The sequence below is a fragment of the Bidens hawaiensis genome, unplaced genomic scaffold, assembly GCF_021521415.1.
Source record: "Bidens hawaiensis isolate Kalapana, Puna unplaced genomic scaffold, B.hawaiensis_p1.1 tig00028269_1, whole genome shotgun sequence".
NCBI lineage: Eukaryota > Viridiplantae > Streptophyta > Magnoliopsida > Asterales > Asteraceae > Bidens > Bidens hawaiensis.
The window spans coordinates 1,679-73,767 of record NW_027494608.1 but is presented as its reverse complement, the minus strand read 5'-3'; the positions used below and the strand labels follow the sequence as shown (position 1 = coordinate 73,767).

The window sequence follows — 72,089 nt, the reverse complement described above, 5'->3', positions numbered from 1 at the left end:
GGTTGAAGAGCAAACAGAAGATCATCAGTTAAGAGGGAGTCTGTTGGTGCATGTTTTGTAACAGATGATCTTTTGTGTTTGTTAGAATTGAGAGCAACGGTCAAAGGGGAGTCTGTTGGTGCATTTTGTGACCATCGCTATGCAATTCTGTTCAGCGGAAACGAAGTACGAAGTTAGAACAACTTCGCCATAGGCGAAGTTGTAATAACTCCGCCATAGGCGAAGTTGTAACAACTTCTCCTTAGGCGAAGTTGTAACAACTTCGCCTACAGGCCCAAGCCCGCGATGTTTTTATATATATATGTGTGTGTCTTGGTTAGGTTTGAGGATCCAGAAAGTTAGAGTGTTTTGTGATCAGTTTAATTGTCTAGAGAGAAACCGAGAGGGAGAGTCGTGTGGGACGGCCCGAGGTAGAGCTCACCTCGGGTCGGCCGTGTCATTTGTTTTCGTGTTTGGTATGTAACGTGGTTTTGATTATGATATAAAAGATCTGCAGATGTGTTTATCCCATTCGTGTGTTTGTTCGTGTGTTTGTATGTGTGTAATCGTGTTCTTCGTCTTCTACACCATTAAACGAGTCTAGGAGGATTCCGCACTCCTAGACCTCGTGCGGATCTCGAATCGATCAGCGACGCCCCGCGGGGGACTTACAATAATCAAGACATGTGATGTAGTCTAGTAAGGTACATGGTTATATTACAATTATCTTTTGATGAGAAATGTTCACCATCTTAAATCACTAATTCAAAGTTGGTGGTTGTCAATCTCATTGGCAATCGTTCATGATCGATTCATGTTCTTGAAAGATAGAAATACTTTGATACATTATCGAAACATGGATCCTTATATTGTACTTAGAAATGATGAGATATAAGTTATGGTGTATTTTTCTAAACCTTGGTAATCCGAAAATGGCTTTGCTTAGGATATCAAATTAGTTAAAGAAACCATATGTTAACGGAATGTGTAATTATAACCTACTTAAATCAACCAAGGGGAGGTTGTGTGATGAACTACAACCACCCGAAGTTGTTAGAATTGGTATTCGAGAAATTGAAGTCAATCCTAATCTTTCTACTTTACGAAACTACTTGCCAACTTAAACTGACATCATTGAGATGGTATGACATTAGGAAATGGTGGACTTTAAAATGCGCATACCATCTCCTTAGTGCCAAAGATGCTCACTTAAGGTTTAAGGAGCTATCTATCATATATTACTACGGCAAGTTTATCACATGTCTACATATTAATTATCAATGCTAAAATGGAGTGGATTCTTGATCTTAGATGGTAACCTTCGCATAATTGAACAACTCGTTTGGAATTTCTTGTCTTGGTCACCTATATATTATATATATAAGTATTTACAATTTATAAAAAGTTCAAAAATTAACCCCAAAATGACTAAAACCTCTGATTGAAGTAAAACAACGATTTATTATTAGAAACATTTGTGTCCAGGGATCGATACTTGGTTCTTACCAATACTATTCTACATATACGATAGGTACACTTTCCTATTTGGTGTGTGTTTAGTCTTTGTAGAAATCACTTTTATAAATTTAAAACATGATCTTGTGCAAAATCAAATCATTCCATCCATCATATTTTATACTACTACACGCACACACGGATCACTTACTCTAAAATCTCTTTTTCAAAACCTTTGTGAAACCAACAATAATACCTTTGTGACTACTCATTAGGCACCCAACTAAATTGGGATCAAATTACCCTAAGTACCATGTACAATTAATTATATACATAATATCATTTCTCTGAACAGTCCCGTAGACCTTCAGAGGCATGTTGATGATATGCGTGGCCTCGGGGAACTCCGAGTCACCATGTATGTTTGGATCCAGACACATGTATACTCTTAATCAGAGTGACCGTTTCTAATTATTGTACACAAAGTTTTTAAGGATTCGTAAATCCTATGCAAACATTCAGACTCGTTATAAAAGGTTTAGGGCGTATTCACCTTTTCTGTTGATAATCAGTTTCTGTTACTGGTTCCTGTTTTCTGATTCCTTCTTCTTGTTTTGTTATCTCGGACCTATAGTACGAGAATAACCTTTATATAAACAACTAGATCATCGATCTAGCTTCAGACCTTTAGTCCGTTTTGTATAGCTTTAACCTTGATAAAAACATCTGTTCATTCAAAACGTTTGGACCTTTAGTCCCTTTGTTTGTTTATCATTTACATATAATGTTTCTTCTTCAAGAAGAAACATTAACTTTATAATCTTTCTATATAAACATTATATTTCTTAACAATAAAGAAATACTATTTTAATTATAACCTTCGCTTAAGAAAAGTTATTTTATTCTTAATCATAATCAAGGTTCGGGCTATACCCCCGACTATGGTCTAAGCCATTTATAATAATAAAATAATAACTTAGGCAGAACCCCTACCTCGCATGGGTATTTGGAGTTAGATCTTCCTAAGTTTATACGGGCAGCACTTCTGCTCTATGCACGTCTATTGCGGCGTTCTTGATCCACCTTCCTTGGCACGCAAATCGAGACGATGTTCAGATGCCGTCGGGTCGTGCACGTACTTCGAGACAAAATGTCGGGTTATATGAGTGGCACGCACTTCTACGAAAACGCATGTATTTGGCACGGATTACGAGGTAATATTTGTCGAGTCGGTGGCACGCAAAACGAGGTAGAGAGAGTGTAAATTCTAGAGAGAGAGTGGCTGTGGGTTGTGAGAAATGAGCCGTAACCCTTCCTATTTATAGCCAATTTCGTGTCCCATCGCGGTACCCGGTGGGTACTTTTTTCAACACTGCCGCGTATCGCGACGGGTACCATTCTGAGATCTCGCCACGTGTCGCCACGTGGCCTGACATGTTCTGCCACGTGTCGCCACGTGGCCTGACACGTTCTGCCACGTGTCTTGGCATGCTGCCACGTGTCACCGGAGTGCGACACGTGTCTGATGCGTCATCACGCCCATCGTGGTACGCGATGGCCGTCTCCTTGGACTCATCGCGTAGCGCGATGGGTTCTTAGATATTATTTTTCACTTTTGGTCCTTCATCTTTTGTAGCTAATTATAGTCTAATTCTCGTTGTCCAAAAATATTAAGGCGGTTCTTAAAGCGGCGATACGAGCGTGCGAAGTGCAAAGTGCGCCATCAAAGCAACACATTGCGCCCAACCCTCTTCGCCATCGCCATCGCCACCGTCCTCGTCCTCGTCCACGTGGCCTGACACGTTCTGCCACGTGGTCTGACACGTTCTGCCACGTGTCGCCGGAGTGCGACACGTGTCTGATGCATCATCACGCCCATCGCGGTACGCGATGGCCGTCTCCTTGGACTCAGCGCGTAACGCGATGGGTTCCTGGATATTATTTTTCACTTTTGGTCCTTCATCTTTTGTAGCTTGTAAATTCTGGTCTAATTCCCATTGTCCAAAAATGCTAAGGCGGCTCTTAAAGCGGCGTTACGAGCGTGCGAAGTGCGCCATCAAAGCGCCACATTGGGCCCAACGCCCTTCGCCGTCGCCTTCGCCATCGCCATCGTCCTCGCCCGAGCCCGAGCGCGTGCGCGTGCGCGTCGGGTGCTGTGCACCCTCCGCTAGGACCACTTGGTGCATGATATCCATAAAAGAATATTACTATGGAAAATTCCTTTCTTATAAAGAGCTTCCATTTCTTTACCACTTTCCATGTGGTATGGATTCCATCTTCCTTATTTATACCTTAGGGGAATGCTTCGACTTTCTTACATCTTCCAATGTAGGATGGAGTTTTCTTTCATGTAAGTAAACTTAGAAAATATTTTTATTTCCTTAATTTTCTCATAATTACTTATTTAATATTTTCTCATTACTTATCTTGAGATTATTTTTTGATCCCTCAACTTTCCTAAGTTGTCAAATTTGGATCGAAATTTTGGGGATGTTATATTAGTATTGAACAGCGTGTCGACGAGTGGTGAAAGTTTTGGTGTTAATCGATTGGCGAGCATAAACGAAAAGAAGGGTTGAACAAGAAGATAAAGAAGGTGAAACGTTGCTGAAGTGCCGCTCAAAGAATTTAGGGTTTATAAGCCCAGAAAAAGGTAGGCATAATGCCCGAATAAAATAATAATAAAATTTTATAAAAGGCTTAAACCATAAGTCGAGGTTATACTCGATACCTCGATAAAAGAAACGAAAATATAACAAAGACATAATAAATGATAGATTATGAGCATTTAGAAATATGTATATATGTGTGTAAGTATATATATATATTCTTTGTTATAAATTTTATTTAAGGAATAAATAACTATTCTTAAATAATAAAAAGAAAGAAATACGTTTCTTAGAGATGAAGAAACGTATGGTTTTATAAATAAACTAAAGGTTTATAAATTACTTTTAAAACTAAAAGTTTTAAAGTAAAAAGAGATTTCGAACTAAAGGTTTATCGAGGTAAAGTTTATAAAATAAGACTAAAGGTCTTAAGCCGGATTTTATATCCGACTAACAATTGGTTATACTTGTACTATAGGTGCGAGATAACAACAGGAAAGACCCTCGGACGGTGTTTGAAGTCGATCCAAATCAAAAGGTGCATACGCCCCAACTTTTACAAACTTGTTTTTAAACGAGTCAAACGTGTTATATGAAAAACTTTACATGAGACTAAGTATCTCTAAAACATTTATAAACAAGAGTATAAATACTGGCCTCGGGCTATCGTGTACGTTTGTCTGGATCCTTACATATGTGGTGGGCACATCACACCTGGTCACAATTACGCTCTCCTGCGGGGAGTATGACCTTGTGTATATGTATAGGCACTCAACTAGTCGAACGCTGCGGTGTTTGCTGGGGGGGACCGAGTATAGAGACTTGAGTTTATGAATTGTGTTGATTTAACTTGATTAGCGTCAGCATATTCACCAGCATTCATTGCTGACGTATTTTCTTACATTTTGCAGGTGATCAAGGTTAGCACTTGGAATGATGAAGTGCAAGAATCTGATGGCTCGGATATTTTTGTTAAATATAATATAATGTTAAATGGTGGTTTGTTTTGTAAAACTTAAACAAGTAATCTTTTAAACTATATACGGGAACTTTTAAATCCCGTCTTTTGTATGTAAATATTACATTTTAAATCCACAAGTTTTAAAGACTTCCGCTATTAAAACGTAACTCTGATTTAATTACCATTGTGGTACCAACATATGTGTCATACGCCTAGGCCGTAGTTTGGGGTGTGACATAGTATAAATAGGTATTTTAAGTGTCTTTGTTAGATGTGGTAACTTAATCCCTATAATACAAAAACAGTTTTGTTTCTTTGATTCCAACAATTGGTATTAGAGCTGCAAGAACGAAGTGTTTTTCGAGAAAGGAAAAAAAAAGAAAGTTGACTACCCCCAACCCAGAACTTGTGACATGTTCAAGGGTTGTTGAAGAAGTGATCTGTGGTAAATGTTTTCTGAAGAAGACTGTTATCAGCAAACCTTGTTCTGGTCGATTGAAGCTACAGAAATCGATCTGTGATAGATCAAACTGCGAAAGTTGCTGGAAAAATGGGGGGGCTGTGAACAACTTCTAGAAGGCGTACGTGAGATAGTTTAGTTGTGTGAAACGACTAAGTCGCACTGTTTGTGGGGAAGAATTACTGAAGGAGAAGGCATGAGGCATGAGTGATTCACGTTTTAGTTTCTATTTAGAGAGTGATCAAAATCTGAGCGAGTGTAGTCGACTGTAAGTAGACAACAACCAATGTGCGGAGCAAATTTGTGACCTGTGGGTGATAAGGTAGTTTGGTGAGGAGATGTCAGAATGTGATATGAATATGGCAAAAGGTGCAGGTTCTGTTGTACCAATTTGTGAGCCGAGCAACGTGAGTTTGCGATGCCCAAAACTGACCACAACAAACTATATTGTATGGTCAATTATGATGGAGAAAATCTTAGCAGCGCACGGTTTGCGACAGGTCATACATCCCGTGACGGGATATGCGATAGAAGAAAGAAGGAATGTAAGGCCCCGAACCCGGTAGCCCTACTTTAGCGTCGGATTTACTCATAAACACAGTTCTGCAAATCAGAGTTTATTAAAACTTTCGCGGAATTTAAAAACTATCATAAAACATTTCATAACAAAACACGTCTTGTCTTAAAACATCATTTTGTCTTTCAAAATAAACGAAACATTAAACTTAAACGTCTTGAGTCTTTCGATGCCAGCCTCTTATTCAGTGCCACGTGTCTCCTCAAGCGAGCTGCCTCATCCTACTCACCTGCGTGCATACTAAAAGTCAGCTACGCTGAGTGAGTTCTAGTTAATCAAGCAACTTATCATACAACCACTACATGCATCATATACGTGTCTGAAGACACTTAACCCACTGTCTAACCCGCTACTTCTCAACCACTTAATTATCCCTACAGCTTAGCCAATTAATTACCCCTACAGCTTAACCATTGATTGTGACAATCGTCAATTCCAGGTTAACTCCGTTAACTCAACTCCGTCAATTCAAACTTTAAGATCGTTGAATCTATAACGCACACTTCATTACATTTAAACTAGGGTTTAAATGACGCTTAACACTCACTACATGGGTAGTCTTTCGGGATTTGCACCGAAACGCAAACGAGTTGACGCAAACGATTGATAAATAAACGATAAACGTAAAAACAATAATTATGTGATTATTATGTGTTAGGATTATGTGCTATGTGATAAAACTATGGTCATGTTAACTTATTGGGCAAGTATGATGGAATGTTCTAGAAAAACAACCCTTGGAAAGAAGAGGGACTAGAGTGTAACTTGTATTATTATAAATACATCACTAATAAACAAACCCTAACTTATTATTAACCTACAACCCTAAATCGGCTCTCTCTCCCTCTCTTGATCCACGGCTGCCGTCCACCTTCATCACACACACACACATCAATCAAGAGATTAATCCAAGAACTAGGTGCTAGGAAGGTATACTTGATCATCTCTTACCTCCTTGTTGTGTAATTTTGATGTTTAATGGGTTGTATGTAAACCCTAACTCAGCCGATTATATGTATGTATGTGATCAATATGATAGTTGTTAGTTGGATAATAGATTGATAACTAGATTGATGTTGTTGCATGATTGATTGTTGTTCTTGATTTGAATTAAAACACAAACCCTAATCTTGTATGTATGGTGTGATTTATATGCATGGATAGTAGTTATGGTGTCTAGAGGGTTATATGGATGCATGATAGTTCATAGATTGTTATGATGTTGAGTTTTGATGTGAACAGATTCTGGACAGAATATATATACGATGTTTAACTGACTGTAACGAAGTGTAAACGTGAAAATTGATTGAGATTGTGAGTACTGCAGTAAACTAGGTTGAGTCTAGTTTCTATAAAGTATAAATTCGTAATTTTTGGATAAGTGGAAGTATACTTTTATGATTTTACAAAAACGTGATGCAAAGCTGAGCTGTTAGACCTGCTGTTAGGTTATATTGTAAATTCTATATCTCATGAACTACGAGGCCAATTGGGTTGGTTCCACTTCTGGAAGTTGACTCACTGAGTTAGGAACCAAACCCAAGTGGTCTTGCATTTATTGGATTTTTCGTTTACCGGGAATTGCAAATAACATTCTGTTGTGCATGAATCTGACTGATATGAGTTTACTGTAGTGTTTTGATCATTATGAGAAATCTATATGGAATAAAAATAATATAAAATATGTTCTGGAAACCTAAGACATGTATGTTTCAGTGGTGATTTTTGGTGAATTAATTGAGATGATATGATCGGTGAAATAGTACAATCTTTCAAGTAGAAATTCTGTCACAATGAAACTAGCTGCTGAGTTGTATAGGAATGCATGAAATATGATAGTTTTTATATAATTGTGGTATTTTGACCAAAATACCCTTGCGGGGAATAATTGCTAGTTGATTGCCATGAATTGACCAAATTGCCCTTATGGGGAATAATAGTTAGTTAGTCTTTGTTTGTTGACCAAAATGCCCTTACGGGAATAATTGCTTGTAAGTATGTTATTAATACATGACACGAAAGTAATTGCTCACTCGTGTATCGTATCACAATTGTACTTGTTTAAATCACACACGGTTCACAAACGAAACACGAAACATGATACGTGCATAGGTATTATGTGCCGAGTCTAGAGACTCGTTAAACGTTCCGATACTTAGAAAATCTCTTTGTTATTTTAGAACGCTAGAGAGTTTTCTACGACGCGCATCACTCGGTGATCTAATTTGGAATATTCTTCGCAAACAGTGAGTTCACTTACCCCGCTCTTTGAACTGTTTTCAAACGTTTTTCACTTGGGGGAGATAACATACTCCGATAAACGCATTTTTGAGATAAACACATATTTAAGATTTTGTTATAAATTATATATATCACTTGTAGAGGCTAAGCGGCACGTAACCCTTGAAGTCCCACGCATCGAACCGGTTAATATTTGGAATAGCGAGTCACTGTTGAGTAGTACTACTGGGTTTGACAAACCCCACCCGACGCTAAGCTCAACTGGAGGTTGAGTGGGTGTAATTTTTGGCTAACACTTACCATGGTCTGGGTTGACCTGGTGACGGGCACTTGATAAACAGTCAGCTTCGGTCTCGAACCACTTAGTAATACTTGTTGTATAGATTAGCTACCTATCGATATATAATTTGACATAACATTATCTGGTAACACTTAAACGCTGTAACGTGGTTACACACTTAAACGCTGTAACGTGGTTACACACTTAAACGCCGTAACGTGGTTACGCAAAACACACTTAAACGCCGTAACGTGGTTACGCAAAACATTTAAACGCCGTAACGTGGTTACGCAAAACATTTAAACGCCGTAACGTGGTTACGCAAAACATTTAAACGCCGTAACGTGGTTACGCAAAACTTTTAAACGCCGTAACGTGGTTACGCAAAACACTTAACGAAAACGCTGAACTCAAACGCTAAACGATTTATCTTATATAACTTGTGAACTCACCAACCTCGTGTTGACCCCTTTTAGTATGTTATTCTCAGGTAGCCGAGGCGGGCGCGCGGTTTAGGAGCATGCATTAATTGTTAAACATCTTACTCTGCAAACTTAATTTTAACATTTACATTTGGTTTTAAGTCGTCCTGCGTGACGCAACTTTTGAATTAAGGTTTTACGCTTCCGCACTTATTTTTCATTTAAACGTTTTCTTTGGTTTGGTTATAACTAATGATTCCGATCCTGCCAGTTCACACCCTCTGACGGTAAAACTCCGTTAGTGGATTTTGAGGGTGTGACAGATTGGTATCAGAGCCATTGGTTATAGCGAACTAGAAAGCTGCATGCATACTAGACTATAACCGCGACGACCCATTAGTTATAATGATACGCACTGCATAGGTTTGTGTAGTCTTGAAATCTTATTCCCTTACCTCCTTTACTCATACGCGCGCATATACACGGCTTACCTGTAGAAATGTCGACGCCACCCTCATCATCATCCGATTCGATGACGCATGCTCACGGGAAGGAACCGCAGTTACCTACTGCCTCGCCACCCCGCGTAGTCCCGGAACTCGAAGCTCCTGCACCAAAGAGGTACCGCCTATCCGGAGGCTTGTATGACAACGACGTTAGCTGGGAGTGGTACCCCAACATGATCAGACGTATGGTCTACCGTGAACAAGTTCCCCCATTGCCTCACCCGAACCACCCTGCTTACCCTAACACTCTACCACCTATACCCGAACCTGTAGAGCGAGTTCTCGCAGCTGTCGTTTCTTGTTTGGAGCGTGATGTGGGTTACATGCGCTACACTAGAGAAAATGTTGCCAGACTGTTTAAAGATGGAACCGAGACTCAGGAGGAGATTGCCCGCATGGCAGCGGCAACGAAAGAAATGCAAGAGACTAGTGAGCAACAAACCAAGGTTATGATGAAGATGCAAGCCGAGATGATAGACTTGCAAGAGCAACTCCAAGAAGCAAGGACCCGAACCGAAATAGCATTAGAACGTTGCGATATCCTACATATGCAACTTGCCCAGAACGCAGCAGAACCCGAGGCAGAGCCTGAAGAGGAACCTGAAGAAGATCCCGAAGAGGAGCCTGAGGAGGATCCCGAGGAAGATCCCGAAGAGGAGCCGGAGGAGGAACCGGCTGAGGAGGAGGCACATTCAGAGGTATCCTCAGATGACGACATCTAGTGAGGATGACACTTAGATGGAGGGGTTGTCTCCATCCGAACTATTATTTTTCTATAATTTTAAGGATTGATTGGAAATACTTTGTAGCGAATACAATGGTTTTAATCATGAATTTTTAATTAGACTAATAAGTGGCAGTGATGTGTCCGCGGATGGTGGATCCGCCGAGCAAGAGAATAGAGATGTACATTGATGGGTTAGCACCACAGATTCAGGGTATGGTGACGTCTTCCAGACCAGCCACGATCCAACAAGCGATCCGTTTGGCTCACAAACTGACGGATCAGGCTGTGACCCAGGGTGCGTTACCACCGAGGGGTTCGACTGTTAAAGCCCGTGACAACCCGAGTAATGACCACGCCAGCAACAGTAACAACAACAGCAACCCGAACAGCGGGAAGAGAAAGTTCGACAACACCAGATCTTCATCCTCGAACCTCCCACCGCAACAACACTACCGTAAACCCGAGTTCACTCGGAGTTTCAACACTCAGAATCACAACAACTCCAACAACAACGGTAGCGGGCAGGTTTCGAGCGGATATGCTGGGAAGTATCCAAAGTGCAACAGGTGCAACTATCATCATGTTGGCCAGTGTGACCGTGTCAAGTGTCAAAGATGCGGAAAGATAGGTCACCAAGCGAAAGAATGTAGAGGAGACCTTGCGGCAAAGGGTGCACCTAAGCAACCGATGACGACTAAGGGATGTTTTGAATGTGGACAGGAAGGTCATTTCCGGAAGGATTGCCCCAAGCTGAAACATAATGACAACAATGGGGGCAATGGAAGTGGCAGTAACGGTGGAGGAAATGGCAAAGGAAGAGCGTTTGTGATTGGATCGGGTCAAGCCCGCAATGATCCGCATGTGGTGTCCGGTAAGTTCCCTGTAAACGATTATTTTGCTTCCATTTTGTTTGACACTGGAGCTGATAGGAGTTTTGTGTCGAAAGCCTTTAGCCAACTTTTAGACCTTACTCCAACCCCGTTAGACGCTAAGTTTCCTGTTGAATTAGCTAATGGTAAAACTGTAGTAACAACTCATATACTTGCGGGATGTAAGTTGAAACTGTCAGGTCATGTTTTTGACATCGACCTTATTCCTTTTACGCTTAGTAGTTTCGATGTCGTTGTCGGCATGGACTGGTTATCCGAGAACCGAGCGGAGATTATATGCCATGATAAAATAGTCCATATTACCACCCCTTCCGGCGAGATCATTTCGGTCCGAGGCGAGAGAAGCGGCATGACCAACAGCATCATCACCCTTATGAAAGCACAGAAGTATCTACGAAAGGGTCATCCGGCAATTTTGGCGCAGATTGTTGAGAAACCCGCAGAGGAGAAACGAATTGAAGACATACCGGTTGTGCGAGACTTTCCGGAAGTTTTCCCGGAGGATTTGCCCGGACTCCCTCCTATTCGTCAAGTCGAATTCCAAATCGAGTTGACACCCGGTGCAGCACCCATAGCACGAGCCCCGTATCGACTCGCACCGGCGGAACTTCAGGAGTTGTCCACTCAGTTGCAAGATTTGTTGGATAAGGGTTTTATCCGACCTAGCTCATCGCCATGGGGAGCCCCTGTCTTGTTTGTCCGAAAGAAAGACGGGACTTTTCGGATGTGCATCGACTACCGGGAGTTGAACAAGGTGACGGTCAAGAACCGTTATCCTTTACCCCGAATTGATGATTTATTTGACCAGCTTCAGGGATCGAGTTACTACTCGAAGATCGATCTACGATCCGGTTACCACCAGTTGAGAGTGCGCGAAGAAGATATTTCAAAGACGGCTTTCAGAACACGGTATGGTCACTACGAGTTCTCGGTTATGCCTTTTGGCCTAACCAACGCACCAGCCGTATTTATGGATCTCATGAATCGAGTATGCAAGGCGTACCTCGACAAGTTTGTGATTGTTTTCATTGATGATATTCTCGTCTACTCCAAGAACGAGACTGACCACGAAGAGCATTTAAGGATAATCCTGGAACTACTGAAGAAGGAACAACTGTATGCTAAACTCTCGAAATGTGAATTTTGGCTTCGCGAGGTTCACTTTTTAGGACATGTGATCAACGAGAATGGTATCCATGTCGATCCCGGTAAGGTAGAGGCCATCAAAAACTGGGAAGCACCTAAGACTCCGACTGAAGTGCGACAATTCCTAGGACTGGCCGGCTACTATCGGCGTTTCATCGAGGGATTTTCAAAGATTGCTCAACCCCTCACCGCTTTGACTCACAAGGGCACTAAGTACAACTGGGGTGACGCGCAAGAATCCGCTTTCCAACTATTGAAAACCAAGCTTTGTAGCGCCCCTATTTTAGCCCTCCCCGAGGGAACGAAAAACTTTGAGGTACACTGTGACGCATCTATACAAGGTCTCGGTTGTGTGCTGATTCAACTCGAGAAGGTTATAGCCTACGCCTCTAGACAACTACGGGTTCACGAGAAGAACTACACGACCCATGATTTGGAACTCGGAGCTGTGGTGTTTGCTCTTAAGATATGGAGGCATTACTTGTACGGTACCAAGTTTACCATTTACACCGACCACAAGAGTCTCCAACATATCTACGATCAGAAAGAGCTGAACATGCGACAGCGTCGTTGGGTCGAGCTGCTTAAAGATTATGATTGTGCCATCAAGTACCACCCTGGCAAGGCCAATGTGGTGGCCGACGCCCTCAGCAGAAAAGAAACAGAAAAACCCAGACGAGTAAGAGCATTGCAACTTACGATTCATGCCAGCTTACCCGATCAGATTCGCGATGCGCAACTGGAAGCTTTGAAAGATGATAATCTTCCATCGGAACTCATGCGGGGCATGAACAAGCAACTTGAAACCAGATCGGACGGGGTCCGATATTTTGAGAACCGGATTTGGGTTCCACGATACCGAGAGTTGAGAACTCTAGTGATGGACGAAGCTCACAAGTCCCGATATTCTATCCACCCTGGCTCAGATAAAATGTATCATGATTTAAAGGCACTTTACTGGTGGCCGAACATGAAAGCCGACATTGCCACCTACGTGAGCAAATGCTTGACTTGTGCCAGAGTCAAGATTGAATACCAGAAACCATCTGGTCTACTGCAACAACCGGAACTCCCAATGTGGAAATGGGAGCACATCTCAATGGATTTTATTACGGGTTTGCCTAAGACACCGACGGGATGCGATACCATCTGGGTGATCGTTGACCGGTTGACTAAATCGGCACATTTCCTAGCGATTAAGGAAACGGACAAAATGGAAAGACTGACTCGAGTATACATGAAAGAAGTGGTGTCTAGACACGGAGTGCCTGTCTCGATCATTTCCGATCGAGATTCTCGTTTTACCTCACACTTTTGGAAGTCGCTGCAAAGCGCACTGGACACACGTCTCGATATGAGTACAGCATACCATCCTCAGACGGATGGGCAAAGTGAACGGACTATTCAGACCCTGGAGGATATGTTGCGTGCATGCGTTTTAGATTTCGGAAAAAGTTGGGAACCCCACTTACCCTTGGTAGAGTTTTCGTATAATAACAGCTACCACGCAAGTATTAAGGCAGCGCCGTTTGAAGCGCTGTACGGACGGAAGTGTCGATCACCACTCTGCTGGGCAGAGGTGGGTGACAGCCAAATCACTGGTCCAGAACTGGTACTCGAAACCTCGGAAAAGATTGTTCAAATCCGAAATCGCATGGCAGCAGCACGGGATCGCCAAAAGAGTTACGCCGACAAGCGCCGAAAACCTCTCGAATTTAAAGTGAACGATCGGGTGTTACTCAAAGTCTCACCTTGGAAAGGTGTGGTTCGCTTTGGTAAGCGAAACAAACTCAACCCACGGTATGTTGGTCCGTACCGGATAACTGAGCGCATTGGTCCGGTGGCGTACCGACTGGACCTACCAACAGAACTCAGTGGCGTACACGATGTATTCCACGTATCAAATTTGAAGAAATGCCTATCTGATGAAACCCAAGTAGTCCCTTTGGAGGAACTGCAAGTTGATGAACAGTTACGGTTCATTGAGGAACCAGTCGAAGTTTTGGATTGGGAAACCAAAACACTCAAACACAGCAAAATTCCAATCGTTAAGGTTCGTTGGAACTCGAGACGTGGACCGGAGTTCACGTGGGAACGCGAGGATCAAATGATGAAAAAGTATCCTCACCTTTTTGAAGGGCTAACCAAACACCGAAAACCGCGAAACCCGGCAAACCGTCAAACATCACCGAAGGTATGAATTAAATTTCGGGACGAAATTTCTTTTTACTAGGGGATGATATGACAAACTGAAAATTTTTCTTCTTACTCTTTCAGACTCTCATCACGACTTGACTCAAATTTTCGGGACGAAAATTCTTTAACATGGGAATGATGTGACAATCGTCAATTTCAGGTTAACTCCGTTAACTCAACTCCGTCAATTCAAACTTTAAGATCGTTGAATCTATAACGTACACTTCATTACATTTAAACTAGGGTTTAAATGACGCGTAACACTTACTACATGTGTAGTCTTTCGGGATTTGCACCGAAACGCAAACGAGTTGACGCAAACGATTGATAAATAAACGATAAACGTAAAAACAATAATTATGTGATTATTATGTGTTAGGATTATGTGCTATGTGATAAAACTATGGTCATGTTAACTTATTGGGCAAGTATGATGGAATGTTCTAGAAAAACAACCCTTGGAAAGAAGAGGGACTAGAGTGTAACTTGTATTATTATAAATACATCACTAATAAACAAACCCTAACTTATTATTAACCTACAACCCTAAATCGGCTCTCTCTCCCTCTCTTGATCCACGGCTGCCGTCCACCTTCATCACACACACACACATCAATCAAGAGATTAATCCAAGAACTAGGTGCTAGGAAGGTATACTTGATCATCTCTTACCTCCTTGTGTAATTTTGATGTTTAATGGGTTGTATGTAAACCCTAACTCAGCCGATTATATGTATGTATGTGATCAATATGATAGTTGTTAGTTGGATAATAGATTGATAACTAGATTGATGTTGTTGCATGATTGATTGTTGTTCTTGATTTGAATTAAAACACAAACCCTAATCTTGTATGTATGGTGTGATTTATATGCATGGATAGTAGTTATGGTGTCTAGAGGGTTATATGGATGCATGATAGTTCATAGGTTGTGATTATGTTGAGTTTTGATGTGAACAGATTCTGGACAGAATGTATATACGATGTTTAACTGACTGTAACGAAGTGTAAACGTGAAAATTGATTGAGATTGTGGGTACTGCAGTAAACTAGGTTGAGTCTAGTTTCTATGAAGTATAAATTCGTAATTTTTGGATAAGTGGAAGTATACTTTTATGATTTTACAAAAACGTGATGCAAAGCTGAGCTGTTAGACCTGCTGTTAGGTTATATTGTAAATTCTATATCTCATGAACTACGAGGCCAATTGGGTTGGTTCCACTTCTGGAAGTTGACTCACTGAGTTAGGAACCAAACCCAAGTGGTCTTGCATTTATTGGATTTTTCGTTTACCGGGAATTGCAAATAACATTCTGTTGTGCATGAATCTGACTGATATGAGTTTACTGTAGTGTTTTGATCATTATGAGAAATCTATATGGAATAAAAATAATATAAAATATGTTCTGGAAACCTAAGACATGTATGTTTCAGTGGTGATTTTTGGTGAATTAATTGAGATGATATGATCGGTGAAATAGTACAATCTTTCAAGTAGAAATTCTGTCACAATGAAACTAGCTGCTGAGTTGTATAGGAATGCATGAAATATGATAGTTTTTATATAATTGTGGTATTTTGACCAAAATACCCTTGCGGGGAATAATTGCTAGTTGATTGCCATGAATTGACCAAATTGCCCTTATGGGGAATAATAGTTAGTTAGTCTTTGTTTGTTGACCAAAATGCCCTTACGGGAATAATTGCTTGTAAATATGTTATTAATACATGACACGAAAGTAATTGCTCACTCGTGTATCGTATCACAATTGTACTTGTTTAAATCACACACGGTTCACAAACGAAACACGAAACATGATACGTGCATAGGTATTATGTGCCGAGTCTAGAGACTCGTTAAACGTTCCGATACTTAGAAAATCTCTTTGTTATTTTAGAACGCTAGAGAGTTTTCTACGACGCGCATCACTCGGTGATCTAATTTGGAATATTCTTCGCAAACAGTGAGTTTCACTTACCCCGCTCTTTGAACTGTTTTCAAACGTTTTTCACTTGGGGGAGATAACATACTCCGATAAACGCATTTTTCTGAGATAAACGCATATTTAAGATTTTGTTATAAATTATATATCACTTGTAAAGGCTAAGCGGCAAACGTAACATTTGAAGTCCCACGCATCGAACCGGTTAATATTTGGAATAGCGAGTCACTGTTGAGTAGTACTACTGGGTTTGACAAACCCCACCCGACGCTAAGCTCAACTGGAGGTTGAGTGGGTGTAATTTTGGCTAACACTTACCATGGTCTGGGTTGACCTGGTGACGGGCACTTGATAAACAGTCAGCTTCGGTCTCGAACCACTTAGTAATACTTGTTGTATAGATTAGCTACCTATCGATATATAATTTGACATAACATTATCTGGTAACACTTAAACGCTGTAACGTGGTTACACACTTAAACGCTGTAACGTGGTTACACACTTAAACGCTGTAACGTGGTTACACACTTAAACGCTGTAACGTGGTTACACACTTAAACGCCGTAACGTGGTTACGCAAAACTTTTAAACGCTGTAACGTGGTTACGCAAAACACTTAACGAAAACGCTGAACTCAAACGCTAAACGATTTATCTTATATAACTTGTGAACTCACCAACCTCGTGTTGACCCCTTTTAGTATGTTATTCTCAGGTAGCCGAGGCGGGCGCGCGGTTTAGGAGCATGCATTAATTGTTAAACATCTTACTCTGCAAACTTAATTTTAACATTTACATTTGGTTTTAAGTCGTCCTGCGTGACGCAACTTTTGAATTAAGGTTTTACGCTTCCGCACTTATTTTTCATTTAAACGTTTTCTTTGGTTTGGTTATAACTAATGATTCCGATCCTGCCAGTTCACACCCTCTGACGGTAAAACTCCGTTAGTGGATTTTGAGGGTGTGACAATTATTTATATTGCTTTTATTTTTTTTATTATTTATCAAAGATGTAACTCGTTTAAGAATGAGCTTTGATTGTTTATTGGGTTGTGTAACCTGTTCTAGCTAGATCTAAGAAACACCAAATGGCCCAAACTTAAAACAAAAATTATATCTTAAAACGTACCTAGAATCGGTTTTAGATCTTGGACGTCTTTGTTGTTTCTTGAGTCGGGTTGGACTTGTTCTTGCAAAAATTCTTGGTTTCAAGTGTGTGTGTTTTGAGTGTGTGTTTCAAAAATAGAAAGTGGCTAGGGTTTAAGGATTTAAGGTATACTTATACCTTAGTCCCATGGACCTTAGGTCCATTAGCACACTAAGTCCATAATCAATTCTTAGTCGTCTATCTTAAGCCTACCATCCTTTATATTATTTTATTATTGGATTAATTTCATATATACCCTTACATATATTACAAATATCATTTATACCCAAGCAAAACTTAAAATATCATATACCCTTAAAAAGTAACTAAAATATCGTATATGCCTTTATAAATGACCATTTTACTATTATTTGTTAAAAATATTAGCTTTCATACATGCTATTTTTTAACTAATAGACCATTCTACCCCTTTCTATTACATAATGTGTTTATACCCTATGTTATTATTTTAATTTTAATCGACGTTCCTCACCTTTAACGACAACCAAATCATCTCTCGCCACTTCTTTAAAATTGCAAATAGTTTGAAAATTTATTGCATCGAATGGTATACATTGTAAAACCTTTTATCGCATCTAATCAAACTAGAGTAATATGGCCATTTTTTAAATTTTTAATGAATTGGGTATATATGATATATTAATAAGTTTGTAAGGGCATATGCGATATTTTTAGCTTTGCATGGGTATATATGATATTTTCAATTTTTGTAAGGGTATATATGAAATTGCCCATTTAATATTTAATTGACGACAATTAAATACGCGTAATTAAATAACAAAATTTATTTATTCATTTTAAAACGTCGAATGTTACATAAATATGCCAAACCACATTATTGAAACAATAATTGATTTACTCCTATATAAAAAACATACAGTAGGCCATGTGTCGTGTAGGGTGTCCAAACTGCTTGTCGCTCGCTTGTCGGTCGTTCAAAAATTGCTCGAAAAAATTTCGTTCAATTTTGGCTCAGTTTGGAAATGAGTCGTTTGACTTGATTCGGTTTGAAAACAAGCCAATCACAAGCAAAGCCTTGCTCTGTTCAGTTTGGTTCTATTTACTTGAATTAATTTTTATTTATTATTTTTAGATATCTATTTTATGCACATATACAAAAATATATTTGTAAGGCCCCGGTCCCGGTGCCCTACTTTAACGTTGGATTACTCATAAGCATAGTTCTAAATATCATAATGAATTAAAATTTTTTGCGGAATATAAAAACATCAAACATTCATTACAAAATATTCAAATCTTGTCTTTAAACTTAACATAAAACATCGTTTGAGAATATCATAACACTTCTTCTTCAGATTCCAGCCTTTTCAAATCATGCCATGTGTCTCCCTCAAGCTAATTGCTTAACCCATTTGCCTGCGTGCATACTAGAAATCAGCTACGCTGAGTGAATTCAAGTTAATCAGGCAACACACATTACATACACATACTTACATACATGTATCCGAAGATACATATTATATACATAACCTGTTTACCTTCCTTTCATATATACAAATGTACATTCATACTTTTATACTTTCACTATTTCATACTTTCATCCTTCATACTCTCATATTTTAACTTACTTATTACTTACGTATGTTTACGTTTTAAAGAGCTTTTCGCCCTATAACCTCTCAGATATTACACGGGCCTAGTCCTATCCTCTCAGATATTATAAGTATCTTTTCCATATCCTCTCAGATATTATAAGGGTATGGTCCTTATCCTCTCAGATATTATAAGGGTCTAGTCTCTATCCTCTCAGATATTATTAGGGCCTGGTCCTTTCTTTTCATACAATCATACATATATTACTTCATACTATCATTCATATATTTACATACATACTTTTAACCTTTTCTATATCATTCATTTATCATTTATTAAACAATCATATAGCATACATTTACTACTTAAGGTAAGTGTATTAACTAAACACATATGAGTATACACACAGCCCCGAAAAACATAACAGAGAAGAGGGGCTAGAAACTTACCTGAGTCCTGCTTCCTTCGGAATTGATTATAACACATTTCTTCAGTTGGGAATAGCTAACTTTGAGGTTTACTTTTGAAATCACTCGAATACACCAAAACTATATCAAAGAACTCGGAATTGAGTGATTCAAGCGGCCACGGAACCGTCTTGCCACGATCTACGAACCCATCAGCTCGTCATCACCGTAAAACGCCGCTACAGTGGCCAGAAATCCCAAACAATCGTCGGAAAACTCCATTTTCACTGTTACGTTTTCCTTGATAAAAACTGATCGAAGTTCTGACTGGTGGTAATCTTCATTTCTATGCTATAAACACCAAGTTAAAATTTGGGACCGATCCGACGGTTAGATCTCCGGGAATCGTCAGGTCCTTGTGGGTTTCTTTTTCAAAAACGAGAATTTTGGGTTTGAATAAGGTTGGAGGCCAGAAGGGTTATACCGAGATGGTGTAAGGCCCCGTTACCGGTGCCCTACACTGGTCGTTGGATTTACTCATAAAAACCATTCATAATATCAGAGTTAATTAAAACATATGACAAACCGAAAATTTTTCTTACTTTTTCAGACACTCATCACGACTTGACTCAAATTTTCGGGACGAAAATTCTTTAACATGGGAATGATGTGACAATCGTCAATTTCAGGTTAACTCCGTTAACTCAACTCCGTCAATTCAAACTTAAGATCACTAAATCTATAACGCACACTTCATTACATTTAAACTAGGGTTTAAATGACGCATAACACTTACTACATGTGTAGTCTTTCGGGATTTGCACCGAAACGCAAACGAGTTGACGCAAACGATTGAGGATTAAACGAAAAACGTCAACATAATAATTATGTGATAATTATGTGTTATCATATGTGTTACTTGATTATATGGACTTGAGTTACACACATATGTGTGTAATGCTAGACAAGAAACAAGAACTAAGATAGTTAAGTTAGAAAAACAACAATTGAAAGTGAAGGGACTTGAGTGTAACTTGTATGTCTATAAATATAACCTTAATCACTTAACCCTAACTTATTATCATAACCCCAAGCTCCGATCGGCCCTCCCTCACTTGCTCCCTTGGCTGCCGTCCACCATACACACACATTCAACCAAGAAATCAAGCTTGTGATTGAAGAACTAGGTGCTAGGATGGTATAATTGATCATTCTATACATTCTTGTTGCTTGATTTTGATGTTTGTTGGGTTAACCACAAACCCTAAGCTGCCGATTTTGTGTATGTATATAGCTAATATGATTGTGGTTGATTGAATGATGATTTGATAACTAGATTGAATCTTGTTGCATGTTGATTGTTGTGTCTTTGATTTGAGTTCAAACACAAACCCTAATCAAGTATGTAATATGTAATTGATGTGCATGGATGGTGTTTATGGAGTCTAGAGGGTCATATGAACGCATGATAGTTCATAGATTGTTAATATGTTGAGTTTGGATGCAAACAGTTTCTGGACAGAATGCGTATTTGATGTTTAAGTGACTGTAACGAAGTGTAAATATGAAAATTGGTTGAAATTATTGGTACTACAGTAAACTAGGTTGAGTCTAGTTTCTATAGAGTATAAATTTGTAATATTTGGACAAGTAAAGGTTAACTTTTATGATTTTACAAAAACGTTGTGCAAAGCTGAGCTGTTAGACCTGCTGTTAGGTTATGTTGTAAATGTTATATCTCATGAACTACGAGACCAATTGGGTTGGTTCCACTTCTGGAAGTTGACTCATTGAGTTAGGAACCTAACCCAAGTGGTCCTGCATTTATTGGATTTTTCGTTTAACAGGAATTGCAAATAACATTCTGATTGCGCATGAATTTGACTGTTATGAGTTTGCTGTAATGATTTGATGATTGTGAGAAAACTATGAGGAATAAAAATGTAATAAAATATGTTCAGGAAACCTAAGACATATGTGCTTCTGTGATGATTTTTGGTAAATTAATTGAGATGCTATGATCGGTGAAATAGTACAATCTTTCTAGTAGGATTTCTGTCTCGGTGAAACTAGCTGCTGAGTTGTGTAAAAATGCATGAAACATGATACTTGTTATATAATTGTTATGTTTTGACCAAAATACCCTTGCGGGGAATGATTGCTAATTGATTGCCATGATTTGACCAAATTTCCCTCATGGGGAATAATGGCTAATTAATTGTTATTTGTTGACCAAAATGCCCTTACGGGGAATAATTGCTAGTAACGTACGTTATGAATACATGACACGTATATGATTGCTTACACATGTAATGTGTCACAAAAACACTTGTTTAATTCACCCACGATTCACAAACGAAACACGAAACATGTTATGTGCATAGGTATTATGTGCCGGGTCTAGAGACTCGATAATATTCCGACACTTAGAAAAATCTCTTTTTGTTTTAGAACGTTAGAGAGAGTTTTTCGGTGACGCGCATCTTGGTGATTTAATTTGGGAAATTCTTCGCAAACAGTGAGTTTCACTTTCCCCTCTTTAAACTGTTTTCAAACGCTTTTCACTTGGGGGAGATAACATACTCCACAACGCATTTAAGATTTTGTTATAAATTATATATCACTTGTAAAGGCTAAGTGGCAAACGAAATATTTGAAGTCCTACACATCGAACCGGTTAATATTTAGAATAGCGAGTCACTGTTGAGTAGTACTACTGGGTTTGACAAACCCCACCCAACGCTAAACTCGACTGGAGGTCGAGCGGGTGTAATTTTGGCTAACACGTACCATGGTCTGGAGGACCTGGTGACAAGGCACTTAATAAACGAGTCAGCTTCGGTGTCGAACACTTAGAAATACTTGTTGTATAGACTAGCTACCTATCGATATATAATTTGACATAACACTATCTGTAACGCTGTAACGCAAAACGCTGAAGCGCAAAACGCTGTAACGCAAAACGCTGTAACGCTGTAACGCAAAACGCTGAAACGCAAAACGCTGTAACGCTGTAACGCAAAACGCTGAACGCAAACGCTAAACGATTTATTTTTATATAACTTGTGAACTCACCAACCTTGTGTTGACACTTTTAGTATGTTATTCTCAGGTAGCCGAGGCGGGCGCGCAGTTTAGGAACATGCATTGCTTGAAAAACTTTTAACTATGCAAACTTACTTTTAACTGTTATCATTGGTTTTAAATCGTCCTGCGTGACGTAACATTGTTTCTATGGTTTTACGCTTCCGCACTTATTTTCATTTAAACGTTTTTATGGTTTGATTATAACTGATGATTCCGATCCTGTTAGTTCACACCCTCTGACGGTAAAACTCCGTTAGTGGATTTTGAGGGTGTGACAAAACATTTGCGGAATATCAAAAACATTCAACCATATATTACATAACCATCATTTCTTGTCTTAACAAGCATTCGAATCATTTAATCATAAAAACATGTCTTTTAAATAACATAACATTTCATTGAGATGCCAGTGTCTTCAATTCCATGCCATGTGCTTCCCCTCAAGCGAGCTATCTCGTTCTACTCACCTATGTGCATACTAAAAGTCAGCTACGCTGAGTGAGCTCTAGTTAATCACACTACATACAATCTGTTCACATACTTTCACACATGCCCGTAGGTGTGTACATTATTTATACTTTATTTTACATGGATAACTATCCATACTACGTAAAGAGCGTTCCGCCCTATAACCTCACAGATTTTATAAGGGTCTGGTGCCCAACATCACAGATATTATTAGGGTCTGGTCCCTATCCTCACATATATTATTAGGGTCTGGTCCCTATCCTCACAGATATTATTAGGGTCTGGTCCCTTTGTTTCGTGCCACCGTACCATACTTGCCTTTACATACTATCCTTGACGATACGTGCAATATCTGAAGATCGTTCACGTATTGCCAACATATCTTATGTACATCATTCATACATCATATATATATATATATATATATATATATATATATATATATATATATATATATATATATCATACATACGTCATTCATACATCATAAATACATCATACATACATCATTCATACATCATATATACCAATCATATCTTTAACTACTACCTGACGGTACATGCAATATCCGAAGATCGTTCACGCACCGTCAAGAAATCATCATATATAAATCATACGAGGCATACACTTACCACTTAAGGTAAGGGTATTAACTATCACATCGAGTATGCACACAGCCCCGAAAACATAACAACGAAGTGGGGCTAGAAACTCACCTGAACACGGTTACGTTCACCGTTAATAGTTATTCCCTTCTTTAGCTGTGCGCGACTAACTGTATAACAATTGCATGTATCAATTAACTATCACTACCCATATTGCGTTTCTAGTCTAATTATAACCCTCAACGAACGGGGGTCCGGGGGCAGCGCCCCTGGAAGCAGGGTTCTAGGGGCGGAAGCCCCTAGCGGGGTCTAAGGGGCAGAGCCCCTAGCCGGGGTTAAGCTTGGAAAAATTTTATTTTCATTAACTGTCTTAGCACATTTTCCATTAGGATTTCATGATAATATTTTATTGTTAACCTCTTAATCCTTTAAGGTATCTTCCATAGATTAATAAAGTCCAAGGGCTATTTTGTAATTAAATCATTCTTTTTCTAAGTCCAAGGACTGTTCTGTCATTTTGTTAAACTTCTAGCTCGTTACTCAGCTCTTTAACGAATTGACTTATCAAAATGAACTGGTCCTTGTAACGAATTGGACCCTCTAACGAACTGGTCCTTATAACGAATCAGTCCATATGATGAATCAGTCCATGCAGCGAATTGGACCTTCTAATTCGTTATTATTTTTTTTAACGAATGATCATAGCGAATTGGGAGTTAGTTCGTTATCTTTTCCTTAACGATCTTGAACACGAACTAAGTCTGGTTCATTAGGCTTCCTTTAACGAATCGTTAGACGAATTACCCCTTGTTCGTTAATTCCCCGTTAACGAATTAGGGTTAGGTCAGAGAATGTCAGAAACATTCTCTAACATAACCTTTCCGGCGCCATCGCCGGAAAATCGCGGCTTCACCGGAAAAACGATATCTGACTCGTTTTCCACCGTTTTTCGTCCCGTTCAATCCAGATCTAAGCTAGGGTGACCCCTAAGCTCATCTAGGTTCGGTTTATACCCGATTCCACCCGGATCTTGTGTCTTTAACGGTTTAACGATTCCGGCTCATCGTTTCGTGACTAAATCTAACGGGTTTGAGCTCATACAACATCATACTATCATTACCTTGAATCGGGATCGTTTTTCTATCTTGGTTCGGCTAGAGAAATGAGGGAAATTAGAGAGAGCTTAAGTGTGTGTTTTGGTGGTGTATGTAATATGTGTGAAATGAATGATTAAATGTGTAATTAAGGCTTATGTAATTATGGGTCATGGGCTTAAGCCCACGGTCTTTCACTCTTTCCTTCATAACCCAAGTCCATAACTCATATCCATTTAACCCAACACTAGCCCGACTCTTAATAACTCATATTTTCATTTTATTAACAGAAACTAGAAAACGGGATGTTACAGATGGTGGCTACATTTATAGTAAGGAGTAGGGTTTCATTTTTAATTTTTCATATAATAACACTTAGAGCCCTTATACTTTAAATAATTATATTTATCTTTTTATAATTCAATTAAACCAAACTCTTTTAACAACCGAACAAAACTTGGGATGCTAAAATACTATTTTTCTTAAAGTTTTTTATTTTTTTCTTTTTTGTGTTGACTTCAAAGCTCAATATTAAACTTATATGTTTTCTTGTTAATTTTGAGTTTTAGACATTTTAATGTTGGAAGCCTTAGACATTTAGTGATATTTTGAAGTTCTAGGAATCTAAAATTTAAAAACTTTCTACGAAACCAAACAAAATTAAGCCAAACCAAGCTGCTCAGAGTCAAACCAAACCAATCAAGTTCTAACATAAAAATATCACTTGTTTCTTTAAATATTATCCACTCAATTCAACTCACTACAAAACCAAACCAAGTATGAGCAATGCTACAGTTTGATTAGCTTTGTTAACAGCCTAGTGGTGTGCCTAGTTTTCAAGCTTCAATTTAATTTTTCTTTGTTGAACCTATATGTAAAATATTTTTTATTTTCTTGATTGATACAACTTGTTTAAAAGTACCAATTAAATATTACACTTCTTATAAATATTAGGGAAAATTCTCATTATAACCTTTTTAGGAGAGAGAAAGGATAAAACAGCCCTAAATCCTCAAATATTTCAAAAATATTCCATTAAATTTGGACTAGGCAACTAGGACTGTTCAAAAGGTAAGACCCGACCCTTTTACCTAATACCCTACCCGAACCCTTTACCCTTTTAGGAAGAAACGTGGACCCTAGACCCTACCCTCTAAACAATAAAAGGGTCGGGTATAAATAAGGGTTCAACCCTTTACCCTTTAAGACATTAATCACATATCCTTTTTTGCATTTATTAGTTTCATATCTCATATATGAATTTAATATATGAATTCTAGAACAATTATACTTTCATTTAATAACATAGTAAAGTCTAACTTCGAAAGTTTATCAATCATTCGAATTGATGCAAACAATATTCACATTCACAAATTACATGTAGAGAACAATTCAGTGATTCATATATATATATATATGTCTCCATTCAGTAGTATGACCCTTTAATTTTATTTTTCTTAGTAGTTGGGAAATTTCTAATGAATCATATATGAAATACAAACTCAAATTTCAGATTAATCGTAAATCTGATGTATATCTATCTAGTAAACGGGTCAAGGGTTTGAAAAAGGGTCGGACCCTTGAAACCCTTTTACCCTTTAAGGTTAAATTTAAATACCATTTACCCTACCCATATTATTTATTCGGGTCTAATTAAGGGTTTTAAGATCCGGGTAACCGGGTTTCAAGGGTCCGACCCTTATCTTGCTCACCCCTGAAGGCAACGCATAGGGAAAAGATCCAACGCGATTTTGTAGTCAATAGATTTTTGACATTTGTAAATATTTCTGAAAATCCAACCATATTTTTGAAAATTCGTTCATATTTCTACTAAATCTTCTTCAAATAAAACAGTTTTGCTGGACGGTTTAATAATGTTTCCTACCAGATCCCTACAAATTCTACAAACATGGAAAATTGTTTCTTTAAACTCAGTCTTTCAAGTCACATTTGTGGTTAATTTGTACCAAGGAGACCATTTTTGAAAATATCGAGGGACCCGTCCATATTTCTCACTAAATCTTATTCTCAAAAGTTGTCTTGTCAGGCGTTTTTTTAAGGTTTCCTACCTCATCCCTACAAATTCTAAACACGTGGAAAAATGTGTCTTTCAACTCAGAATTTCAAGATGCATTTGTGGTGAATTTGTAAAGCAGACGATATTTTGGTTTATATCTTCCGGGTCCGTCCATAACTTATAATATATGTAGAATCTCATCTTCCTCAATCATCCACCTTCTTTACCACAATCATCTCATTAACACTTGTTCTTGAATCATATTCCATAGAAACAACATAACAAACACTTGTTCTCATTACTGGTATGCCATTTACCACCATAACAAACAATAACATTATCAAATTCCATGAAAGATAAAGGTTTATCAATGTATGAAGGTTTATAAATGTATGAAGGAGGAAGAAGAAGATGAAACATATATACAAAGATGAAAAACAATTAAAGTTATATTCATTGGACGATCATGTCGGATTAGACGGAATTAACTAAAATTTTGTCGGTGTGGACGGAATAAAAATTAATCTTGTCGGTGTGGACTAGATTTCAACTCATAAGAAATAAACCAATAGCTCGTCTTCTTAGTACAAATTTATCACAAATGTGTCTTGGAAGACTGAGTTTAAATGCACAATTTTCCATGTTTTTAGAATTTATAGCGATCTGATAGGAAACATTATTAAACCGTCGAACAAGGTTGTTTTATTAGAAGAAGATTTAGTAGAAATATGGATGGGTCCCTCACTATTTTCAAAAATATGATCGATTTTCAAAAATCTATTGGCTTAAAAATCTCGTCGGATCTTTTCCCTCTACTTCGTCTAAGTCCAAATTTAATGAACTATTTTAAGAATATTTGAGAATTTAAGGCTATTTTATTTTTTTCTATCTTCTAAAAGGACCCTAAAAGGAGAATTTTCCCTAAATATTAATACTATTATAAAAAAATAATAAAATTAAGAAGGTGCTCTGCAGTTGACTTCACTTAAGATGAACTCCCTTCAAAGATCATAGCCAGGTACCATCTAGATGTTGTTGTGATTTGTTTCCAGTCAAACTTACTTGAAGTCGGTCGAAAAGATGAACAACAATTACCACCTCCAGCAGCAGCTGAACCATACAATCGTTCCCATTGTTTCGCCGCCGGTGCCGCCACCACCACCGAACCTACCTCGAGCTGATCTACTTGAAGGTAATAATATTTCTCAATTAATATTAGATTTTAGTAGCAGCTCGTGTGTAGTTTCTTTTGTACCTCAAGATCTCTTGCTAGGATTTTATACTGTCAATGGGTTTGTTAGAGATAGATAATATAGTGTTTAACAAAAAAAATACCACTCTTGTAACCAGCCATATATGGATACTGAAATCAAAATCACCAAATTATTTTTGGTAAACTGAAAAGTGGTCTAAATAAAAGTTTTAAAAGTAGATCAATTCTTTTATGGTAAACACTAAACACAAGAGTAAATGGGCAATCATTTCTACAAAGGAAGATATAATAAACTTCATTTTGAAACTTAAACGAATTAACAGGTCAACCCATTTTTCAGATGAGATTACCGGAAGAGAGTTATACTAGCGGACCGAAAACTGATTATTTTGTGTCGTGTTAGGAATTGAGGCCGCTAGTTTTTTTTGTATAAGTAATAATCTGTGATTTATTATTATTATTATTATTATTATTATTATTATTTTTACAAAAATGGGTTTTTTTTTTTGGAAAATCCATGGTGACAATAGGGTGGGTGGTTCTTATGTTGGAGTTTTTGTCTTTTCACAATTGGAGTCGCTATTTCAGATGCCGATTTCACTATATGATTACTTCAGTAGCAAAAAGTTAAAATTTCGTGAACTTCAACCCGACTAGTGAATTCGCTATTTGAGTTAGCAACTTCAACTCTGAAGCCACTATCTTATATAACGACATAATCTGGGTTAACCCTTTTTTTTTTGAAAAAGGAATCAGTATCATGAAAGCTAAACATAGGTGAAAGTGATACCATTTTTTTATGAAATTGTGTTGCAATTTAAGGACGAAGAGCAGACTACATCAAGGTTGCCGTTCCACTATATGAAGCAGCAATCAAAGGAGATTGGAAGACTGCTAAACCCATTCTTGAGAACCAAAAAGAGTTTACACGTTTTGCCATCACCGAAAACTATGAAACAGTGCTTCACGTTGCAGCATCAGCAGAAAGCACTAACGCAGTTGAAGAATTTGTGACAAATCTAGTACCTATGATGGAAAAAAAGGATTTAGAGCTACAGAATAAAAATTACAATACTGCCCTTGCATTAGCTGCGGCAGCCGGAAATGTAAAAACAGCAATGATAATGGTGAAAAAAAATCCAGCCGTGACTGAAATTCCTGGTAACAATAGAATGATGCCACTCTATATGGCTGCCTTATTTGCAAAACCTGAAATGGTGAGGTACTTGTATGGTATCTCTAAGAAAATGGGGGGTGATTTTTGGGACCATGATAATCGCGGTTGGGTGTTACAAAAATGTGTTGAAGCTGATATCTTTGGTAAGAAGTTCTTACAACTTCGTGTGGTTTTTGTAATAGTGATTGTTTCTTTGTTACTTCATTAAGTGACCGTAAATTCATTTTTAGATGTTGCTCTAAAGATAGTTGATGATCGCCCGGAACTAACTGCCAAGAAGGGGTTACTTACTGAAGTTCTCTTAGCTTTGGCTCAGAAGACTCGCGCGCTTAAAGGGAAGAAAACAAATTTTGTCTTCCGAATCATTAAGTCGAGTAAGTATACGAGCTTTGAAGATTCTTACCATAGATATCAAGATTAGAGATATACGTATGATGAATATAATAAAGGCCCATGCAGCATACTACAGGCTTAAAAAATAATAATAATGAATATTTTGTTCTTGTCATCAACTATTAAGACTCTAAGAGTATCTTATATGAGGTTCTTCTTGGTTGTTTTTACGTTTTTGTAGTGTTACGTGTAAAGGTAGGGCCTGGTGAAAATGAAAGTGAAGCCCTTCAATTATTAAGAATAATTTGGGAAAAAGTTGCTGCAATGCCTAAGAGTGAGATTGATGACATAATCCGAGGGCCGTCGGTAAAGGTGGGAAATACAATAAAAGGCTACCCTTCCCGAGTGGTTTTTGTTGCGGCAAAAATGGGCAACACACGGTTTATAATTGAGCTCATTCGATCATATCCTGATCTCATATGGAAACAAGACGACAAAGGAAAAACTATATTTCACTTATCAATCAAACGTCGTCAAGCAAAGATCTATAACTTGTTATATGAGATTGGTGCAATGAAAGATTTAATAACTCCTATTAAAGATAAAAAGGGCAATAACATGTTGCATATGGTTGCAAAGAGTGCTAAGCAAAAACGCTTTCAAAATGTGTCGGGAGTTGCTTTACAAATGCAAAGAGAGCTGTTATGGTTCAAGGTACATCTTTCTTATTAAGCTTATCAAACATCATTCTTTCTTCATATGTTAAATATATTAAAATTAAAAAACTGGTCAAATAAAAAAAATCTAAGATAAACAGGAATCTCTAAAGCTGGTCGACGGGTCATGAATCGGGCAAACCAAAGTGCGTACAGTAGATATAAAAAAACCTGGTTGGTCCTGCCAACCCGGTTTATAACCCGACCCAACCAACCAGTTCGTATACCAATTTGTAGTCCTGTTCCCTGAAACTGATTTGTAACCGACCATATTAAGAAAAAAAAAGGGCCAAAAAACTAGCTTTTTATCCCAAACCTGTTCCAACGTGATCAAAACCTGTCCGTATAGAGTTAAAACATTCTTGTCTACAAACTGGTTTCCAACCCAATTATGTTTTGGCCAAACCGGTTTGGTTTTTTAAATCGATTTGTGCATGTCTAGTGTACAGTGCATAAAACCTTTTGAATCATTTTATTTAAAACCTTAGCTTAAAAACATTGTTTCCGTAGTCACATTTAATGTGTTAATTATTTATCCATTTTTAAAAATGCACAAATATTGTTTGTAATTATCTGAGTCGCATTGTAGACTTATATGTTTTGATCCATACCATTTTAACACGTGTAGGAAAAGAGTTTTGACTCGTTAAAATGGCTTAATAATTTGCAGGAGGTAGAACAAATGATCCCACCTCAATATAGACAAAGGAAGAACTTAGCTGGTGAAACACCACAAGACTTGTTTACCAAGAAACATGCTGAATTGGTAACCAAAGGTGAGGACTGGATGAAAAATACTGCATCTCAATGCATGGTGGTTGCAACCCTTATCACGACCATTGTATTTGCAGCTGCTTTTACACTTCCGGGTGGATACGACCAGGACACTGGCATTCCTTTTTTCCGCAAAGAACCGTCCCTTATTATTTTTGTGATCTCAGACGCAGTTTCTTTAATATCCTCATCAACCTCGATCCTCATGTTCTTATCTATCCTCACATCGCGTTATGCCGAACGCGATTTTTTGGAGTCGTTACCAAAAAAGCTTATGTTCGGTCTTGCAACGCTCTTTCTCTCTATTGTAACCATGATGGTCGCGTTTAGTGCGAGTTTCTTTGTACTTTATAATAAAAAAGTGAAATGGGTACCAATCACTATCACCGGTTTGGCTGGCATGCCAGTTATTTTGTTTGCTATACTGCAATTTCGTCTTCTAGGTGATGTTTTTGACTCAACATACCGATCTAGATATCTCTTTAAGCCCAAAAAACGTATTCTTTACTATTAAAATCATTGTATCATTTATTTTTCTTTTCTTCCAAGATTCGTGTACTTTTAAGACTCTTTTTAATATTTTGTCAATCCTAATTATATAAAATTATAATAGTAACTGAAGTTTGTTTTGGAACGTGAATGGCAAAATATATGATGTGTAGTTATAATTCAAGGGAACCCGACCTCAGTATATTCCAAAAAGTGTTGATATCGAAGAAGAATTCGTTTCCTGTATATTATTGTGATTGAATAATGAATTGAATAAATAACCATATAAATATGGTTATTTATGGAATTTAGAGACAAGTTAGGAGTGATTCGAGGAAAAGACAAAAGGAAAAAACCGTGCTCCAAGACCTTTAGTGAATAAATAAAATCTCAATACTCCCCTTAAGTTGGAGCGTGTAAATTCTTGACGTCCAACTTGTCAAGTAAAAAATCGAAGTTGCTATGCTTCAAGATCTTTAGTAAATAAACCTGTGATTTGAGACTATGTGTCAGTATTTAACCGTTTATTCACTACAGATATTCTTGAAGCATAGCAACTTCGATTTTACTTGACAAGTTGGACGTCAACACGTTCACGAACAAAACAAGAACCCATCTGAACATGCTTCGTGCGTTCATGAAACATGAGATCATTAGCTGTGTGACGTGTTGCCTGATTATTACAAAACTGAGCGGTTGGTTGATCCTGTGCTAAATCCAATTCTTTCAACAACTAACGCATCCATAGGAGCTCTCCCGCGGAGTCATTGTGCTAGTCCAACCTTGATGAAATTACGAGTGACAGAAACAGGGGGTGTTGTGGGGCAGCTGGAATTTTGTACTTAATAATTTTAATGTATTAAATTTGTTAAAATCAAGTTGCTTGCTTCGCATTATCCATGGCCTTCCGGAATTTGTCTTTTGCGCATTTTATTGTGGTAGGCAGATTTTAGCAATAAATAATTTGTATTGACCTTGAGTTGACTTGACATAATAAATTCAGGAGGAAGCCCATGAAACTGCATTAATGAGGATGAACACTGATGCTTGAGGCTTCATCGATCACTTCATTAATCGAAGGTATTTTCAAAATTACGTCTAGATGTTCTTGTGACATGCTAAATTACTTGTTAATAACTATAACATTGCAGCCGAAAAGATGAACAACTCAGGTACAAGCTCCAACCCTTCAAACCAACTCGTTCCAAATGTTTTGTGGCCAGTTTCACCGCGGGCGCCACCACCACCACCGCCGAACCTACCTCGTTCAGATAATAATCTACTTGAAGGTAACTTCTCAACTGTTATAGTAAAAATGAATTTTCTCTTGTGAGAGGTATCTTTACATAACTCTTGGAACAAAAGTATTAAAAGTAATCAATGGTGGGCCCAAGTGTTGTCGACTCGAGTTACCCACACCCCTTGAGTTTTTCTTCTTATAGTGTATATTCGATTCAATCCAGTGTATGCACGAGTTGAGAGTGGAATTGGAATGAATCATTGTGAGGTAATAAAAAAAAGGTATTTGGTAGGCAAATGAAATGAATCAGTGATTACATAAGGAATATCATTTCATCAAAACCATTCATTCTTACCACTCTTTCATTTTTCTTTTAAAAAATTTCATTCCTATTTCACCATATTTTAACAAAACGACATGATAACCACAAACCACCACCTAACAACATCCACCACCACCACTATCACCAATGTCACCACCTGACCACCACCACCATAGCTGCCACGTCGCCGTCATTACCACCTTATCACTAGCGCTACCACTGGCACCACTGTTCCCACTAGCACCACCACCATTGGTTGACCGCCCCGCCACCAACACCCCTGCCACCACCAATACCGTTGTCGTAGCCACCACCACCATTGTCACCGTTGTCGCAACTGTCACCATCACCACTGTCGCTATCTGACCTCCACTACCGTCGCCGCTTCCACCCTCGTCCCCGTATCACCAACACCATTGTCGCAATTTCCGTTTTCTTATTATAGTATTATATATATATATATATATATATATATATATATATATATATATATATATATATATATAATTGTCTACCATGAAATCCTATATGTCGCTCTCAGGTTGTTCCCTTCATTCTCTAGAGCCACCAGATTGCTTGATTTCTAAATGGAGGCTTCTCATGCATTTGATACGAATTCGCGGGTATGGGTCCCGGATAGTATTTAAATGGGTTATAACACCTCATTTATATGTGAAACTCTTTCATAATTAAACATTAATTTTCACGGGTCATGGGTCTCACCAAACCTGTATAACCCTTAAACGGGTTATAACATCTCATTTATTTGTGAAATAACCCCTTAATCATCAAAGAATAACTTCCACGGGTTATGGGTCTTACCAAACCCTAATAGCCTCAAATGGGTTATAAGATCTCATTTATTGGTAAACACTTTCTTCATGAAACCCTAATTTCGTTTATATTCTTTTATATATTCTCCAATGTTGGTCTATCATCTCCATCGCCGGTTAACTTCCGATACTATCCATCATCGTCAACTACATCAACGTCCCCTTTTTCATTAGACAAATATTTGTGTTCATGTTTGTTCATATAAAAAAATCAACATGCTCATGTTCGTATCTACACATATCAACTGAATAAGCCTAAACGCTAAAAATATAATAACAAACTAATATATATGTGTTAAATTAAAACAAAATTACATTAAAAAAAATAAATCATCATACAATAGCAAAACGATTAAAAAACAAAAACTTAAATAAACTCCCGTAACACGGGAGGATCAAACTAGTATATATATATATATATATATATATATAGGTAATGATCCTAAGAGAACTATTTAAAAATTGAGAACTTTGAGAACCATTTTAGACCACTAAAATACCTCAAAAAAATATGTAAAAAAGTTATTAAAAGAAAACAAAAATTTTTTAAAAAGTAAAAAAACCAAAATTCTTATATTTTATTCTAGTTCATAAAAAAAACACTTCGTATTTTACACATGTGTATAATTTCATTTAATCTTTAGTTACGTAATGTACACATATGTACATTATTATTTACCTTAATTGTATATATGCGTATAAAAATAAAATGTATGTACACATTATACATATATGTATAATTTAGCAATACCGAGACGTTTTTTTATGAAACCGGGATGATAAATAAAAATTTTAGTTTTTTTAGTTTTTTTTCATTTTTGCGTTTTTTTTGTTTTATGATTTTTTTTTAAATTTTGGGTTTTTTTTGTCTAAAATGGTTTTCATGGTTCTCAATTTGTAAATAGTTCTCACATGATCCTAATATATATATATATATATATATATATATATATATATATATATATATATATATATATATATATACATATGTGGTGAGGATTAGGGCTGTTCAAAAAGCTCGTGGCTCGAAGCTCGGGCTCGTGGCTCGCTCGATAAAGCTCGAATAAAATTAGCTAAAACGCTTGATTTGAAACATTCTCAGTTGAGTTGGCTCATTTTTGTAATCAAGCTCGGCTCGACCTAGGCTCGGCTCGTTGGCTCGATTTAAATCTCATTTAGCTTCAAATCAAGCTAGAGCCTTAGCTGAGATGCCTCGTTTAATTTCAAGCCCGAGCTCGAAACCACCCTGGCTCGACTCGGGCTCGACTTGTGAACAGCCCTAGTGAGGATCCTAAGAGAACTTTTGTAATTGAGAACTTTGAGATTCATTTTGAGCCACAAAAAAACCTCTTAAGAAATATTATAAAACGAAAAAAATGAACATTTTAAAAAAGTAAAAAAACCAAAAAATTTTATTTTTCCATCCTGGTTTCATAAAAAAAACTCTAATTATACACATATGTATATTTGTATTTAATCTCGATTTACATAATGTACACATATGTACATTATCATTTATCTTAATTGTATATATATGTATGAAGAATAACATGTATAAAACTAAAAAAATAAGTATTACACATATGTATAATTTTGCTAAACCGATTTTTTTTAAAAATTTTTTTTATGAAACTGGGATGCAAAATAAAAATTTTGGATTCTTTACATTTATTATTTCATGTTTTTTTTTATCTTTCTTTTATTTTTTTGTAAAGAGTTTTTTTTGTCTAAAATGGTTCTCAAAGTTCTCAATTTTAAAATAGTTCTCACATGATCCTAATTATATATATATATATATATATATATATAGGATTGATTTCTTTTGAGAACCGCTTTGAGCTTTAAGAACTCGAAAGAACTCAACGTAACAATTTTTTTTTTGAATTTTTTTTACACATGTATAATACGTAAGTGTAAGTAATGTACAAAACATTACCGTAATTTTTTACACACCGAATCGACTTATTACACATGTGTAACTAACATATAAACTTGTGTAATTATCAAAAATACTTATTCTCTCTCCTGATTCATTTTTTAATCAAATTTAATCTTAGCCACATATTCAAACTCATTTAATTAAATGTGTAGTCCAAAATTGAGTTCTTAAAGTTCTTACAACTCATCAAGTTCTCAAAATATCCCTTCCCTATATATATATATATATATGGTAAGGATCCTAAGAGAACCCTTTGCAAATTGAGAACTTTTGAGAACCATTTTGGACCACTAAAAATATCTTAAAAAAATATTTTAAAAAAATCATAAAACAAAAAATATTAAAAATTTTAAAAAAGTAAAATAACCAAAATTCTTATATTTCATTCCGGTTTCATTAAAAAAATAAAAAAAATAAAAAAAACAAAAAAAAATGTCGTATTATACACATGTGTATAATTTTATTTTTAGTTACGTAATATACACATATGTACAGTATCATTTATCTTAAATTATACACATGTGTAAAAAAACATGTAAATGTACATATATGTATATATTATACATATGTGTATATAATTTAGCTAAACCGAGTTTTTTTATGAAACCGGGATGATAAAATAAGAATTTTGGTTTTTTTTATTTTTGTGTTTTTTTTTTATTTTATGATTTTTTTTATTTTTGGGTTTTTTATGGTCCAAAATGGTTCTCATAGTTCTTAATTTTAAAAAGGTTCTCTCATGATCCTGATATATATATATATATGTAGAGAGAGAGAAAGAGCAAGGTTATAATAAAAAGTAAATATTTTTTAAAAAGTGTAGGAAGTAATTAAGAACATTAGATTAAATAAAACACATAAGGGTAGGATGGTAAACAATCTAATATTATAATAGGTATTAAAATTCATATTAATTGAACTTCCTATTTTTATGCTTAATTTAATAACATTTGAAAAAAACACCGATCTTACCATGATCATTTAAAACTACTTCCAATTTTATAATATCATCAATACTTAACCATATTGTGTTTATCTTTATCAATGGACCAAAACTAATAAAACCATTCTATTTGAACACATAACACAACACACAATACAAATCTTAGTTTGTTTATGTTAATCAAACTCAAAAACACACTACCAAGATCAATTATTTTTTTCAATCGACCATAATGGAAATATCCAACACTTTCAACTTAGAAACACAACACACCATTCGATTGATTGCTGTGTTTATGTTAACACTTACATAATAAATACCAATAACACACTACATTAAAATTAAATATAACACAATGATCTTGATTGAATTTAAAAAATTTTATAATCCACCATCGATCTCTTGCCCACACTCCCCAATTCCGTTTTCCAGTCAACACCTCCAAACCCGCCACCACAGTTGCCAACAAACACCGCCACTCGTTCAATTTGCTTGAATACGGGTGCCCTAAATTGATTTTAGAGTTATCAAATTGCAACCCATTTTTTAATAATCCGAAGCCAATAACTCAGTTTGCTCAACAATAACATCCCCACATGGTTGAATATCATCAAGATATGCACTATCCTTCATACAAGTTTGTGGTAGCAAGTGTTGAACAAGTTTTCAGATATGTGAGTTTACGAGCAAAGTGTTTTTTTTAAATACCCACAAGGCCGAGAAATCAGTAAATATTACCAGAGAAGGAGGCGATGACCGAAGGAAGAAAGAATGGTGGTTGTTGAGGGTGGTTCACGGTGGTGGTGATTTTTGGAAGTGTTTTGTGTTATGATATAGAAGTGTTTTCTCTCACATGTGTGCATAAGAAATTCCTATTTAATCTGTTTGTCTGTTTTGGAAGAGACCATAATGCCCTTTTGGGGAACAAAATATAATTAAAGAATAAAACACACAACATTTATAACTCATAATTAATCTTAACCATTAAAAGACTTGATCTAAGGGTCATAATTTCTTCCTACACTTTTTAGACACATCTCATTTTTTACAATAACCTCACCATATATATATATATATATATATATATATATATATATGAACGAAACCATAAAAATCTTACGTGTCGCGATGTGGTAGCTCCCCTCACCAGATTTGCTTGATTTTTAAATTGAAGTTTCTCATGCATTTGACCCGAATTCACGGGTATGGGTCTCATCAAACTTAGATATTTCTTAAACGAGTTATAACATCTCATTAAATTAAAAACTAATCTCACCAAATATTTGATATAAAAATCTTATAAAGTAGGGATATACTAAAAATTAATATCTTATTTAAAAAACGATATATATTATTTATAATTAAAAAACCAATTTAATAGTAAAAAAAATAAAACGGGTCTTGGGTCTCACCAAACTCATATAGCTTTTAAGCCGAGTTATACCATCTCATTTATTTGTGAAACAATTTATCATCAAACCATAAATATATTATTAACTATCATACAATAAAAAAATAAATATTAGAACAAATAATATAAAACAACCCCCGTAATACGAAGAATAAAAACTAGTGTGTGTGTGTGTGTATTGAGATAGGAGTATATTTATCATCTCTTTATCATTTTTGCGTGTTTTTATGGCTACCAAACAAACAATATAAAATAATAATTCATTTCATTATCATAGGTTTACTAAATAAGATAAATGAATGGTAAAAATCCATTGCATCCACTTGTCCATTCAAATCCCTCTTCTATTCCATCCCCCCTCCAATCCTCCATTCAATTACCCCCAACCAAACAGACCCTAACTCTGTAGTCTATTAATTTGGTTAGTCAATTTAAAAAGCTATATTGAGGAAAACTGTGTTTGATAAAACTGTTAGAATTAAAGGACATGACTACATCAAGGTTGGTGTTCTTGTGATTCCATTCCAGTTATGTTAATTACTAATCGTTGTGATATTGCAGTTGAAAAGATGAACAACGCAAGTACTGGCTATGATCATGCAATTCCAGCCAATCCCTTAAACCACCACACCCACCATCAGCAGCAACAAACTATCATTTTGATTCCAGAGCAGCTAGTTCCACCACCACCCACGCTTCCAACACCGAATCAACCTCGTTTTGATTTACTTGGTAATTTCTCATTGAGTGAAACTTTCTGTTACTCCTATATCGTGTAAGACATTCTTATAGGTGTTTTGATGTCTGTTCTTAAATAAATATCACATTTAATTAGAAACTCTAGCTGTTACACTTCTTTTGTTTGAAGTATCTCATGTTAAGTGTGACATGTAATAACCAAACAGAAGGTCATAGAGAAGACTACATCAAGGTTGGTGTTCTACTATACAAAGCAGGAATTAAAGGGGATTGGAAGGCCGCTAAAAGAATTCTTGACAAACAGCCAGATCTGTTACGTTTTGCTATCACCGAAAAATACGAAACGCTGCTTCACATTACAGCTTCAGCAGAAAACACCAAGGCTGTCAAAGCATTTGTGATAAATCTAGTAAATTTAATGGATAAAAAAGATTTGGAGCTACAGAATAGTGATCACAATACTGCCCTTAGTTTTGCAGCTGCAGCTGGAAATGTAGAGACATCAAAGACAATGGTGGAAAAAAACATGGGATTGATTGAGATCCCTAATAAAGACGGAATGATGCCACTCTATATGGCAACTAAGTTTGCAAAACATAAGATGGTGAGGTATTTGTATGGAAAGTCTAAGAATATGGCCGACGATTTTTGGACATATGCTAATCGTGGCTGGGTCCTTCAAAAGTGTGTTGAAGTTGAAATTTTTGGTAACTTTACAAGTTGGTATTTCTATAGAATTTCTCTTTTAAACTAACCATAAATTCTTTTGTAGATGTTGCCCTAAAAATAGTTACTGATCGCCCAGAACTAACTTTACAGAATGGGGTACTTACGAATGTTCTCTTAGCTATGGCACAGAACACTCATGCATTTAATGGAATAAGACCAAATGTTGTCTTCAGAATCATCAAGTCAAGTAACTATATGCGCCTTACTCAGTTGTCTTTGCTTCATTCAAATAAGTTAATTCTATTTAAAGTCAAAGTCCAGGTCAAAAATAAATTGGTTAAGGCTGATAAGTTAATTGTCTAAGGATAAGAGTCCATGTCTAAGCAAGAGTTAAGCGTGGCCTAGCTTATGCGGTTATTGAGTCATTAAAATACAGATTGAATTTCCTAGTTTAGGGTAGCTCGTTTGATCACGGTTTGTAAGCATAGTTAGGGGTTGAGAGTCTTTGTAATGTGTGATTTTATTATTTCGTCATATTTATAAAAGGATTCCTAGTAGTTAAAACAAAATACAGAGTGCTGTCTTTGTTTTTCCAGTGCTGGTTTCCTAACATTGATATAAGAGAAATAAAGACCAAGGTTAGAAGTGAAGATAAATCAATAATCATCAAGGAGAAGAAACTGTAAGCGGTTCAAACAGTTGCAATGGTTGTGATCTATGAGAGATCACTCAGAAGATTTGTGCGAGACAGATTTTAATCGTGAGATAGAACATGATGTTAGGAGAGGCAATGCGGATACGTCAACACACACACACAAATGATAAACACGCAGAAACGAAAATATAAACAACACAAGAATTGTAACGTGGTTTGGTCCCTGAGGAGGACCTAAATCCACGAACTACAACTAGGTTTTTTTTCTTATTAGCACAGAACCAAGATTGCAGTTACGTGATGGAATATACATACTAAACAACATTACGGTTAAACACAACTAGGAACCAAAATCGGGTCTCCTATTAAAACCGGCAAAAGGGATTTCATAAACCAGTAATATCCCACTTGAAGGCATTGTGATAAATTCCAGCCCGCCATCCAAGCAAACAACAATCCCTATCACCTAGTAACTCTAGTATTTGGTAAGAGAAATCCTCTAAACCGTTCTTTCTAAAAACAAGCTAATACTTCAAATAATATAAGTCATCCAAGCTTACAGTTCCAAAAAACAAGCTAAGATTTTAAAAATCCACTTAGTTGCAGCAGCCTTTGCATCTGCTTCCCGAAAGGCCCATTGAAGCTCTAAGGGGCTTTAATCAAGTCATCTCTCAACGGCTCTCACTTACTCGCACTACTGGCTCAAATGACTTCAAGAGGTTAAACATTCTCCAAATACAAGTAATCGAGAAACTTTACCATTCATATTTCGGGTCTTCAAAACCTAACAATGATTTTAAGTCTACCCGGAACATGCCTCATGCTCCCAATATTCCTAAAACCCATGACCTGGTTTAAATCTATAAACATGCTAAACTAACATCCACGCATCACTTGGATTAACACTTGCAAAATGAATCCACTTAGCTCTACCAGATTCAGTGAGACAAACTTTACTACTCGGAAGTTGGTTCGCTTCCTCCAGCAGTAATAAACCTTTACCTTCCTAAAGTCATCATCCAAAAGATTCTCCAATGTTTCATTGAAGTGAGTAACAAGAAATGAACCATACTCGTATCTTGAACCCAAGAGTCTTCACTTCCTTACCCGGAACATGCCTCATGCTCCCAATATTCCTAAAACCCATGACCTGGTTTACATCTATAAACATGCTAAACTAACATCTACGCATCACTTGGATTAACACTTGCAAAATGAATCCACTTAGCTTTACCAGATTCAGTGAGACAAACTTTACTACTCGGAAGTTGGTTCGCTTCCTCCAACAGTAATAAACCTTTACCTTCCTAAAGTCATCATCCAAAAGATTCTCCAATGTTTCATTGAAGTGAGTAACAAGAAATGAACCATACTCGTATCTTGAACCCAAGAGTCTTCACTTCCTTCACTAGGTCATGACGCATCAACACAGACACATCATCAAAGTAGAAATTCAAATCATATGGGCATCAACTCTTCAAATGTCCTTCCTCCATGCAGCCCAACATGTCAACTATGCCCAACTCCCATTGCCCCTATAATCTCAACTCATGCCAAAAAAAAACTCCATGAGATGAATCCCAATCGTACTAGTAACACCACGACTTTAAACGGAATACGTTTAGGTGGTACGTACATATCACTCATAAGCTCGTAACACTATTAAGGTGACAATAATCATAGGTATTCCATTTCACAGAGTAGCAAGTACAAAATTTCTCATAATTGAAAAAAACAAACAAAGAACATTTTATCGGGTAATACATAAGTCTTATTTAATATATCCCGAGGTAAACTAATTGTCTTCGTCCTTAGAACATTATCGGGTTTAACCTGCAACACGTTTACAATAATATATCATTGTCAACACGTATATTGGTGAGATTCAATAAGTTGGTACACATATAATATAAAAATGTTTGTCGATTCACCTGTCATAAATGTAATATATTCAAAAATAAAGTAAATGAAATGCAACCAAAATAACGCCCCAACATAGGGGATTTATAACGATACAACCATTCTTTACAACCGAAGTTGAAGGATAGGTAGCGCATGTACGTCGCGTCGGACCCTCCCACTTTGATGTTTGATGTACTAACCATAAAGCGATAAACACATTACACATTTAACATGTATAGTCATTATAAACAATATGAAAGAAATATTATTAACATGCATGCCATAATTGTGAACCAGTTTGTAAACAATGGACATGAAATAACGAGAAAACATGATAACGTGTTACACCCCAAAAACGCTAAAAATATGAAAATGGGTTATGAAATTCACTTGATAAAGTTGAGCGGACACAAGATAAAATTAAGCATTTAAGCAAGCTAAATCGGACGAGTTCGGTTCGACAAGCAATCCTAGAAAATATTTCTAGGTTCAATATAGGATTCAAGAAAATAAACGCATATGAAAGACTTAGGAGATTCGGTTCATAGTTTAACGTTTTAAACCTTTAAAGAAAAAAATACATGTTTACTCTAAAATTGTATTTTTAGAGTTTCCGCCTTAAAGTTTATAAGTAGGTTAATTTTAGTTTTCTATAAAAAGTTGGGTTATAATATTTCTTAATTTTGTTATTAAGCCGGGCTTGTTACAAGTAAAAATCCCACATGGACCCAAATCGAGTTTAAGCGAGTGGTTCGTTTCCGATCAGACTCTAACTCAACTTTTATGTTAGGTTCGTTTCCGTCTTGTTAAAATTATTATTATTGAGTTGATGAGATGAAAATAACCAGTTTTTAGATGTTAGAAAAAAAAACTAAACCGAATTGAATACGTGCATAAGTGATACAAGATCATTTTTGATAAACTAACACTATTGTTAAATTAATTTTTAACATTGCTTCAAGTTTTAAATGACTCGAACACGCAAGGAAAAATATAATTTAACATTCTCGGAAGAAGAATTAAGATAATAAAAAAAAGGTCTTGAACTTTAATGGTTGACTCTATGAAGTCAATGTAGGTAAAAATCACCAAAATAAGAGAATAACAACAATGCTTTGTAAATTGAGTTGCGGAAATATAAAATGAGAAGGAAAAAAGCTCTATTTATAAGTGAATTGAGCTAGAGTTGTTTAGGGGTGAGCAAAAAACGGTTTGGAACCGCTAGAACCAAGGAACCGGAACCGAACCGGTGTTTCAGAACCGCTAACCTGTTTTACGACAAAATAGCAAAAGACGTCCTTTTATGTTTAAACGTTTTTCAATGGATGTCATTTAGCAAAAGAAATGGCAGAAAACGTATTTCATGTTTCAATTCCGTTCATGTTACGTCATTTGGCACTAACCAAGTTAATTTTTTTTGTTAAAACTTGTCACGTGCAAGACACATGGGGTAAATTTGTAATTTAACAATCAATTTAAAAAAATATAATATTTATTACACACACCTTATCTATACTATATATAATATAGGAGTGAGGGACCTCTTAAATTTTAAGAGGTACCACTTTTGTTGTGTATTATACAAGTAGCAATGCATATAATTTTAAGAATGTAGGGGTAAAATAGTATTTGTCTATTCAAAAGTAATATATAATAATGGTCCTTCTTCAATAAAGTTTTGTTAATATATTAAATACTTACACATTTTCCCCCTAATTATTAACCAACCACCCCACGACATTTTAACGGCCGTAACTTTTTCACACGCTAATATTTTTTCTAAAAAATTACACCATAAACACGAGCATTTTATTATCTCTAATTTGAGTATGATATTGCTATAGGTTATTAATTTTTAAAAACTAACATGTTACATGATTACCGGTTATTACTGGCAATGGTTCGGACATGTTTAGGGTAATGGTGTTAGAACGGGTTTGGGTTGGAACAAGTTCATACAAAAACGGTTAATTTAGTTCATGTTGAGATGGGTTTAGATCGAAAGGGTTCTTGTCAAAACGGGTTTCGGGTTAAAACATTTTCGGGTCGGAACATGTCCGTCAAAAAGGATTTGGATAAAAATAGTTTATTTGAAATTATTGTACATTTCATATTTGCTTCTTACTTGTGGGCACTTGTTATGCGCGTCCAATCATCAGTTACGTGGATGACATTGTTTATACATACCGGGTTACTCGCGTATAAGCATTATGTGGCGCGATTACTGGCACCGGTTACACGCCCGATGCCACGTTAAACGCCTACCACCGTCGGGTTATGCACGTACCGTTGCGAGGTTACAAGCGTACTAAAATGGCTAGTTTAACATTATATATTATAGTGTTAGTATAATACAAACACACAAAATAATTGAACAAATGGTCGTAGATGAACGTCGTCGCCGCCGCCACCGTTTCATACGAATCGCCACCGCCACCGCCATCATCTCAGACGAACACCATGGAGACCACCAACAATCTGAACAAAACCCAGTCTCCGCTGATGACTTGGGTTTCGAGCCAAAGAGATATTTGAGTTCGATTTCCTTCAAATTGATAGCCCCAAATTAAAATAAAGCCGGATCTGAGTTCGATTTTTTGCTTGTGGGGTTTGACAATACAACTGGAAAACGGTTGGTAGCATTTGGGGTTGGAGCTTCCGACTCGTTTTTCGAATCTAATCAGCGGCATCTCTATAACAAAGATGCCTTGTTCTTGGGTGGTGTTAAGATCGCGGTGGTGGCGGCGGCCTTGACCGGTGATTTTATGGAAGAAAAAATAGAAAAATATGGATGAGAGAGCATGGTGACGCCGCCGAAACAACGAGGGACCCTATGTCACCACCGTCACCGTCTCCGTCACCGCGAATGGCTCTTGGCTCAACCGGACCTGCTAACCACCACCAGTGTTGCATTCTTTAATAATCAAACATGGCGGATCTGGTGAATTAGCCCTAATTTGGGTTGCCGATCGATGTTGTAGTGTTGGGTTTTGAGATCTTTGGCAATGGTGGGTTGACAGTGTTAGTTGATTGAGGTTGTGTGGTGGAGCGTGTTTGTTGAGGAAAAAGTTTGGCGACGACAATGGCTGGTTGTAATGGTGGTGGCCTTGAATTGGCTGGGATGGCCTTGAACCAGAATAGGTGACCAAGGATGGTTGTTTAGTTGGTGATGGTGGCGGTTGTTGTTTTGGTTTTGGTGGTGTTTGGGATTCCTTATTTTTACCTCCTTATAACTTATCAACTTTTGTAAGTTAATAATCCACCATCACCACCCACCCCATCTTTCTACAACCATGTTTGGGATTCTTTATTTACACCTCCTTTTGACTAAAATAAAGAGTTTTTGATAAGTTATACTTTTCTAACTTATCAAAACTCCTTTTTCCTTTTTTAAAAACATAAAAAAGTTACATTACCCAAACACCTTTTTAGTAGGAAGATGGGGTGGGTGGTGATGGTGGATTATTGTAGGGGGAGAGAGAGAGGGAGATAGAGAGATTATTTTTTTAATTATATATGTTTTAGTATTAATCATTAAATAAATGTGTGAATTTACCACACTGTCCTCATGTGCAAAGTACATGGTCATATTTAAAAAAAAATAAAAATTAACTGGGTTAGTGCTAAATGACGTAACATGAATGGAATTTGAAACATGAAATACGTTTTCTGTCATTTCTTTTGCTAAAGGACGTCCACTGAAAAAACGTTTAAACATAAAGGACGTCTTTTGCTATTTTGTCCCTGTTTTACCTTATGGTTCTCGGTTTTCAGAATTAGCATTAAACGGTTTGCGGTTCGGTTCCGGATAAAACCGGCGATTCTAGACTTGGAATCAAAATACCGGAATATTAAAAACGTTTTAACTAAATTTACCAATCCTCAATTTTTATAGAGTAACTTATTATCCGACATCCATTCAATCATTCTTTATTTCAAATCTTCTTTCTTTGCGTTCAAGACTTAGCAACCATGATTAATTTTGATTTAAGGTATCAAGGTAATTTTAAAAAATAAAATGATATGATCTTCCTTTAATCTATCGTTGCTAGTGATTTTTTTAACTTCAACAATTAGGTTTTAATCAAAAATATAACAGATGTTCATATTGTAATCTAAATTAATTTCATCATGAAAAAAGACATACAATTATATAAACTTGTTTTGTAATTTGCAAAGTTTGCACAACTCATTTAATAAATATACAACGGAACCGGTTCTGGCGAGAGCCGATTAGCGAGAACCGACTTTGCGGATTCTGGAACCGCACCGGTTTACTATAAAAGGTTCCGGTTCCGGTTATAATTTTCAGTCATTTTCGGTTCTGGTTCGGTTCTCGCGGTTCTGAACCGTTGCACAACCCTAGAGTTGTTACAATTAGATTAAATTAGTCAAAAATGTTTAATGGAGTTGAATACCTTTCAAAACCTTGAATTGATCATAAAAATTGAGTTGAAACATACAAATTATATTTAAACAAGTTTATTATCATTATAAGGAGTGTTTCACCAAAACTAAAATAGAGTAGGAAAATATTTTTCATCTTTTAAAAATTTACTTTAGGTAAAAAAAATGTGACATAATTAAATTAAAAAAATGTACTTTTGTTATGCATAAATAATGTTATTATATGACATTTGAATTACGAAAAAAATATGAGTGTTATAAATTTTATATATATATATATATATATATATATATATATATACTAGTAACGATTAATATTATTAAATAACTTTAAGAAAAATTATTACATATGGAATATGTAACATATGGTTATATGTATAACTAAATGGATCGGTTTGAATAATAAATCGGGTGATGTATCGAGTTTGAATATTAACGAATGTTACAATACTTCCCTAGCAAATGATTTCACCCTACACAAGATCTCTCGTCTCCTTAAATGTTGTACCAGTGATCACTACGAAACAAGATATAACTTCACAATTCCAAACGAACAAGAAGTAATAATCATAATTTCAAACCAAGTAACTTGTAGACGGTTATAAAAGCAATAGAGCTTTCATGGAAAGCAAGCTATACTAAGAATTCTATGATCGTACACACAATCAGTTAACACAAACCCTAACCAAAAGGTCTTCCAAACAACCAACATATCACATGACTTGCCACTAAACTCTATTTTCATTTTAGTCATTAGCAACATGCCTGCCGATTCCATTTTCTCTAGTTTATCCATCATCAGTACCTTATCCAATTTCCCTCTAACAAATCAATCAGCCAAAAAAATCCATAATCGTGTAACATTCCGTTCACAACCTCATGTAATCATTGGCTAAAGCAATAACAAATCTGAACATATTGAAAACAGTGAATATATATAGCATTGGGCATTGGCATGGGTCTGAACTTGAAGGTACAACTGGACACTGTAAATCAAATTAATCGATTTGCTGCTGCAGTATCCGCTAAATCAAAGAACCATAAATACACTATAAACAGTCTGCTATAAACAAATCTGAACTCGAACGCTGAATTTTCATATAACCCGGTTTCCTGGTTTATTGTTAACAATGAATAATCAAGAAACCGTATTTGAAATGTTTTAAAAGCTAAAATAGGATTTCCAAACCCTAACATGCTAACCCGGTCGAATCCAAGTTCCCTTTCACCAACAACACGAAGCGGATAGATAAATTCATAAAGCTGAAATACAAAACAAACAGGTTCCAAGAATTAACTTAGGTACTCCTCGATTCAACCTTGTCCCATTGCAATCTAGCCAGCTAACACTGATCACTAATCCCAACAAACACACAGCTAAAGACTAACCCATAAACAATTTGAAGCAAAAACCCAAATAAGAACCTGATGAATTCAAGAGTTTTTAACCAAAATGAAGAAACACGGATCTACTCCCCACTAACGGATCCTAGATCCGATGAGTCCACAGGGTAGGATACGGTTATTGCCAATACGATATGAATACAATTCCCAAAGTCCAATGACGTGAATCCTGCAAAACAGAACACCGTGAGCTCGTTACGGGAAGGACAAGGTGGGGGGTCTTCCCGTAACCACCCTCCGGCGTGAGAATAAGTATAGTTATGACAAGGAGATAAAGTACTTAAGTAAATTGAGAGAGTACAGTGATGGTGAATGAATACCTCATGATGATTGAGAGGGTATTTATAGCCGAAGGGTATGGGAAGATGATTGGGCCAGCTGTCCCTTCTAAAAGGTCTCGATAACTGCCTGGACACGTGTCCTCTTATGATAGGTTAAACTATGCGTCCCATGTGCATGGATATAACAACCTGGACACGCGTCACCTAATGATAGGACGAGTTGCACCTTGGCCATGTGCACAGTTATAACAAACTTGCCAGGTGTCCTTCCCTTGTTGGTGAGCAAGTCACGTACTCTTCGAGTAACAATCGTGGACGTTCTTCTGGAGTATAGTTAGTTATTGACAGCTGCCCCGATGGCATCGCCCTCCGGTCATATTTGGCAGACCAATGCTTAGCCCTGCGGATGACTTCTGAGGGTGCCAAGATGCTTCCGCGCGCGGTATGAGGACGTTCTTCCTCACCCCTGGTATGCGGGTGATCTGAATGCCCCGCGGGTGATATATGAGAGGTTCCTCAATGTCCCGCAGGTAGTACTTAAGGGTATTTGGGTCTTTTTGGTACCCTACCTCTATACTCACCCTTGGTATGCGGGTGATCTGAATGCCCCGCGGGTGATATAGGAGAGGTTCCTCAATGTCCCGCGGGTAGTACTTAAGGGTATTTGGATCTTTTTGGTACCCTACCTCTATAAGTCCCCCCAGTCCAGTGTTTCTTCCGTGTGAAGTTTTTATGCGGGTAAAATTCTGGACTTAATGTATTTTGGGGTTTTTGGATTTTGAAGTTAGGTAGAAAATATCTTCTTGCAGGTATAGATAATCATGAAAAAGGACAAATTGACCACTCGCAGGGGCTGTGAACAGATGATGGGACGTTTACGCCGGCTGTCACTTTACTCGATTGCACTGCTTTTCTCTTTTTCGAATTTCCCGCGTGATGTGGCGATTTGTGATTAGGCGACGAATTTCTCTCTCCATTGTTCATATCCCATCGCATTAATTGCGATGGGTATAAAAGGAAGAGAATTCTTCTGATTGAAGTTTTATCGCCTTTATTCTCTACTTAACTTTTTTTTTACTTTTCTTTCTGATAAAGGTTTGAATTTTCTCATACATCCTTCTGCCAAATTCTTCTGAAATGTCGAACGTTCAGACTGAAGTTGACGAGGTAGAAATTTCATGGGACTACTCGAAATACGAATGATTGTTAGAGACGCATGGCATTCCACCGGAGTGGGGACCGGAGTTTCCCTCCCCGGGTTCTATAGCCAATTTATCTCCACCTGGTAAAATGGCTGTTTATGACGATTATTTTACCTGTGGGAATTTTCGTCTTCCCTTGACGAAATTCTTTATGAATGTATTAACCGCCTATGGGATTCATTTATCCCAACTACATCCATGTACTGTAATGCGAATTCGACATTACGAATTCGTATGTATAGCACGTGACCTAGTGCCACACGTTGATCGTTTTCCCGTTTTCTACCGTCTTGCCATCCGCGATGGTTGGTACACCTGCCAAGGGTTTTCCGACCGAAGTATTGGATACGAGGTTGAGAAGGTGTCCGCCGATTGGCGCAACAAATTTTTTTGGATTTCTGAGGACGTGGTACCTGTTTCCATGGTTCGTCGTCTGGTTAATTCTCGTTTTCCAGACGTTGTTACAGCTGCCCATGAAGGACGTGGCTGGTTCCGCACTCTAATGGTGGAACCAACGCCGATGCGGGCACTACCTGAGGAAGCCCTGGTGTGGGCAGGCATGAGCCGTTTATGGGCCTCATTATGGAGCCTATCTTTGTTGACTTGTATGAAAGTAATTTACCCCTACTGTTCTTTCTTCTTCTTTGAAGTTTTTTTTTATGATTAAATTCTTATCTTTTCAGGTCGAGGTTCTATGCTTAATGCCCTTTTTGAGGATAGAGGTTGTGTACGACATAGCATTCGGGATGCCGGGGACCAACCTATTCTTGAGAAAACCAAGTCTCGTTTCCTTTTTCCAAAGAAGGTGCGAGCTGAGCCTATTGTCTCGGGCGCCACCTTTGAGACAGGTGCGTATGTTCTAAACCCTCATCCGCTTATTGCTATTACTTCTGATGGGACGATCACCACTTTATTATCGAGTGATGATGATGGCGATGATTCCGATTTTTCCTCCTCTCAAGAGGAGAGAAGTTCTGATGACGATACACCTGAATCTTCTTCTGTCTCCCATTTATTGGCAGAATTAGAGAAAAAGAGGGCATTTTTGGCTTTTCAAGCAGGTCAAGTGGGTGCCAAGACTGCGGTGCTGAGGCAGGTCCTTCTAAGAAGAAACGAAAAACCCATCGTTGAAGATGCCACAATACAGTCTTGCCGATCGCATTGACACGGTAGAAGGTATGGATTTCTTTTGAAATACTTTACCATTTTGGACTGTTTAGCTGAGTGTAACTTTTGTGCAGATCCATCGATCTTACCAGAAGACGTGTCTGAGAGGTTTCCTACTCCGACTCCTCAAATGGAAAAGCAACCTTCTCCTCTTCCGGAAAAAGAGGTAGAATATCCACCTTCTACTCCGCCAAGTAATATTAACGTGGAAGATCAACCGACCTCTCCTCCAATTGAGACTACTATAGAAGAGAGGGTGCCGACTCCTTCAGTTGACACTTCAGCGGAAGATCCCAACAACTAGTCTGTGAGTGATAATCGTTTTGACTATCTTTTCTAGGCTAGGGGTGGTACAGATTTACAGAGGGATGACCCGCCTGTGGATGCAAGGGGTTTTAGGAGTAATGAGACTCCTCCTCGCCCTCTTTCTCAACAATCATCACCTTTCCCAGTTCGTCTAGAACCCTCAAGTTCCCGCTATTATGAGGACGCGAACTTGGGTGACAGGCATGATTTGTTTGTCCCTTCCTGGGACATTACTAACGGATCCCGGTTCACTGACCCCGGGGTCTGTATGAGTTTTATGAAACATTGTGCACCCCCTGATGAAATGTCATATCAACGTGACCTTTCCCGCCACGACCTTCATACGAATGTAGACTATCATCTGGCTGACGCTGCAAAGAAGGAGGCTGAGGAGTACCGCGTTGCGGCCCATACTGCTAAATGGAAGCAGGTCGACGCGGAGAATGCCCTCAAGAGTGAGCAGGATCGTAACGCTGCAGCTGCTCGCCGATGGAAGGAAGCTTGTGAAAAGCAAAATTCCTTTCTTGAGGCTGCTCGGGCCAAGGCTCAACAACAAAGGGATGATTTAGTCCGGGCGCAAGGAGCAAACTCAGCTCTGGAAAATCAAGTGTCTCTCCAGGGCATTCGCATTCAGGAACTTGAGGCCGAGCTGAAGTTGCAGAGGGAGCAAAATGATCTTAAAGACAGAAGTGCCCTTGAGGTTCAAACTGCTTATGACTCCCTCCTGCAAGCTCATGAAAAAATGGCCGCGGAATCTCGGGTGTTTCAAGTGTGAGCCGAACGTGCGGAACAGGACCGTCAGTGGTTCCTCACCCGAGGGGTTGATGTTGTAAGCTTTTTCCTCTTTGAGTGTTCATTTCTTACTTCTTATTTTTTATACTAAAAACTTTGTATTTTTATCCTGACAGGTCGTCCGCCATATCAAGGGAAGCAAGGAGCTTACTGACAGCTTTGCTAATGTAATGACTGCTTCTTCTTCTCTTGGACGTGTGATAGGTTTTCATGAAGGGATGAATTATGCTCAAAGTAACCACTCATTCAAAGATCATCCTCTTCACGGCCTTGACGTCAAACAGGAGCGGGGGATACGGGTTGAGGAACACGATGGTCTGCGCTTCCCGCTCCAGGACATGCTTCCAGAATTTGCTTCCGCTAATGGTGGTGTGCAACAGTTAAAGATCTATTTGGACGAGGAGTCTGAGGATGACTCTTCTGAAGACACGTCATTGAAGGATCCGGAAGGCAAAACCACCTTGAACCCTTAGAATAGACCTAGATGTTGTGACTTGTAATTTTTCTTTCTATATTTGTAATATTTCTTTTTGAATATTTAATGAGAAAGAACTTTTCGTTTTTTGTAAATGTCCAACTGTTTTAAAGAAAATATCTTTAGAAGATATTTTTGAATTTTGAAAGTTGGATAACTTGTATGACGTGGCGGGGAGAGAAGTTTCTGGGAGCAACTGACAAGACGTGTTTGACGTCTTTGACAGTCTGTCTACAGTTTCTTGAGTTTCCCGCCTGACGTGTCAATCATCTGGCGGTCCGCGGTTTCTCTCTCTTCTGGCACTCCATCAATCGCATTAATTGCGATGAGTATAAATATAGTCATTGTGATTTTATTCAACTTTTATTACTATCAAACCTTCGAATCATAAGAACTTTTCTGAGATTTTCTTCTTTCTCCTTCCCACCCAAGTTTTATTTGTCTTCTTAGATGGCTAGAGATAAGAAGGATACTCCTACCATTACCGAGGTCAATGTGGCCCTTAAGAGAAAGGACTATGACGACGTTGTAAACATTTATGGCTTAGCACCAGAGTGGGAGCCGAAACATCCGGCTAGTGGTTCTGTTGCCACTAGTCCTCCTCCGAAGAAAATGGCTGTATATATAGACCACTTTACGACGGGGAACTTCCGGATTCTGGTGACGAAGTTTGTCCAATCGATCTTGACGACTTATGGGATTCATTTCTCACAGATCCATCCCTTTGGGATGCTGAGGGTTCGACATTTCGAATTCTGTTGCCAAGCTCGCAACCTTGAACCCTCCACTGGCTTGTTTGCCGTTTTTTATAAAATGACCTTCCGCGATGGGTGATTCAGTTTCACATCCATAGAAAAGAGGGTTATAGGTACGGAATGGATCCGTAGCCTCCATGGTTGGGAACCAAAGTTTTCTGGATCCGAGAGGATGTTATTCCTTTCGTGATGACCAAACGCAAGGTGGAGGAGGCCATGCCGGTGGTTGTGGCCGCTACTTATGAGGGTCAAACATGGTTTAAGACGCTGACCTCTACATCGACTCCTATGCGCCCTATTCATGAGGGGGCGATGGTGAGTGCGAAGATGAGCTGGCTATGGCCGTTTCCTACCTTAGAACCTTACTACGAGAAAACTGATATGAGTAAGTTTAGGGGGTATTCCTTCTCTTGTTTTTATACTTGTCAGATATCTGACTGTTATCACTTATTCGTGTAGGTGAAGGTTCCGCCTTCAGTACCTTGTTGGATCATGAGGGGGGAATGATGGTGCGTCGCCCAATCGATGAAAGGGATGCTCCCTTTCTTGAGCGCACCCGCCCGAATTTTTTTTTCCCACCGCTTTTCGCCCGGAACCCATAGTTTCCGAGGCGATGTATGCCAAATGTGAGGCGTACGTTAAAGATTGCGTCCAAAAAGGTGAGGGCATTCTAAAACCCCGACCTGTGACTGCTGTGACTTCCAGCAGGGTGATTGTACTCTTTTCCTCCAGCGAAGAGTCGTCACTCTGTGAAGGAAGTTTTCTGGCTGATTCTAACAAAGTTGTGGACTCAACTGCAGGTCTTACCCGGCAGAGAGCCACTACTAGCCATGCGGCGGGTCAAGATGGTGTTGACGCTGCTGCGGGGGAAGACCGTCCTCAACCTGATGATGTCACCACTGCGTCCTCAACCTGATGATGTCACCACTGAAGGTGAACATCCAATTGCTGATGCGGACGATTCGAAGGTGGCTGGCAAGCGCAAGGTTAATCCTGCCAAGGCCGCCCCCAAGAAGAAGTCTAAGAAGGCGAATCCTTCTGCTTTGGAAACACGTTTGGACGAACTTGACGCAAACGATCCTTCGTTAGGTAAGCGAACCCTTTTTACTTGTTAACTGCTGCAAAATTAGAATATATCTAACTCACTGTTAATATTTTTCAGTGAACCTGGATAACCTTTCTGAAGGTGTTACTGGTTTGAAGGGTTCGACTTCCCTTCCGCCACCACTACTGAACAGTGCTAAGGAGCCCATTGAGGTGGCGGATGATTCTCCTTTGAAGGACAAGGAGGTTGACCATACTGATCATGTCAGTATGTCACCTTCTTATAATGCCCATCATTTTAGAGATCAAGGAGGTGTGAGTATGTTCCCTCATGCTCCTCAGACCTCTCCAGCTCCTCAGGAGGAAGATCCAACTCCGCACAAACCACGTTGGTCATTACGTCGGGATTCAACATTCCGTGACATGGACCTATGTTTTGAATACTTGCGGGAGAGTCTTCCGCCTACTGAGAGGGAGCGACGTCGCCGTAGTATTCGCCAAGAATTATTGAACTCCAATTCTTATTATCTGGCGAATACTATTTCCACTAACTAGGAAATAACCAGGGATTGGTTGGCGATGAATGAGCAATGGGATGAGCTGGCGGCCTCTGCAACTGAAGCCAAGGAGGAAGGTCTGAAAGCTATAAACGAGGCCCGAGAGGCCCGCCAGGCTCTGGAGGAAAAGAAGGCTACTCGGACAGCTGCCGAGGATGCCAAGGCTGCTCTCCAGAAACAACTAGATGAACAATCCAAATTAATGGATGAGCAAGCCAAATTGGTGGAGGTTCTTCGAGCTGAATCGGCGGCTAAGGATAAGCGTTTGGCTGACCTTAATGCCAAGAACCGAGAACAGGCCTTAGAGTGTGCCGGCCACAAGATGGATCTTGTCAGAGCCAAGGCGGACCGAAAATGGCTATTATCAGAAGCTATCCCCAAGGTATGTACCTTGTTTTTATTATAAATAATCTAAGTATTTAGAGTTATTTATACATGATTGTTCCAACAGGTCATCGCCGATGTTCGGGCGAGTGATGAGCTTGGGAACTGTGTTGCTGTTCTCCTTAAGGCATCCAAGCAAGTTGGTCGCAAACTGGGTTTCGAGGAGGGTTACCAGTTTGGTTCAATGTCCAGACTTCCCGAGGAGTATATTCTATCTGGCCAGGATACTACTGCCGTCCTAAAACAGAAATCAAAGGACTTTGATTCTTTGAAATTTTCTTTGACGGAGCAGATATCCGAGCTTGCGGATAAGGAGGATGTCGTAGAACAACTAAAGGAGCTATTAGATCTTGATGGAGAGGAAGAAGAAGAAGAGGAAGTTGATAATACTGTGGGCAACGAAAATGACGCTCCATAAATGTATATAAACTTTATGTTGTAACTTTTTCTTCTTTTTGTAATCTCTTTTGATCTATAATAAGAAGTCTTGTTTCCTTCCTTTGCACTTTGTCTTATGTGTTATAATATAAGTGTATGTCCAGAACTTCGTTTTTGTCAGTAAAAGATTACAACTTACCAAGATAACATGGAACTAACTTGACACTTTCATACATTGGGCATAAGCCTTCTTACAATAAAGGAAGTTACATTACTTTGCTAGTCTATATGGGTGCGCAGGCCAAGGTAAAAGAGTAAATAAAACTGCTACATATAGCATTTCTTTAACTGTGATGCGTTCCAAGTTCGGGGGATTTCAGTCCCATCCAATTTCTCTAACTTGTAGGCACCTTTGGATAGTACTTGTTTGATTTTATAAGGTCCCTCCCAAGTTGGGGCTAACTTGCCCGGAAGCTCCTGTCCAGAGGCCTCGTTATTGCGGAAGACAAAGTCTCCCGTATCGAATTCGCATGTCTGGACCGGCGAGTTGTAATACTTCTGAAGTTGTCGCTTGTAATTGTGCTCGCGAATCGATGTTAATTCTCTTCTTTCTTCCAATAAATCAAGATTCATCCTAAGTTCGTGATCATTATCATCGATCAGCAAAACCCTTGCGGATGGAATCCCGATTTCTGCGGGGATCATGGCTTCAGTGCCATAAGTTAGACTAAAGGGTGTCTCCAAATTACTGGAGTTCTTTTGGGTGCGGAATGCCCAGAGTACGTGAGATAGTTCATCCACCCAACCCATTAGTTTCGTCCCTAGCCTTGCCTTGATCCCTTCCTTGATAGTTCGGTTGGTCCTTTCGACTTGACCATTTGCTTGTGGGTGCGCTACGGATGTTAAGGTCTGAATGACTTGGAGTTCTTTCAACCATCCTTGTAATCCGCTATCAGCAAATTGGGTCCCATTATCACTTACCAACTCCTGTGGGAGACCAAACCTGCAAATGATGAATTCCCAAAGGAATTTTTCACACTTGAAGCCGTGATTGATGCAACCGGTTTGGCTTCCACCCACTTGGTGAAGTAATCAATGGCCACTATCAGGAACTTGACTCGTCCCGGGGCTTCTGGGAAAGGTCCCATGATATCAATAGCCCATTTTTGGAACGGCCAGGCAGATGTTACTAGAATCAGTTCGTTCTTCGGACGCAGAGTATTGGGGGCATGACGTTGTCATGATTCACACTTTCTGATTTCTTGTACAGCGTGCAGGTGCATGCCGGGCCAATAATACCCTGCGTTCATGATCTTTGCAACCGTCATTCTTGGTCCTGCATGTAACCCGCAAATACCTTCGTGGATTTCTCGAATTAGGTAATTTGCGTCTTTCGCGTCCGCACAACGTAATAGTGGACCAAGGAATGATCTCCGGTATAAGATGTCATCAGTCAACTGGTAATTCAAAGCTTTGTGCTTAATCTTCCGAGCCTCAGCCTTTCCTGTTGGAAGTGCTCCGGAAGACAAGTAAGCTATAATGGGTGACATCCAAGACTCAACACCAGTTTGAATTACCAGGACTTGGTTTTGTGGAACGGATGGATGGTCTAGAACTTCTACATGAATATCCTTGGCGAAATGCTCAAAATTCATTGAAGCTAGCTTGCTAAGAGCGTCCGCCGATTTATTCTCGCTCCTAATGTGGACAATATTGAAGGAGGAAAATTGGCGAATCAAGACCTTTGCTTGTGACAAATAAGAGGCCATGACATCGTTTTTGGCTTCATATGTTCCATTTATTTGTCCCGCAATTAGCATAGAATCCACCCGGGCTTTCAAATGTTTCACCCCAAGATTTTTCGCTATCCGTAGGCCTGTTAGGAAGGCCTCGTATTCCTCCTCATTGTTGGTACTTTTGAAGTCCAACTTAATGGCGTACGTAAATTCATGTCCCTCAGGGTTGACTAGCCTTAAACCTGCACCTGATCCTTCGCTGCTTGAGGCTCCTTCCGTGAACAATGACCAAACTTGCCCTTGTTCCGGAGGTGCTTGGGGTTGTTGTTAAATTAAGCATTCTTGCTCTTTGTATTGCGGAACTTCCGTGATGAAGTCCGCGAGTACCTGGACCTTGATCGCTGGTCTAGGCTTACACTCAATTGCATGTTCACCCAACTCGATGGCCTATTTGGCCAATCGTCCGGATAATTCCGGTTTACTCAACACGTTTTTGAGTTTGTAACCGGTCAAAACGTTTATGGGATGTCCCTGAAAATATCTCCGAAGCCGTCGAGCTGCATAGATCAGTGCTAAGACAAGCTTTTATAACATCGAATACCTGTTCTCTGGGTCTGACAATGTCCTACTGACATAGTAAATTGAAGTTTGGACGTTCTTTCTATCGGTCAGCAAAACGGCTCCTATGGCAATATCCGAGGCAGATATATACAGTGTCAGATGTTCACCCGCGTATGGTGCTGTTAGAGTAGGAAGCTCCATTAATCATTTCTTAACTTCCAAGAATGCTTTTTCAGTCTCCGCGGTCCACTTGAAATGTGCCTTTTTGAGGCAATTTCTAAGTGTCGACATGAATGGATGAGACTTGGCCGCGTGGTTTGCTAAGAATCGGTTTAATGCTACAAGTCTACCATTAAGTGTTTGAACCTCTTTGAGGGAAGAGGGTGAAGGCATGCGGGCTATAGCCTGGACCTTATCAGGGTTGGCTATGAAGCCCGCGCCCGTTACTATGACTCCAAAGAATTTACCCTCCTCCATGCCGAACGAACACTTAGCCGGATTCAACTTCATATTGATGCTTCTTAGTGTTTCAAAGGTCTCTTCAGTATCTCTTAGAATCTGATCCTCTTCAATGCTTTTGATTACTAAATCATCCATGTAAACCTCCAGATTTCGGCTTATCTGACCTTGGAAAGCTTGATCCATTAATCGCTGGTATGTGGCGCCCACGTTCTTTAGTCTGAAAGGCATCATTTTATAACAAAAAGTGCCTTGATCGGTTTGGAATGCTGTTTTGACTTCGTCGTTTGTTGCCATACGGATTTGGTGATATCCCTTATAGGCATCGAGGAAACATTTGAATTTGAACGGGGCCACAGCATCTACTTTGAGGTCGATCTCAGGTAATGGATAACAATCTTTCGGGCATGCTTTGTTTAGGTCTTTGAAGTCAATACACATCCGCCATGTCCCATTGCTCTTTGGGACAATGACCGGATTAGCTACCCATGTTTGATATTTGCTTTTCCGGATGATCCCAGCGTGAAGAAGATCTTGTACCTGTTCGTTCATGGCTTTCGTTTGTTCCGTGCCCATCTTCCGCTTCTTCTGAACAATCGGAGTAAATATCGGGTTTACCCTCAACTTGTGTTCAGAGATGCTTCGTGGGACACCAGTCATATCCGCGGGGCACCAAGCAAATATGTCCATGTTCTTGGTCAACAATTGTTTCAAAAAGGTCCTTACTATCTCCGAGATAGCAGGTCCTATTGTGATTGTCTGGTCCGGAAACTCTTTATTCAAAACCCATTTCTCAGGTTCGGTTCTCTGAGCCTGTCTTGGAACCTTGCTTAGTCTTGAACTTTCAGTTGTAAAACAATGTCGGTTTACATGAATTATCGCCACACCAGTGTGAGTTGGAACTCCTACTGCACCATGGGCTATGGACGGATGGGCATTGAAGTCTCCAATTACCTCTCGTCCCAAAATAATGTCATGCTTAGAAGTTTCTAGTAAGACCAAAAATTCAACTTCTTCTGTTCTTGAATGTGCTCCATCACTAAGTTTTACCTGGAATGATATCACCCCGAGCGGATGCATTACTTCTCCCCCGAAACCATAGATGGGAGCATGAATTTGTTTTAATCTTTCTTTGTCTTCTTCGTCCAACTGTTCGAAACACTGTTCGTACATAATGTCAGACGTACTGCCTGTGTCAAAGAACACATATTGTGACCGGTAATGACCAAAATTAACAGTAATTATCAACGGGTTTTTATTACACGGACCTCCTTTGATCCGAGGAAAGATCACGGGTTCGTTCTTCCATTCCTCGTCCGAACGGTCCCTCCTCTTTCCCTTACCCGAATGTCCCCCTTGAATCATGTGGACATTCAGATATTTGATTTGCCTTTTAGCTGGGCCCTGGCTATTCTTTACGGGAGGTTTGCCAGTCCCTGCTCGTGCGCCCTTAACCAAATGTTCGAGTTTACCATTTTTAACAGCTGCTTCAATTTATTTTCTGGGGCTACACACTCATTCGTGTTGTGTCCAACATCATTATGATATGAGCAATGTTTCTCGTTATCAAGGAATGACTTCCTTGGTATGGTTGAGGCTTCCGGAAAGTCAGATTCTCAGTGGTGAGAATTTCTGATGGGGTTTTTGATAACCGTGTCCAACTGTTGGGGGAACGAGTTGAAAAATTACGTTTACCTTTGTTGCCGATTAAAGACCTTGCATCAAAAGGTTTAGATGTTTCCGCACTTGGCTGAAGTCTTGACCATATTGGTCCCTTAGCTTGCCTGTTCGGTGTCGGAGTTTGAAATTCGACCCTCGATGATTGCTTTTGACTACTGGAACTCAGAGTTTTCTCAGTTCTTGCATACAGCTTTGATGCCTTCATGATTTCATCCCATGATTCGGGCATTCCGTCTCTCCCTGTGAGTGTGCGGATCAAATCATCACAACAGACGTTTTTACAAAATGCTCCTCTTAGCATATCTTCGGTAACCCTTCCAATGTTAAGGCTCTCGTTAGTAAAAAGAGTAATGAAGTCTTCAATAGACTCATTATTTCGCCTTGTACCATCTAGTATTTCTGAAGGGTCGCGGTTATGTTTCTTTTGTTGACTAAAATGCTGAGAAAACTTTGCTATGAAATCATTCCAACTTTCGATGGTAGCAAAATAAATTTAAGCAACAAACATCTATTTTTTATTGTTGTGTCGTGCAATTCCCAAAGAAATAATCCAAATATTACCTATTATTATTATTATTATTTTTTTATTTTTATTTTTGGCTTGAGTGGCATACAGGGAGGAAAGAATAAACGACGAATTCAATTGAAAATTATTCCCAGCTTTATGAAAGGGCTTTATCGGTTTTGGTTTGCAACGCCCGAAACCTTAATTGCAATCTTCCAATTAACCGTATAGTGAACCGATTAAATGACAGGCGTGAGCAATAACTGAATCGTTAACCAAAACCGAATCAATATAACCGAAAACCGAATTAACCGAAATTAATCTAACTGAACCGAACTCTTCATGTTTTAATATTTTCAAGTGTTTTTCCTTCTATTTCATGTATTATATGCATTAATAGTTTAATATATAAGGTTGAGTTATAATAAGAAGATTAGTTTTCCTAGGAATGATACGAAATAATCTTTTCCATTCATTTGAGAATTGAATGATTGAGATTAGATAATAGAGATCATTAAGTGTAAAACAAGAGTAAGGGCATAATAGGGATAACACATTTGTTGACTTTCTCTCTCCACATTCAAGGCACATGTCAAATTCCCCCATCATTTTAAAACGTCAATAACTTTTTTATACGACATTTTTTTTTCAAAACAATTTCACCAGTAAAACGAGTGTTTTTTTTATCTTTTATATGAGTACCATATTGATTTATAAAAATAAAAAAAAAATTCGTGGGTTTTTACAAAGTGTGTTTTACCATAATTTTGTTTTACAAAATTATGTTATACAATTGTGTTTTATTTTTTCATAGTGTTTTTTGCATTCTGTTTTTTACATTGTGTTATTTATATGTGTTTTCATTGTGTTTTTGTATAACACAATTTTGTAAAACACAATTATGGTAAAACACACTTTGTAAAAACTCACTTATTATGTTATTTAATTGTGTTTCCATTGTGTTTTTTACATTGCGTCTTTTTCATTGTGTTTTTCATAGTGTTTTATTTTCCGGGAAAATTTCCTATGACTTTTCCGGCGCAGTGGTGGCGGTGGGTGGCGGTGGGCGGTGGTGGTTGTAGGAGATTATTGAAAATTTAAGTGGGTTTTAATTAAGTGGGTTTTAATTAAGTGGGTTTTTGAAATTAAATTAAGTGGGTTATCAATATTAAGGTATTAGACACAAATACACTCATTCCTAGGAAAATCAAACATCTTATTTGATATTTTCTCTTAATATATACACTATCATTTTTATGTATTTATATATCTATTTGATGTACTAATATCTCAATTTTATATATTTAAACATTCATTTCATGTATTTAAACATTCATTGCATGTATTTTTAAGCAAAATTTTAGCCCAAGTTTGATACTAGTTATTAACCGAAATTAACCAAACCGAACTGATAACCGATCGGTTAGGTTGGGTTAATGCTAATGACCGAACCGTGCACACCCCTATTAAATGAACCTATGCAATTAATCTAAGGCAAAACCATGTGTAAGAACGAGCCAAAAGCTATGATACCACTTGTTAGGAACAAAGCGACGCAACACGGAAGAAAAATCACACACTCACAAAGATAAACATGATGAAACGAAAATATAAATGACAAGAAATTTAACGTGGTTATCCAAGGGCTGTAACTATTACGCGATGTGTGTGTGTGTGTATATATAGTGAGGATCCTAAGCAAAATTTTTGAAATTGAGAATTTTAATAACCATTTTGGAGCACAAAAAAACCTCTTTAAAAAAAATATTAAAAAAAGTTATGAAACAAAAAAATTGTTAAAAAAGTAAAAAGAACATTTTTATATTTTTCATCCTGATTTCATAAAAAAAGGCTTAATTCTACAAATATGTATATTTATATTTAATCTTCATTTACATAATGTACACATATGTACATTATCATTTATCTTAATTATACATATCTGTATAAAGAATAACATGTACAAAATTAAAAAAATAAGTATTATACATATATGTATAATTTTGTTATAACGATATTTTTTTATGATAACGGAATGAAAGATAAATTTTTTTTGGTTTTTTTTTTCCTTTTTTTTTATTTTCGCGTGTTTCTTTGTTTTATAATTATTTTATTTTTCTTAAAAGAGTTTTTTTGTGGTCCAAAATGATTCTCAAAATTCTTGATTATAAAATGGTTCTCACATGATCTCAATCACCCCCCCCCCCCCCCACATATAGATAGATAGATAGATAGATAAAAGATAGAATATAATATACCTTAACGTACAAAAATACCTATATTCACGAAATTGATCCTTGAAATCACAACACAAGATCTCGGAATCATCAATACATACCCAGTTAATCATCGATTCACCGTAAAAACATATCTGGATTTTTTAATCGATCAGTTTTTTTTCTTTTTTCATGAAACCCGTTTTGAGCGTATTATGATTTTCTTGAGCGTATTATGATTTTTATAGATTTTTTTTCGAAATAGGCAAGATCCGGTGAATCGACAATTAATTAAGAATATTTTTTTTATGGAACAGACCTATCAATATGCATGGATAATACATTTTCTTTCACTTCTAGTTCTTATGTTAATAGGGCTAGGACCTCTTCTTTTCCCGATGGCAAAAAAAAGTCTTCGTTGTATATGGGCTTTTCAGAGTGTTTTATTGTTTACGGATACGACTTGTGAAGTGGTAAGGCCAGGGGCTTTGGCCATGGATTCCTCCATAAAGGAGGATTGAAGAAGGAGACGCACCCCCTCAGATCGGTCTCGAACCATGAAGAATAGTCTGGATTGGGGTGTTCTTTTCCATCACATATCACAGTTTTAGAAGGAACCGTTTGGGAGCCATCTACAAAACGGAACCAATTTTGACGAACCTGATTGCGCTACAAGAGGTCATCTGACCAGGAAGATAATTTGATAGTGAGTTTAGTAGCCATATGGAGAGTAGTATCGGTAGAGGAAGAAGACGCCAGCTGTAAAGAATAGGCAGAGGATGAGGGATCAAATTAGGGTCTGTGGTGGGGACCCTGGTCCTAGCTCGAGCACGGGGATTTGGCGTTGCCCCCTTAAAAATTTTCATTTTTGCAAAATGATATTCTAGGATACAAGGGGTACTCTAGGTTACTCATGCATATCCAGCGGGATCATTTCAATGTAAAGAAAAGGAGAGATCAGTTAATGAGTGTCTTGTTTCGGACTTGGAACTCTACACTGACGTTTTCAAAACCTTGCGCTTGCTTAAGAACTGGTTATGCGTGGAGTGCATGGCCCTGCATGCCTTGAATAGGTCTTGTAAGCACGGAAAATAAGTGGTTAAATGCACCTCACGTGCAGGAGGCGACTTTGATTTTATTGTGAGGGTCCCTCAACCCCGCGATTCGCAGGTGGAACTTGAGAGTGGTTTGTCTGGGACGATTGTGGTAGATGTCGCTCTCCTTGAGCACATTCTCGCCCTTCCTATTTCTATTGTCAAGAGTATCCCGCCTGCGTGTCGCATGGATTTTGCCCAGGCTTTGTCAGGGGGGCTGCGTAAAGTGGTGGATACCCCAGGTTCTATTGAGGCTTGGGTTAAACTTTTGTTGTTGCCTCGTTGCACGTTACGTGTTGTCAAACCGGCTACTAGGCAGGAACGGAGGTCCGGTAACAGAAAATCGCTTCAATGTAACTCCATTATGCGGGCTTTGGCTGTTTGGAAAGATGGGGCAGGTTTAGAAGAGTTGGTGCTACCCCTCCTTGAACTTCCTATGATGAGGAATGGCCAACCTAAAGAAGAGGGATTGGGCAATATCAAGCAGTGCCTCCGGAAGGTAGCGGATAGACATTACACAGCGGCGATCAAAGTCATGTGTTCATCCGGGGTCGCGCCTTCTGGGGGATACATTGAGAGCATTGATAGATAAACACCTTGTGGTAGACCCCCCGACCATGGCCTCCGTCGTGCCATCAGAACCAGCCTTGCAGGTGGACAGTGATTGTGTGCTGGAATGTACTAAAACCTACCGAAAGGCACTTCTTGTGGGAGGGATGGTTTGCGGGCCCAACATATTCTAGACACTGTCTGTGGCCAGGGGTCACCAACCGCCTCCGGGCTCCTAAAGGCCATCACTGATATTGTCAACTTGTGGCTTGGGGGGCTTTGTCCTAAAGTTCTAGCGGAGTTCATTGCTTCGGCGCCGTTGACCCCCCTGTTGAAACATGACAATGGAATTAGACCAATCGCGGTGGGGGCTATTTGGAGAAGATTGGTGTCGAACGTCGCTATGCACAAAGTAGGGAAAAAGGTGGCTGCTTATCTAGGGAATTTCCAATTCGGGGTTGGGATCCCTAATGGGGCAGAAGCGGTACTGCATAGTGCTAACAGGTTTATGAGCGCGTTCCATTCTGACGGGTCCCTAACTATGCTCACTGTTGATTTTTCTAACGCTTTCAACGAGGTGGACCGGACGACCCTTCTTAGGGAAGTTAGCTACAGATGTCCATTCATCTTCCCATGGGTCCAGTTGTTATATGCCCGCCTCACCCGGTTATATGTGGGTGATACTCATATTGGGGCTTTTACCGGGGTGCAGCAAGGGGACCCCCTTGGCCCTCTTCTTTTTGCGTTGGTCCTCCATCCGCCTATTCTTAGGGTGCAGGGGACTTGTTCTTTGCCCTTCCATGCTTGGTATTTTGACGATGGCACTATCATTGGTAAGGCTAAGGAGGTTGCTAGAGCATTAGGCATTATTCGCTCAGAGGGGGCGCCTCTGCGACTTAGGCTTAATATTCGAAAAACGAAGATTTTCTGGCTGTCATGCGATGGTTCGAAGAAAGTGTCGGGTTTATTCCCTAGTGAGATTAGCAGGTCTGTGAGGGGAGTTAAACTCCTTGGGGGAGCGGTTAGTCGGGATGCAGGGTTTATTCGGTCTTTGGCAACTAAAAGAGTTTTAAGGGCGGTTGAACTTATGAAACGCCTGCCAGACCTGAGGGACCCCCAAATTGAGCTCCTTTTGTTGCGCTCGTGCATGGGGGTTGCTAAGTTAGCGTTTGGGCTTCAGAAATGTTAACCTGAATATGTCAAAGAGGTCGTGTCCATCTTTGATGCGGGCCTACCGTAGGGGGGGGATTGAAGATGATGTTGTTGGGGACCTCCAGTAGAGGTTGGCTTCCTTCACTATGTGTTGCGGAGGCTTAGGAATTTTCTCGGCGGAGGATGTCTCCGCATATGCCTTTGTGGCTTCCAGGGCCCAGTCATGGAAATTGCAGGACCACATCTTGCGAAGCGCTGGTGTTATGGGGATAGATCCTGACTACTCATGTGCACTTGGTAATATTGGAACAACTCTCCCGGATCTATGCGGTTTTACTGATAAGGAGACCGCCCCCAAGAAACCTCAACAAACATTGGCGAGTGCTCTTTATGGTAAACACGTACATGATCTAGAGGAGCGATTCGACATGACCCTGAGACAAAAGGCAGTGTTTGCTTGTCTCAAGGGGGCTCATGCCCAGGATTTTTTTGACTGTTGTACCCATTGAAGGTCTTAGGCAACGGATGTCGGCAGTTGAATTCAAATCCATTTTTAAATACCGGCTTATGATTCCTCTTTTCCCTCCAAATGAATCATGACCCATTTGTAAAAATGTCTGTTTGGATAGATTTGGTTAGCATGCCCTCCACTGTAAGGAATATCCGGGATTCAAGTATCGTCACGACTGGGTTAGAGATGTCTTATGGGATGTGCTTAGGCGTGCCGGGATCTCAGCCAAGAAAGAGGCACCTTTCTGACTGATCCGCGAGAGGAGAGATCTACCCTGCGTCCTGCGGACGTTCTTGTGTTTGGATGGGTAGGGGATAAGCATGCGTGTGTCGACCTCACTGGGGTGTCCCCGTTGGTGGGGCTGAGAGACGTTGCTTCGTTCCGGGACATGCGGTTTTGAGGGCGAAATCTAGGAAGGTTGCTAAGCATGAGGCAGCGTGTCTGGAGAATCAGCACGTGCTCATTCCTTTTGCCTTCGACACATTTGGATCCCTAGCTCCCGAGGCGGTTTGCTATTTGGAGCGGGTGCAGAAGGTGGTCCATAGTGATTCGCAGAGCCCGAGGAACCAAGGATTGATCTTTAGTAGAATAGGCTTTGCGATTTAAAAAGGGATAGCGGCGCTGCTTGTTGTTCGCTTACCCATTATCCAGATGTAGTTCAGTTTATGTTTATATGTGTAAGAAATATAATGTAGTGGTAAGCAATTAGGGTTAGAAATTAAAGATCGTGTTACTGGTGATACCATGATATATAGCTTTTGGTAATTTTCCCCTTGAATATACTTCCGTATTGAATACAAAATTACAACGTAATATTAGAAACAGTGCATGGTAAGCTATAACTACTTTTTGACTATATAATAAAACTATTTATTATCGACTCATAAATACTCATTTTGCTTTGCCTTATTCTTAATTAAGATAATCTATTAGCTTCAATAAAACACTTTTTTTTCTTCCTTCCCATGAATTTTCTAAATATATATTACCAGAACCATACCGTGTCACATAATCTTGTATAAAACCAAAGAACGAGAAGAAAATGGTGAGTTTCGTGTATGGATTATTGGAGCTTCTGCTAGTACCTTTAATGTATATAAAGTTTAAAACAAAACCGTTTGTGTTTTGCCTAGATAACTGTCAACAACTAATAGCCAGCTTCATACATTAATTTTCGATATGATATATGGTCTTCTTGGCTTTTGTTTTCAGCTTTTGCAATGTTTCATGTGAAATTATGGTCAGGCGAAAAAGAAAGTGAAGCACTGCATTTATTAAAAATAGTTTGGAAAAAAGTTGCCACAATGCGTAAGAGCGATATTGATGACATAATCAGAGGGCCACCTCTAAAGGAGAACAATATAACTAAATACCCATCACGAGTGCTCTTTCATGCTGCTATAATGGGCAACACGCGGTTTATAATTGAGCTCATTCGCTTATATCCTGATCTAATATGGAAACTAGATGACAAGGGAAAAACTATATTTCACTTAGCGATCAAACGTCGTCATATAAAGATCTATAAGCTACTTCATGAGATTGGTGTAATGAAAGATTTAATAACTTCTATTAAAGACAACAAAGGCAATAACATGTTGCATATGGTTGCAAAGAGCGCTAAACAAAACCGATTTCAAAATGTGTCTGGAGTTGCTTTTCAAATGCAGAGAGAGCTATTATGGTTCAAGGTAAATATTAATTTTCATCTTTCTTTCAACACGAGTCCACGTGTCCATAAGATCAACTTGGATGTTAAATAATAAATATACAATAAAAATAGTAAAATTATTTTAAATTGACCAAACAGGTCTGATGTCCACTAATATATTACCTTCTAAATTATGTTATTTAATAAATTAGATATTTATTGTAATATGATAGCTTTATGAAATCACATAGGTTGATGATTAAAGTCTCATATTCAGCAATAGTAGAACCAGTGGGTGTGTGCTACCCATTCTAAAAACACGTAATCACATTTAATGGTCTACTTAATTTGTTTATTTTTTTTAAATACTTCAAAAACGTTTGACTGAAAATATTCTTTTTTGATTCGAATTACCATCTTGACAGATGAAGAAAATGATTTTCAATTCATAAAAATGACCTGACATATGTGGCAGGAGGTAGAGAAAATGATCCCACCTAATTATAGGCAAAGGAAGAACAAAGATGGTAAAACACCGCAAGATGTGTTTACAAAGACACATGCCGAGTTATTAAAAGAAGGAGGTGAGTGGATGAAATATCAGTGCATGGTGGTTTCAACCCTCATTGCTACTATTGCCTTTGCAGCGGCTTTTACACTTCCTGGAGGATACAACCAAACCATCGGTATTCCTTTTTTCCGCAAAGAGACATCTCTCATTATCTTTGTGATCGCAGATGTTGTTTCTTTAATATTCCGACCCCCGCAGCAAGACCATATACGACTACAAAAACAAAAATGGACATTTCATCAAACACAATAAACCATAGTTTCAAACGTACAACCCTCATAACAAAGAGTACAACAACCAGTGCAGATGGCCAAAAACCGTCATCGGGAACTTTAATGACATCCAACAAACAACCAAAAAACCCACTCGGCGTTAGCGACATCCAGCAAACAACCAAAAAACCCACGCATATTCAAACGGAAAGGTGGTTAAGGAACTTATTGTAGCCCACTTCCACCAAATACAACCTAAAGCAGCCGCTGACAAGGATGGTTAAAAGGATTTTTCAAATGCATGCATATGTAGAACTTTTCAAGTGGTAATGAAAAGCAATAGTAAATCCTCCTCATCTCGTCAACTTGAATCAATACACCTCCAATGGAAAAACCTACAACACACCAATCTTAAAATCCCCATGCTAAAACTTTTAGATTAAATCCATGGTTAAAATAACAAAAAAAACCAAACATGTTGATTTCAACTTAACATGAACAATGGTCAATGGGATTTAAAGATACAGGAGATGGTGCGGTGAAAAAATAGAGCAAGTTTTAAAGGTGGCTCCTAGTATTCAACATATCTTTCTTCAAAAGAAAAGGGAACTTACCCGCAAGCTCACGATGTTCTTTGTAACACTGAATAAAAAGCATTTACATTGATTTTAACCTGAGGGCAACCCAGTGCTCGCGGGTTTAACCTGAAAGTGAACCGAGCCCATTCAGATTTTGTATTGTGTAAATAAATCATAAACAATTTTATGTTATTCTATAAAAGTATACTTTAAAAACTAAGAAACAAAAATCAGTAAGTTAAACTGGTCAACCCACAAATTTGTAGTGTTGACATGAACACAATACGCCTTGTCGTTAACGGTTAACTGAGTTTTGACTTTTTTTTAGACTTACCACATAACAGGGATTGGCAAACAAATTACAAATCAATAAAACAAATCTTGTTATAGCTTAACAAACTGAAAGAACTTAAAATTCTGGAGTTACCTTGTTTTTAAGGTCTTTGATAACATCACCTACTATGCTTTGATTTAGCAATCTAATACTCCCTCCGTCCCATTTTAAATATCATGGGACCCAAAACACACAAATTAAGAAATGTTTGATCATTTTATTTTATGAGCTGTAAAATAACAATAATGTCCTTTAAGTTATTATGGCTAAAAACCATTTTTTCTTCCTTGGCTAAAAAATCCACTACTTTTTGGCTTTATTCGTAAGGGCACAATTGGAAATTGAATTTATATGTATACAAATGACATTTAAATTTGGACAACCAAAAATGGAAAAATGGACATTTAAAATGGGACGGAGGGAGTAGTATATATTACCACCTGCAATTATATAAAATAAAACTCCTAAAAAATAAAGACTAATGTAAAACGGATAAAAACATTGCCTATACTAAATGATGATTACACATAATTGAACTGATTACTTGTTTAGTTATTGAGACTAGAAGATGCTATAAGCTTTACGGAGGGATCGACCACAATATACTCACAATCATATATGCCGACACTACCAGAAAACTAGGCATTAGCGACGGTCATTTCGGTCGCAAAACGGTCGCAAATGTCTCTGTTGCGACCGTTTTGCAACCGAAAATGTGGTTGAAAAAACGCTGGTCTCAATTGCTCTGTTTGCAACCATTTTGCGACTGCTTTCATGTTTGCGACCATTGTTACTGTCGCAAAGTTTACGACCACTACTGCTGTCCGCAAATTTTACAACCACCGCTGCCGTCGGAAAATTTTCCACCACTCCTGCAGTCGGAAATTTTGCCACCGCTCACACAGTCTCAAATTTTGCTATTACCCCGCGGTCGGAATTTTTGCGACTACCCTATCAGTCATCAGTTTTGCGACCATTACTGCAGTCGCAAATCCTAGAGGTTTTTTGGTCGCAATGCAGGCCACACCTTTTTATGCATAAAAATAGATACCAAATTTTTTTTTATATATACAAATACTTACAAAATCATACAGATATAAATACAAACACAAATCAAACTAATAACTTGTATCAAAGATATTCAATATTAACAAAATGTTATTCGAGTTCTAAAAACAAATAAAAAAGATGTTATTCTATCTATACACATTAATCAAAAACCAAAGCTAAGATACTTTTGAATATCAGCCCATGACATACTTCTCTGTGTCCAGCTACAAGCAATAGCTTTGTATTTGACTCTATTCCATCAATCTTTTCCTTAAGCGGAGAGGCTTCAGCATATTATGACAAATGAGTAACATGTTATAGTTTCATAATACAATCATATCAAATGTGAAAATTTTAAAATAAAAATTATGTGACATAAATTTTCTTGTGCTTTAAGCAGAGAAAAGCAGAGAAAACTATAGGGATGCATATAGTTATACAACAAATGCTCCACTAAAAAGTTTTTAGTAAAAACAGAGTCCATTGGCTTACTTGATGGGCTTGTGTGGTAACAGCTCAAGCGGGCATATGACTATGTGAGTTTGATTACTGCCACTTGCTTCTTGTTTCTAATACAGACAAAACGATGAAAGATCATCTTTGTTATTAACAAAGACAGCTAAAAGTTACAATAATTCATTTATGAATATATACAGAAATCTTACCATTAGCTTTGTGTTGTAAGAGTGGACATATAAACATTCCACTAAGTGAATGATTTTTTCATCAAAATCAGTCGCGTGCCTACCAGCAAGTTGCAATAATGTAGGTGCGATCGAGCTCATCTGAAAACATACCCCTACAAATTTTCAGTTATATCACGGATAAGACAATTTATCACAGCCTACTTAAGTGGTACAAATCAGTTGTAATTTGTGGACTCATATATTTATTGCATATGATAGAAGTTTAAATTCAATTCTACAAACCGCATCTGGAATATCGTATCCTGAACTCAAAGAAAGGAATTTATAGCACACTAACAATGTAGTAGATTCATACACCATGTTCAGTCAACAATTTAATCAACTTTTGCATTAGTGAGGTTAAAGAAAGAAAAAAACAAATATATATGTATACTGAAAAGTTTATATTAGACTTTTGAATAAACCAAACAACACAAAGAATCATTCAAATATTTCACTATACATAATAAATCATAAAGAAAGTGCTGCTTCAAATAATCAACCAATAATTGAAGTTCAAAAGCTTAAATTAACAGGAGTAGAACAATACTCCACAAAATTGGCATAATTTGTAGACCATATCAGATAGAATTAGACTTTCCCCAATCCTAATTAACCAACAAGTCATGTAATTAAGAAATCACAACCATAACATACCAAATTGCAATAAGTAACGTTAGTAACTCTTAAAATTAAAGCCTAAACAAACAAACGCGAAATCCACCACTATATACAAGGATAAAATTATAACTAAAATCCACTATTTCAAACATTGCAAAATCATGCATCAACTGTAAGAGATCTCAAAATTTAAACCATGAACAACATTCATAAGAAATTAGGACGAATTCATGAATTGAAGAAATCGAAATAGCAAACCTGAGCACGAATTTACGAAATCGTGGAGATGAAATCACCTCCGAAATGCCTGCAAAATTGCTTAGTAAGTGATATCTGCATATGTTTAGTATATATTTCAGTACATTAATATATTTAAGGAAGTTGTAGTTTTTTGTGTTTAACCTGTTGTGCCTTTCTTGTATATCTATACTCCGCAAATGCTGTTACTGGTTCTGACTATTTCGAAGATGAATACATCGGTATGTTGATGAACCTGCAAATGAGAGAGTAATCAGTTTTAGGAAAGTGTAGTATAAATGATTGTTTAAAAGAAAGTTATAGCATTTTGAACGTGTTACCTGCTTTTGTAACTGCCGAAATTCCGAATTTGAGGATTAATGATGGCAGTTTTACGTTTGTACTTTCCAGTTGGATGATTACTGCAG

The 72,089-nt window shown here is 38.0% G+C and overlaps 2 protein-coding genes across 2 annotated transcripts; both read left to right on the top strand.

Moving 5' to 3' along the window:
- Nucleotides 1-27,813: 27,813 nt before the first annotated feature.
- On the top strand, nucleotides 27,814-31,609 carry LOC143576691 (uncharacterized). The gene is made up of 5 exons (XM_077060727.1): nucleotides 27,814-27,983; nucleotides 28,827-29,324; nucleotides 29,412-29,555; nucleotides 29,756-30,228; nucleotides 30,901-31,609. The coding sequence occupies exons 1-5, from the start codon at nucleotides 27,872-27,874 to the stop codon at nucleotides 31,516-31,518; spliced, it is 1,845 nt and encodes a 614-aa protein (XP_076916842.1). The 5' UTR covers nucleotides 27,814-27,871; the 3' UTR covers nucleotides 31,519-31,609.
- Nucleotides 31,610-39,055: 7,446 nt separating this feature from the next.
- Nucleotides 39,056-68,195, top strand: LOC143576696 (uncharacterized). The gene is made up of 4 exons (XM_077060731.1): nucleotides 39,056-39,587; nucleotides 39,653-39,796; nucleotides 66,934-67,412; nucleotides 67,848-68,195. The coding sequence occupies exons 1-4, from the start codon at nucleotides 39,056-39,058 to the stop codon at nucleotides 68,193-68,195; spliced, it is 1,503 nt and encodes a 500-aa protein (XP_076916846.1).
- Nucleotides 68,196-72,089: the final 3,894 nt, after the last annotated feature.

What these genes read in the sequence shown, in the direction of transcription:
- LOC143576691 (XM_077060727.1), top strand. Translation starts at nt 27,872, where the DNA reads ATGAACAACAATTACCACCTCCAGCAGCAGCTGAACCATACAATCGTT. An exon ending in TCGAGCTGATCTACTTGAAG is followed by an intron (nt 27,984 to 28,826) that starts GTAATAATATTT and finishes TTGCAATTTAAG; the next exon opens with GACGAAGAGCAGACTACATC. An exon ending in TGTTGAAGCTGATATCTTTG is followed by an intron (nt 29,325 to 29,411) that starts GTAAGAAGTTCT and finishes ATTCATTTTTAG; the next exon opens with ATGTTGCTCTAAAGATAGTT.
- LOC143576696 (XM_077060731.1), top strand. Translation starts at nt 39,056, where the DNA reads ATGTTAAGTGTGACATGTAATAACCAAACAGAAGGTCATAGAGAAGAC. An exon ending in TGTTGAAGTTGAAATTTTTG is followed by an intron (nt 39,588 to 39,652) that starts GTAACTTTACAA and finishes ATTCTTTTGTAG; the next exon opens with ATGTTGCCCTAAAAATAGTT. An exon ending in GAGAGCTATTATGGTTCAAG is followed by an intron (nt 67,413 to 67,847) that starts GTAAATATTAAT and finishes CATATGTGGCAG; the next exon opens with GAGGTAGAGAAAATGATCCC.